Here is a 60,948-nt window from a genome sequence, read left to right on the forward strand (position 1 = left end):
TGAAAACCGTCATGTTCGACTCATCTGCTCTCATCTAATCCGTTTACAGCACTGTAGAATAATAAAGACGAAGGACGAAGATGCGTTTTTCCTCTGGCTTTATTACAATTTGACTGTCATGTGTTTCAATAAGCAGCAGACAAACAGCGATCAGACAACCCGGTCTCAAAGGCAATTTGTTCATGTGGTCATGAATATTTAATCTATTGAATCGTGCATGGGGTCACGGAAAACGCCTTTTTTACGTGCTGAGGTTTTACGAGCTTCTCCGACCCCTGTTATAACATTACAGCCACACAAGTCACTAATTTCACCAGATTGACTTCAATTTTGGTTCTTATTCACTCTCCCGTTCTCGATTGCTCTCTGTTCTGTTTCCCGACAAATTTATGCAATTCCTCCCTGAAGGAAAGACTGAAGGCCCTCTTCACCTTCCTCACCACCATGGTCATCCTAGAGACCACCATCCTATGTTGTCTGGCCACACTCTCAACTTCTACTAGTTTAGTAGCTGCCTTAAGAAGAACATTCTCTGCTGATGAGGGACCTGATGGCTGGCTTCCATTTGAGGTCCTTCCACAATAGGAAAGGGTAAACCAGCCAACATGAGAGGGGGCGGAGAAACTGTGACTCTCCTGAAGTCTGTGATCATCTCCACTGTCTTCTGGGCTTTGAGCTGCAGGTTGTTGTGGCTGCTAATGGTGGTGTCATCCGCAAACCTGATCAGCCTCACGGACTGGTGGCTGGAGGTGCAGCAGTTGGTGTACAGGGAGAAGTGCCATGGAGAGAGTACACAGCCCTGAGGAGACCCGATGTTGAGGTTCCGAGTGTCCGAGACATTCGTCCCCAGCTACACGCACTGACTTCGGCCGGTCAGGAAGTCTGTAGTCCACCTTCATAGCGAGTCAGGTGCTTTGATCTCATGAAGCTTGTCTTCCAGCAGGGCTGTGAGAATTGTGTTGAAAGCAGAGCTGAAATCCACGAACAGGATCTTGGCATAGGTTCCTGGGGAGTTCAGGTGCTCCATAATGAAGTGAAGGGCCTGGTTTACTACATCATCTACAGATCTGTTGGCTCAGTTGGCAGACTTGACTGCATTGAGTCCTGGAGGGGAGCGGTGACGGATTTCAGGTGGGAAAGAACCAGACGCTCAAAGGACTTCATGACCACAGACGTCAGTGCCACCAGTCTGTAGTCATACAGACCTGCGTTTCCTTGGTTTCTTTGGAACAGGAATAATAGTGGAGGATTTAAAGCAGGCAGGAACATGACAGGGACTCCAGGGATGCATTGAAGATGTCCATGAACACTGGAGCCAGCTTAGTGGCACAATGCTTCAGGATGGCAGGGGCAACTCTGCCTGGACCCGCAGCTTTCCGAAGATTCAGCATCCTAAACTGAGTGAGCATGGGCTGCTCTAGGATTTCAAGAGAAGGAGGGAGGAGGGGGTGTCAGTGACTGCGTCTTTGCCGTGTCCGTGACTTTATTCGTCTTTGTTGTGTCAAGAAATGTCTGCCCCAGGCTGGATGCATGACAGGCCATCTCATCTCACGTCTCACGTTGGAATCTGAGTGGGGGGCTGGAGCTGATGTTGGTATAGGTGGGTGATTCATCAATTGTTCCTCACCTGAAAGGATGTCACATGATGATCAGGTCGGACAACTCCACCACCATCTGACCAGACAAGGCAGTGTGAGGACACTGGCCCTCCACAAGGTGGCGGTCAGCATCTTAGTTTGGGTAGACAGTTATTTATTGTTTGTTAGAGCGTGTCATGTCCCGGGAACACTTGCAGATCTATTTGCTTCGAAAGCAAATGGAAAATGTCCCCACCGGTTCTCTTTGTGAGTGTCAGGCTGACTCACCCTGGGGGTGGATACCTTAGCACATCAAAATTGGCCACAGGGACTAGTCTACACTTTTTCTCCACTACATTTAATGATGCCTCTACTGGACTGAGTAAGGAATCAGAATCTGTCTGTGCCATTGGTGGTACCAGAGAGTCCGGGCACCAGATGGTTTCCAGGTGTGGTCAGGTTGGCAGTGGGAGATCCTTGGCTAATCCCAGCTGTGACGTGGACTCTGACACAGGCTGGAGGAACAATCCTGTCCTGACCTGTTCTTAGACATGTAGATTAGTTGAAACTACAAGAGATGAACCTATCTGAATCAGTAGTGTCTACGATTCAGAGTACTCGTGCCCTGTCACCTATTCAGGGCATTCGCCTGTAGATGGCGGATTTTCGAAGCCTGGTGTAGAGATAAGGGTATAATTGCAATGTCATGCCCACTGTCAGGTATTTTGGAATTCCTCCAGGAGCTTTTGGAGGCCATGCTGCATCAACTCTGGGAGTCTTTGTGGTAGCAATAACAGCAGAGCATGAATGTTTTGGCTGATTTTCAGCTAGAAGCTCATCGGGATCTCCTGACAGCCTTGGAGGGTCTGGCTATGTAACCTTTGAACCGATGGAGTTGGTTCAAATCGATGTATTTTTTGTTAATGGTGCCAAGAGGGTGGGAGACTTGTCGCGCTGTCAGTGTATCCAGCGTGTTTACCTTTCAGGTGATTTAGTTGAGTGATTTATTTAAGGGCTTTCATCCACCACCTCAGCAGGATATGCAGCCAGACAGCAACTGCTTTGCGCATCTACACAGATCACACCCGGGAGATTTCCAGGTCAGAGAGATTTGCTTGTATGTTATGGTGGTCAACCTGCCGGGACAGCGAAGGGAGCTTCTCCTGCAGCTGGGATCAAGGGCACGCGACAAGGGCTATTTGGTCGTTGGCAGTCGTACATCTGCGAAGCCGCATCTTGGTCCTCAGCTTCTACTCTTGCTCAAGTATATCTGAAAAATATGGTCAGTTTGGTAGTGGAAGATCCTTGACCAATGGGACTGAGATGGTCCTCTTCATCAGTTTGGCCCGCCTCTTTCTGCATTTCTATACACTCGAATAGGCGAAGTGATGTAGCTGGGCAAAGACTGGTGCACACAACTGCTTTGTCTTGATACATCTGTTGACTGAAGCTGTTGCAAACGAGATATCCACCTTTTCCAGTTGTTGATGACACTGTCTGGCAGGTCTTGTCCCAGCTGTACTTTTGCCGGCATAAATCTTGCAGCATTTTGGCGTGAAGTATTATTGGAGCGAGTAAACCGAGCGGGTCAAAGATGGAGCTGACGACAGACAACAGGCCTCTTCTGGTGAGGGGTCGATGTTTGAGGTTGACCTTGAACTTGAATACTCTCTTAGTTGGCAATCTGTGTTCATCCAAATCAAAATTTTGAAATCCCTGGATTCTGTCCTCTTCAGGAATGGAGTTGAGCAACGTCCGGCTTTTGCTTCCCCATTTCGTTACCTGAAATCCACCCTACGTCAACATGCTTCTCAAATCAGCACAAAGGGTGACTGCTGTCATCCATGAATGTGACATATTCTGCATGAAACTTGACATCTTATAAGAATCTTTTCTTTAAGTCCAAAGCACATTGTTCTGCAACTGATCTCTTGTTGAGTATGCGCAATGTCTTGTTCTTCACTGGAAGGCAGACACTGTAATGACCATCCACATGTTTTGAGGATTGAGACACCATTTTAATGAATTGGTGATCATCCTTAGACATTTCGATGTCTTCATTTAGTCCAGCATCAGGAAAGTCTTGCTGTTGGAACTGCTGTTGCCATAGCTCCTCTAGCTTGAGATTTGATTTGCAGTGACTTCCTTTGAGTCTCCATCATATTATTTCCACCTCTGAGTGGTCTGTTCACTGTCCAGCCTAACATTGTTCTCACAGCATACGGTCTGCCATCCACGCTGCTGATCACTTGTAGTGGCTCCATTGCCCTGGGAACAGAGCTCCAACGAGCAATTCAGTCTGTGCATGGATACTGGGCAGTTTCACTTTCTTTAAGTGAGGCCAGCTGTTAATATCCTCTTGTCTGGGAATATTATCCTTGGTTATCAGGATGGTTTTCTGTGAATACACCTCAGGCAGTTCGATGAACCCGTCACCATCCAGGCTACTGATTTCCAGTCTAGTCACAATGCAGGTGTTCACGATGGATACATATCCCATTGTTCGTAGTGAGATGCTTGTTTGCATCCATTCAAGTTGAGCTCATCCATGACTCTGTACTCATGTGACTAAGTTTCAAACATGCAAAACACCAGCCTTTGCTTCTCAAGAAGTCAATCTTTTCCTTGTATGGCTTTTCTCTAGAGTTTTCTGCAGACGTGAGGCTGTGTTGCTGTTCTTTGCAATAAACACAAGGTTTGCTGCTTGCATCCACTGAGACTGGTTGTGTCTTTCATATTACTTGTTTGTGGTTTTCCATCTTTGCTTCTTTCAGTTCTGGAGGGAACGACAGCTGTTGTGAACACTTTCTTTGGTTTGAGTGTCTCTGCATATTGTGCCTTTGTTTTCTGCCTGACTGGGTCTCTCTTACTGGTGTTGGTTTCACTGAGGTTTCCAAAGAGTGGGTGGAATATATATTTGACTTGTTTGTTGAGAAAGTAGACAAAATCTTCGAACCTCGCTCTTTCCTTTGTTTGCTCTTGTAAGTCGCAAGCATACCCTTTCCAAGTTTCTTTGAGTTTGTATAGAAGCTTGTTAGCCAGGGCTTTTATGTTAGCTGTATAGTCCAAATCTTCCATGCAGCTAATATCTGTCATTGTGTTGGAGCAGCCTGTAAGAAATAATACAAAAAACTGTAGAGCAGCACCATCTATTGATTTGATTGTGGGCCAGTCCATGGCCTCCTTTATGTAGGCTTCTGCTATCACGTAGTCATCGCCAAAAAACTCTTTTAGCAGTTGGTTCACTTTAATATAGCCTGCTGAGGATTCCATGTGGATGCAGCTCTTCACCAGCTCATTCGGTTGTCCACACTGCAGCAAAAACTGTCGGAGGACACGGTTGTCACTAGTGCAAACTTCAACTCCATGTTCGACAGATCAGATTTATATTCCAGTGTCTCACCCTTGAATATGAGAATGGTGAGATCTGGAAGTAATAATGCTTTGTGATTCCTCACAAGGTAGTCGAACATTGGCTTGTTGAGTGATAGCCTGGCAAAGACTGTCAGGCATGCTCTAGTTCATACATTCAACTTTCAATGGGGTGGACTTTCGTGGTGGTGGAGTTTGCACGGTAGGTTTAACATCAGGTGTAGCAATGATCCATGGTGGTGGTTGAAGGTCTATGTTCACCTCCCTTTTATTGAGCCGTTTGCCACTTCCTGTCATGTCTGCACTTTATTGTCTGCAAGAGCAGTTTTCATTGCATGCATTTCCTTTCTACCCTTTATTCCAGTTTTTATTCTTTTTTGTTATGCTTCAAACTCTGCCTCGTGACGTTTTTCTTCAGCTTGCAGTTTGGCCTCCCTACATTTTTTTTCTGCATTCCACTCTGCTTCTTCCTTTTCTATTGCCAATCTCTCCTATTAAGATACTGCCTTTGCCTTTAATGCTGCATGTTCCATTCCTGCTTTCATTCTGATGGAGGATGATGATTACGAAACACTTCCACACAGAGAGCCAGGTCTGCTTATGTTTTTTGCAGTGGATGTGCGGATTGTTTATCGCACTCTTCAGCCTGTTAAGACCTTTTCATGACTTCTTTTGTCCACTCTCACACTTCCAGAAGAATTCAGGCATTAATTTATTCTTAGGTTCATACCAATCCTCCTGATTATTGACAGAGTTTATTTTTACAGCGTCGACATTTGTCTTCCATTAATTGATTAATCTGCTTCTCCAAGCTTGTTAGCTGTGATAACTGCGTGTCTGCAGTTATCTTGACAGTTCTACAGTTTGTTTTTCACTGCGTTCATCCATAATGTTGTGTCCACTCCGCCACTTCGTTCAACCATCGTCCTTATTTTACAGTGCTACTCGCACCACGCAGCCGTATTGAGCTTCAATTAGCGATCCGTAATAAACTTATAGGTTGCTGTCCCTCCTTCTCACAACCACCGTCATGTCTGTGAAAAGTTCGTCTTCCATAATCTGGTTACAGCCAGTCGGTCCAAAATTCCATTAATCCATGCAGAGCAGGTTTTTTGACTATTGTAGGACTATTGGACTATTGGATCTCGGCTTGACGCTCTCAATAATCCTGTTGCGTTGTTGATTAAATCCACGTAGAACCGTTCGTAAAGGTTTCAACAGTTTACTGGTGTCAAACAATGAAAGGGTAATACAAAAAAGGGCTTCGGAATTATGCACCTAGCATCCAAAAAACAACGTAGCGAAAATTATCCAGAGAGAGAGGGCACTAGAGAGAGAGAGGTCACTTTTTCCAGACTGCCAGCATCACTGCTCTTACGGAAGCCCCAAGGTGACTTAAAGTGCGGAGCAACTCTAAACTTCCACATGCTCCCATCCACCTCAAACCATTCAACTGACAAATGACCAACTAATCACAGCATCACACAAACGAACAGAAAATACCCGTGAACAGGCCCTTCAACCTCTCATTCCAAAATGATAAACTTATATTGTTGTACATTAAAATTAAATTAAAATTAAATTATTCATTACCCCTCTATCCCAACCAAAAATCTAACAACTGCATTTAGGCTGCTACAAAGAGAATTCCCATACTTTCCTCAAAGTGGAAAGATGAAGAATGGAATCCATCCATTGGTCGGATGTTGAACAAAGGATTCCAGGACCATGGTTATTTTCCATGTCGTATTTCACCAGCTTTTATGGTTGCTCTAATATTTGGTGAACAGTCTAAGTCTATGAAGTGAAAAAGCCAACAACTAGGAAAGTGCTAAGGTTACTAGATGTCATCTCTACTACCCAAGCAGAAAGTCAGAGTTTCCGTTATTTACAACAGTATGTCAGGGGTCTTGATGAGACAGGTTTGAGAAGATACCTCAGATTTACGACTGGCTCTGATGTGCTCCAGAATTGCATGTGTTGGAGAATAATTTGATGTGTCTCATTAGGAACATGTGCTAGGGCGATAACTTGTTTTCCAGCACCAATGGAATGTTGAATAAAGGTCTGTTTATGCAGGTTCAGGATAACAACGAGACTGCACAAACAAAATGTTCAGCCAAATCTCCAAATGATTCTAAGCTGATGTTGATAGAAATATCTGCTAGGTGATCCAGTCCATATTTAATGTGTTTGTACTTTGACTTCTTGGATGCTGAGCAATGCTGAGACGATGTTATGCTGATGCTGATCTGGAATAAACTGAAGCTTGCGTCCCACTTCTTTCTGCTTCAGAACTCAACGCCCAGAGAAGTGTAGAACCTGCTTGCCGGACAACACATGCTGAGTTGGATAATATTTTGCTACATTATGGACGTGGTGTAAATTTGGAAAACATTTGCACCTATGAGACCGATTTTGCATGAAGCAGTGGAAAATGTTTTCATATTTATGTTCAAAATGTATTCAAAGAAATGTAAGTGTATTACAGAAAATATGTTGATTTGACATGTTGTTTGGACATGCCATTATTGTTTTATAATTGTTGGCAATGTGTTACTTTTAAGGCATACCTGTGTTTTCTGCAGAACATCTTCATTAAGATATGAACTATTGTCATGTAGTTTCCTTTTACAGTTTTTAATGACACAATTTTACTGTTCTGCACGACTACAGGTTCACAGAAAAATGTACAACTCAAACTGCTTCATCTGGTGTTGAAGGCACATGCAGGAAAGATAGTCTCATCACATGTATAAGGCCCCTGTGAAGACATTGCTCTTTTTCAGGCATCAATAGCTTGAAACAGGTTTCAGATGTTCTTCTCTACCACAGAACTGAGGATCCAGGATTCTCAGCAAAAGTCTAACAGTCTTTTGAGTGACAACTAATCCCTTTTGTACACACAAAAGATGCGGTAGTTTGCATCCATGAAGTTGTCCATGTGTGTTCAGTTGACTCATAAGATATAGAGCAACATCAAGAATGCCACTTGAGTTTTTCCTCCTGAAAACTCTCTGCGTTGACAGTAGCCTCTGAAGAGCAGTTTGATGACAATTCCGTTGAGGGTGCTTATTGAGAGCATTGTGATTCAGTCCTGACAAATGCTGACGGTCAATTTCCATTGCCTCTTTTATCAGTCAGTCAGACAGGTTGGTATGGCCAGGAGATAAGATGGTCAAGCAGCGTGCGTCTTCCCACAGATGTTACCTGAAAATACAAAACATTAAAGATTATCATGTTAATATGAGCCATATTAGAGTACGTACGTGTGTGTTAATAAGTAAAGCATTGAATGATGTGACAACATAGTGAAAATACCAGGAACCAGATTGATTCAATTGTTCATTGTCAGCACACTATATGATAAATACAATATAACATGTGGTCGTGTTGCATTACCTGAAATAAGGCGGCCAGAAGGGGGACACCTTGCAACACTGGATGACCACTATATTCATTTTTATAGCTCTGATCACCTGGTAACATGACGTCTCTGGCACCTTGGGGGTTATTCACATGTTCAACCATTATATTGATATTGGTTGTCCAATGCATCTGCATAGCGTCATGAGCACACATTACATTGAATAACATAAACGCGACTGCGATATTACTAATGATACAGTCATTAGAAGCGCGAGCAGCCTAATCGAAAAGTGGATCCGGCCAGCTTTCAAAATAAAAACACCATGTAACGTCTGATTTTTACACTCGTTTCAAGAATTGGTCGCCTGACTGTCCGTCCAACAATCCAGTTCGGATAAAATGAATGAACAGATATGCGTTTCAGATTGTCTACTTACTTTGTCATCCTGGAGCTTTTTAACATGGTCTTCTGACTGCCCGCTGCGTCTCAAAAAGCTGCACAGAGCACCATCGTGTCCGTCCATTGAGAGGCAGGTGCTGTCGAAGCGCCGGTCATCCCACATCTGACGTACGAACGTGTTCTTTCTCTGACGAAAGCTTTTTTTCTCGAACTAACGTGATACATATCTCGTACGAACGAGATAATACATAAATAAAAATATCTTACCATGGCAGTTCAGAGCGTCCAATAAGAACCCTACCGTCTCGTCATATTTTATGAGGTAAAGAAATATCAACAAATCGACTAACATTTTATCTTTCGTTAATCGCATAAATTATTATTTTCATCTGGCGAAAATGAGCTAACATAGACACATACTCGACTTCCTGATCTGTGCATGAATTGAACAGGAGGGACGGAGAGTAATTCAAAAGGCAGATGGTCATACGAGCACGTACCCACTAATCACACGTCAACTATATTAAGTGGAGATAAGATTCATTACAGTTTACGCGTGTTGACATCCCTAATTTGATACAAAGTTGTGAAACCTTTGCTGCAAGAACAGCCTCATAGATACTCATCCTTAATCCAGAGATGTACAAAAGAAATGTGTCCACCCAGCATAAGATATGAACCCTGTTTGAGTAACGTTATATGCGTTTGAACAACTTCTAATTTAAATTGTGGCAGAGAAATTAAAATCATGACTAGATCCACACATTTTCTTAAATTGACAATAGTCGGGCCAAATATTCATTTGTACTCAGGTAGTTAACCACACTTACGACATAATTGAGAGCAGACACCTATTTGGTCATTATTAAAATGCGGCAGCAGGATGCGTTTGCAGCGCGTCAACTGTTCATTTGGTTGGATACAGACTAAGGCAGTTTTCCATAGTTTACTCCAACGTAGAAATGAGATTTGAAATTTCAGTTTATTTGGGCACATTTATTACAACTGCATTGCGCATATTAAGACTTTTGATCGCATGTCTTGTCTGATGTTTTGCGCACTGTTTATACTGTTCATGAGCTGTGCGAAGGCGAAATCGCGTCCTGCGTGTACTGTACCTTTAAACTGCATCCAAGTTAAGCGCATGCGTATGCTGTGTTTAGATTCCTCCAAAGAACTGTTCCGAGTCTTAACGCTTTCAACGCCACCGCTGACTTTTACCTTCGTGTTCATGGAGCAAGTGCTCCCTGTGCTGCCTTCGTATCACATGGAATTGCTTCAAAAATTAACTGTGAGTGTACTGTTCGACGAGACAGTTGGAATTCGCTCGATAACGTCCCCGTTGTGTCAGTATCTCCCGTCGGTAGGAAGATCAATCCCTACACGCTAGGACTTTCCTGTTAGCTGCGGCAGACCCCCTGCGTTCAGTGACCGCTCTAAAAACAGCACAAGCCTTTTGTTATTTTGAGGATACATCCCACCCGAACTATTTTGGATTGTGTGCCCGGAGCCTGGTTCATTACACCGTACGTCTCTCTCACTGTCTGAAGGTTTGTTTCCGTGTTAAAATGGCTGCTGAAAGGTTTTAAGGAGATTGGACCTGATATAACGCTATAGTCATTCTGAGCTCAGCTCCGACTGCGAAGAAGCCTGCTAGAAGCGCTAAAGTGATGAAATGAAGTGAAAGTCATTTCATCCGCTACGAGCGACGTTTTGCTTTGTTTGGATGGGGATTTCCTCCGTCTAAAATGCATGCGATTGATCTGATATTTTTAAACCACCCTTGCAACATCTAACTGGCGGTGTTCTAATGCATTACACATAGCTCTAACTGAATCTCATCGTAACCGTACGACCGTTGTAGCTGAAACTTTTGCAAAATTGCAGCAAAAACGAGGCTGCAGCAGATAATCCTGAAGGCCCCGGTCTCAGACCTGGGTTGACGGGCTGAAAATGGACCCTGGTGGGAAATGGGCTTCAAAACTCTTGACTTTAGGACACCAAGTGGCCACTGTGAGGGGCTTCTACAGATACCTGGTCGTGAGCGTTGTGTTTTGCTTGGTGCTGGTGATCCACGCGTCACCAGCCAAGACCTGCGAAAAGAGCTGTCTGTCAGGAAAATGCATTAACGGATCCTGCATCTGTGACCGAGGATGGGTGGGAGACCAGTGCCAGCACTGCCAGGGACGATTCAAGTAAGAGAACACCAGCATGCACTGACTCATCTCTGTGAAATTAAGCCGTCATATATGTTTCATTACACCAGTCATCATGTATTGTCGTTTCTGTTTTTGCTTTTTAACTTGATATAGTGCATTTGTGCTTGCCTTTCGTTTTGTATGGCTATATTAAGTAAAATTGTGTCATGTATTTTGTGTATTATTCATAATTGATCGCTCAAGCACGTCCCTCAAGTGCACTTCTCTCCCTCCCATTCAAGTTCACTGCAAACGGTGACCCAAATATATGTGGGTTAACTGATGTCTGATTTACTGAGCAATCTCATTCTCTCTCTATGTGTGTATGTATATATATATATATATATATATATATATATACACACACACACACTTTTTTTTTCAAACTGACAGTGGAATACTTAGGATCCTATGACAACAGCAACACTGACTGACCACAAAAAAAAAAATGAAAATCAGTGTCATAAGTGTACAACTGCCACTCTGAAATGTTTTGAATGTGTTTTTCTCCTGTGTTCTTGCAGGTTGACAGAACCATCAGGATATCTGACTGATGGTCCAATCAACTACAAGTACAAAACAAAATGCACCTGGTTGATAGAAGGACAGTAAGTGTCTGTTTTAAAGCAACATAATGTAACGTTTATATATATTCATATAGTTATTGTTTTTCTTTCATATATTTGATGACATATTTCATATTTGTATGATGTATACTTCACACCTGTTGGACTGCAACAAAAATTTTGGGGCGGGGGGTCAGCCGAGTGCATCGGGGAGTACAAAAATTATATATATTAAATATGTAGCCAGTGGCTACAATTGTGTGAGAAACGCTAAGTGAAATGTGCGTGCATGTGACATTCTGCGTGTCACATGCACCTGGCGATTGCATTATTTGGCCGCCCAGAGTATGATTAGCACACACAGCGAGGAGTCAGGTGCTGACCAACATAAATGGAAGACTGAAATTGGTCTGTAATAAAAACATTTTACAATTATTGTAATGTCTAAGTAAGTAAACTACACAGTGGCAAGGCTGCGGGAGTTGACCAGATTCGTTGAGAAATGCTGAAGCCTCAGTGTGTTGACGGGCTGTTTTGGCTGGATGTCTGGGCCAGTACCGGACGAGTGGTATTGGTATTGGGATTGTGGTTGCCCTATTTAAAAGAGGGGGACCAGAGGGTGTGTTCCTACTACAGTAGTAATCACACTCCTTAGCCTCGTTGGTAAGGTCTACTCTAAGGTTCTGGACAGGAGACTAAGATCGATTGTTGAACCTGGGATCCAAGAGGAACAATGTGGAACATGAGGATGCCCCCTAGACACCTTCCTTAGGTAGTGTTTCAGGCATGGCCAGCTGGGAGGTAACCGACGGTTCAGCCCTGGACCAGGTGGAGGGATTATGTCTCGTCATTGGCCTGGGAGCGTTTGATGAATGGATGTATGGGGTTCAGGCATTCTAGAATGTTCTAGAGCACCTTTGTGGATACTGTAACCAACCGTATTAAGTCTTTCGTAACACAATGTGTGGAAAAGCGAGTCCTGACTGCATATAACATAAATGCGAGCTACCTGGACAGTTGTGTTGCAACAGTGCCTCTTCATGGCAAGCAATCAAAAAAAAGCAATGTTTTTGCCCCCTTTGAGTCGCTAACTGCAGAGACTTTTACAAAGTTTGACCGGGTTGCCTTTACATGTCCATTAATGACTGAGATATTGAAATATGTTTAAAGCCTGATGTTTTGAATGTCATTCAATTTGATATTACACATGTATTGATGTCAGTGCTATGTATATTCATTATTTTCTTTCTGATTTATTACTTCAACCTTAGTACTATTTTTTGTGGTTGCATGATGACTGGTGAACCCAGTCATCATGATATTATACTGTAGTGGTATTAATAATTAGCTTGAAAATTTGTTTTTGTTTGAGTTTTTTAAACATAAATGGTCTATCTAATAATCCAATTAAAAGAACACAAGTTATATCCAAAAGAAAAGAAGATCAAGTACAAATCATATTTCTTCAAGAAACACACTTACCCAAGCAAGAACACAAGAAACTTTAACAGTTTGTCTTTAAAAACAGAATTGTGGAGCTTGTTTTTGGTGGTAATTCGAGTACGATAAGTTATCGATAAGTTATCGTCCATCGTCTGATGCATAATATCAGTCACTCATGCTTAAACAGACAGCTGTGAATAAACCAAGCCCCTTGTGTCATTGCACACATTGAAATGCACATCAGGAGAAAGTGCAGAAAGAGCACGTATAAAAGTTTTATAATCAGAGGACTTCTTCTCTAAAGTAGCCTGTGAAAAATGACAGTGCTTGAAAAGTGAAGTAACAACTGACAATATCAGAAAGAGATGGTCGCGTGAGATCTACTTATGCCTGCATAGTCCTGACAGTGTCTATTTCTATTTCTATAAAAGCCTGTCAGGTGAACTGTGAAACTTGAAAGAGTAGATCACAGAGACTGACTGGTGTTACGATCACTTCTTTAAGTTTCTCTTGATGGAGTTTAATTTAATTTGTATTGACATTTTAGTTGTTTATAATCATAATCAAAACACTTTGACAATAAAGAACAAAATTCACCCTTAAAAAAACCCAACAAAACAGAATTTGGGAAGAACAAAAAAAAAAATCAGGTTTTATTGGGTTGTAGTGAAGGCCTGTTGACAGTAGGGGTGGGACGATATGGGCAGTTCACAATTCGATACTGCGGCAATATGACAATGATAATGTAACAATATACGACACATGATATCTGCAATATGATATATTGCAATAAATTCCAATCCCTAATGTATGACGATATATGTGATTGAAACTGAAAAAAATACCCTGAAAAAGGAAAATGTCATCTAATGATGTGTTTATTCAATGTACAATTCAAGAAAAATGACCTCATAGAAAGGTGCATTTGCGTAGTGCCTCACTGCCTCCAGTCTTGTAAATACATTGTACAGCTGGACAAATCACAGGGCATGAACAGTAAGAACATTACAAAGTGGGTAGCAATGTTTCTCCCATCTAGTATTGAGTGCGTGTATTGCTATCAGCTCTCGTCCGCCACACAGTTCAAAGAACGTATAACTGCTAGGTTTGTCTTCACATTTCCAGAAGCCTAGATGCCATCTGCGTAATTTCACCCAGATCACAATAGGGCTTGAAAGGGTGTCACAGTGGAAAAATGCATTGTAGGCCAACTGGAAAGTTTGTTAACAACATTGTCACCAGCTCAGTGCGCTGTTTGTTCGTTGAAGTCCGTCTGTTAATCATGATGGAAACATGCTATTAACTGCCACTCATTCCTATGACCGCTTCTAAAAAACATTGGTTTGCGATTGTTCCTGTTTCATTGATGGAAGGAGTGCTAAGGACTCTGGTTAATGGTGATGTGCCACGCAGCCTGGATAGCAACTGCGAGACTTCAAAACATCGGCCATACACTGCAAACGTTGGGGTGTTCACGACAGTTTTGACTGGAAAGTTTAAATAAACAAGTTCTGAATCAAAGCACGCTTGTTGCTATATCGTCTGTAATGCCACTCGGGTTTTGGGAAGTTTCGCGTTCACAACACGCTTTAACCAAGTAATAAATCAAACCGTGTGTTGCGCTGCTTCACAAGTGTCACGTATGTTGGGAAATACACCTCTGGTGTGTCTTCCCCGCGCCTATGTACTTGTGAGAATGACTACCAAAGAACCAACAAGTTAAAATCATAAATAATCTATTCCCTAACAAAGGAGTCGAATGCATACGTAGATCTTTGTGTCCACAGATGCGCCTGATTTAGCCTCAGATCAAGTGGTGTGGAGTGAATCTCATTAAGTCCATTTTGGGGTGTAGTGACCGCTGACCTCAAGAGACCAAGACCACTTGGTCTCTTGAGGTCTGGGTTGCCATGGTACCAAATTCCAGGTCTTGTGTCAACGTTGATGAATCCTCTTGTTGTTGCCCATTTTGCATTCTTTTTTGATGGGAAACTGTTATCAGATAATCCAGTCCACTCTTTTGATTGGCTTGCTTCTACTTGTTGACTGGTTCGTCCTCTGCCTGGGTTAGATGTCTCCTATGTTCCTTGTTGGTCCTACCAGTTGGTTCCTACCTTTCATAACTCACTCTTCCATCCATGCATCTTTCACCACTATCCTTACCATGCACATCACTCACACCTCTCACGCCAATGACCTAACCCAATGTCACAGTGTCTGTTGGATTCAATATTTTATTAGACAAAACATTATAAAGCATTGTATAGCACAAGATATTAAAATATTATTCTTATAGGTGGCAGTGGCACACAGGCTAGCTTATGTATATCAAGGCAACAAACAGGCAGCTTGTCATATCGATCGTCTTAAATTGGAGTTTATTGAATGTTTTTTAACGTCTAGAGTTCATGGCATGATTTCATAAAATTCTATTTATCAGTCAGACTTTTCATTATCTTTATCTCATGTTTCCTTCTCAAGCTTGCCAGGTCTGGTGGAGGGACGGCAATCATTACCAGTGCCGCTGTTTGTCACGTGACGATACCGCGAGCAGTTTTATGTCCCTCACCGGGCATTGTAATTCAAGATGGAGTGTGACTATGAGACATCTAGTCAAACAGAAGATTCTGAGCAAATAAGAAAACTAGAATACGTTCGTGAACGGCAATGACAGATTTTACATTTCTAAATTTAAATAAAATGCAGTAAGTAATACACTGCATGTGCTGTAATAAAACATCTATATTTGTTGTCAGTGTATCGATTATTTGTTGCGACAGAGAGCGCAAAAATATGTTGCAATATTGTTTTTTCTTTCCCCACCCCCAGTTGAGAGGAAAACCGGGTTGAAGCTACGAGGAAAGGAACTAAGACAAATCCTCACCTGGGTTTTTCCTCCTTTATGGTCAATCAATGATTTGTCTGACTTACAAGTTCAATGTTAGTCAGGGTTGCATCGCAAGATGCTTTCAATGCGTCTTCTAAAGTGTGTAGCGTGAGCTGCTCCTGTTTGTGACCTCCGGCTTTCCGTGTCAGCTTATTATGATCTGTATGATCTGCAAAAACATGTATATCAAATGTTCTCGTGGTAACAATACAGGAGCTAGTGGAAATTGCTTCTAGCTCATCTCAGCAGAACTGCAACAAGGTACAACCGTACATTTTAAACAATGGATGCGTCTGGGAAGTTGGAAAAGTGCCCTCTTAAGCAAGCACAGCACCACTTCCATTAGGGTTATGGGCAGAGTTCCTGCAGTTGAGTGTGGGCACTAAATTGACCCCGGGGTTAGGTGGATCACCAGAAACCCCAAAGCAGCAACAGTGCCATTTTTTTTAATTGTGAAAAAGTGTTCACTTTTGTTTCTTAATGCACTTTTTTCTCCATTGTGTCTTTCTGACATTTTCTGCCACCTGCTCATGTGTTTCTGGTGTGGTCAGAACCAAGTTTGTCTTAATCAGTCTTGATGTTGGCCTATTTTCAAAACTTGATGTTATGTATGCTCTTGCATTTTTAAGACTCTATACGGAAGTTACTGCTCTTTCCGAGTATTTGGCATGTCACACCACTGTTCCCAATCCATTTAAGTTTATTATTTATTTGATCGCTATACATTTTATCTATTTACAGTTTACATGGTGTTTCACGTTTTATATTTGTGTTCTCTAATTGTGCAACTACACACTCATAAATAGTTCAAGCCTGAACTGTGTTTCAAAGCACCATAAGAACGGATAGAGAAGTACAAACGGTGCATTGAGTACAAAAGTATCAGTGTCAGTATTTTAATAAAAAGGAAATTACTAGTCTTTTTTCTCTTTGTTCTCGTGGGCAATGTGCATTCTCCTTATAGACAGGATAAAGCGACCATCCAGTCAAAGAAAGAGAAGAATATTCAAGATATTAACATTGTGAAATCATTATTCTATTCACCCTGTTCTCCCTTCACTGCAGCAATAAAACACCGGCAGCCACCAACCTCGTTTCGTGCTTGCTGCTGAACGACAGCTGCAGCCATCATGAAGAATAGATTTTGGTTTGTCTTTTGAAGGCACCGCTAATATGTTCAGGATCCTTCTCAATGGGGCAACCAATCAAAAGCGTGTTCAATATATGCGTCAAATATTTATTTTCAGACCCAAATCAAACAATAACTTGAGGGAATGTATACCACAAACTCGTACAAGGACCCACGTACTTTAGATGATGCTCATCGTGGTGAGCCACACAAAGCCAATGTAGACAGAGCTGCTCAGAATCCTCCCTGTGAGGTTGGAACACCATCATATGATTGAAGGTTGTCCTGGGGTGCAATACTCTGAGGTAAACAAGCCAATTTATCGTGATACTGATTTGAGGTCATATCGTCCCAGATAAGGAATATATTTCAATGATTCTTTTTAATTTATTCCTCTGTTTTTGAGTAGTTCTGTCGACCAACAAATGAGCACTAAAGACATGTTTCTGCCGCGAAAGAACAGTTGGTAACAAAGGGAGCGGGGAAACTATACAACCCACTGAGGTTCCTTAGACAGCTGACTGTCACTCATGATCTGTTTTTTTTTTGTGATTGGTGATTCAAGGCTTGAGCTATGCTTCCTCAATGACTAACTGGGGTTATATTCAAAATTACAAAGACAGGACTTCATTGTTCATCATAATGAAAAATATAATGATCTTTCTAGTTGAACTCTTTTTCATTTCTCTTTGCAGTCCAAATGCAGTTCTTCGATTGAGATTTAACCACTTTGCCACGGAATGTAGCTGGGACCATGTGTATGTCTACGACGGAGACTCCATATATGCTCCTCTCGTTGCTGTTTTCAGGTGACTATTATTATCAAGCCTTCTAACAAGTATTGACAATGAGCATTCACATTAATGACAAAAGGACTAGTTACTCATCTCAATTAATCAAACTGTACTTTTGACTCCAGTGGTCTCATTGTGCCTGAAGTACATGGTAAGGAGACGGTTCCTGAGGTGGAGACAACATCAGGTTATGCGCTTCTACACTTTTTCAGTGATGCAGCCTATAACCTGACAGGATTTGAAGTCTACTACTCGTAAGTATAAAGCTCGGAGCTTTTATTACTTTTCTGGCTTGCAAGCTACTGTTAAAATCATATAACAATATGTAAAATAAATAATTACATTTTTATCAACAGAATACAGTTGTAGTGTGTTGTAGAGTGTCTCATATCTAGAGTAGCCTGATTCAGATTGATTTATTTTACCAATTGACCTTTTACTACTAACTCTGAAGGAACTCTAAATGTACTGCACAAATAGCCCATCACTACTACTGAAAACCTCACTTGTTATCTGACCAGTTCATCACAGAATGTATCACAGAATTTGATTGGTCATAATCTATAATCTTTACACTCAGTGATTCCAATCCATTAATCGCTCTAATAATGTCCCCAGCTGCTGCTCAATGGATAAGTCTGCTTGACTTGACAGCATAGTAGCAGATAAGTAGCCATTGCGACCAATGTGACAATGTGTACCCAAATGCAATGGTTTCTTTTTTTATAATCAGCATTTTTTTATTCTTTTCAGTGGAATAATGATTACTGTGAATAAAGGAGAACACAATAAAACAAAAAGGCAATCACATTAATATATGAGCATTATATAACTGAAATTCACTTTGGCTCTGAGAAAAATAATGAGAAAATAATAAATAAAGTTAAGATAAAGAAATATACACACAAACATACATACTCCTATATGTATAGAATGACAAGAATGACAGAAATAGGCCGATGTTGAGTCACTTGTGATGTTTCACATAAATTGGTCTAATTTAGTACGAGTTATTGGGAAAAGAAAAATATTTTCTCCATTTGTCATTGTATCTTTCACATCGGTTGATAAGTCTAAATGAAAGACTACAATTCCCACAACTTCATAACTTCAATGATGGTAATTGTTTTTCTTTCCGTTGAGAAACAATGAGTTTCTTCCCCAGTATTAATGAAGTTTGCACCGACTCTGCCAGAGGTGTTGGGAGAGCTGATAGAGCAGAGGTGGGCTATTAAATTTCCTAAGGGGCCAGGTGGAGAGGGGCTGTGAGACTTGTTTAGTGAAAATACAGAGAGAAGCTACGCTGTTCTGATAACATTCCTACAAATCAAAACAGACACACTAGTCTCAAAAATAAAACAACGGGAAAAAAAAACAGAATTTTGGAAAAAACAAATCAAATTTGCACATAGGGTGTTGTTTTATTTTAGAAGCAGCAAGCTGAACCACAATTTCGTACTGTAAGAACTGTGTGCCTCATGCTTTTGAAAATGCTTACTTTGTTAAATAGCCACCTATTGTTGTACCTGTTTAGCATGTATTTACTGAAGGTATAGATGACAAAATTATTGAAAGGCTTTTATTTAGATATTTACGGTTTATATAATTGTTATCGAAACTGTATCATTCAGGAACCAGTATCGAAGTAAGTGTATGAGTTTTGGTACTGGGATTGAAAGTGTTTGCTAGATAACAAGGAGCCACAGGAGTTCTGAAACACAGCATGTATAACCACCTATAAAAGACAGCTAAAAACTCATTTTAGTGGGCTTGCATTTCATGTAATGTACTCCAAGCTTTCTCTTACTTATGAAGTTGATCAGTGAAGTTCAAAGATTGTAATGGGGAAATCTACCAAAATCGAGATGCTGCATTTCTAGCCCACAGCCGCATTGCCAATGGAAAATGAATTGTTGAGTAATTATTGACAGTTAACTTAAACTTCCGGGAGTATGATTGACTCGAGAGATTGACTAACAATCCTCACAGAAATGTACTCATGAAACTCTGGAAATCAAAATGGACAATGGTCAATGTTGAATTTCCTCACTGTAGGGAATAATAATAAAAGACATGTCATCTAATTAAGAAACACATAAATCAGATATTCTTTCTGGGAAATGAATATGCATAATAAGTGTGCAGAAATCACAACAATTCCTCTCTGCTCCTTTTCCATCCCTCAGATCCCTCAGAAGTTTATATTCAAAAGCTATCCATTTGATGAGGGATTGAAATGAACTTCAGCTACTACTAAGAGCACAAATCATAAAGTTTTCTTCCCATAGGGTTAACTCCTGTCCCAACAACTGCTCTGGACACGGCAAGTGCACCCCTGGAAACTCTGCTGCTAGCAGAGTGTACTGTGAGTGTGACAAATACTGGAAGGGGGAAGCTTGTGACATCCCCTATTGCAGGAACAACTGTGGAAGCCCTGATCATGGCTACTGTGACCTCACAGGGGAAAAGTTGTGTGTTTGCAATGACAGCTGGCAAGGTAATGGCTGACTCTTTTGCCACAGTGAATGTCTTTTTTATAAAGATACACAATGCCTCTGTTAATCTTTATACATTTCTCTGGGTCTGACCTGAATTGAAGCTTTAAAAAAGTAATTGTGTTTAATTTGTTGTTGAATATGAAATAAATAAAATAAGAATTTATATGTATCCATTTTCATTTTCTTTTCCTGTTCTGACAAATAAATTTTGACAGGCCATTCTCAAACACTTAATGTTGTATGTCAGAAGAGAGGTTTGCAGTGATAATTCACTCATTCCCATTTTCACCCCCGGGCCCCAGTTTCTGTTTGCATGGACTCATAATACGGACACAGTCTGTGTGGACCATCAGCTGATTAGACGGGTCAATTCAAGATCCTAAGATAATTCAAATACATATGTATAATCTGCAATGTATAGTAATCAACTTTATTGAAATATTATTTTTGAAGATGATGATGACCATTATCAAGGTCAATGCTTTATGTGTAGGCTCAATTTGTTGTGCAACAGTGCTCACAAACCTGCCCATTCCACTCATGCCATGCAGAGCTGACCCTCCCACCCGCAGCATCAGACACGGTGTTTCAGCGCTTACTTTCAAGATTAATGCAGGATACGAACAGGCAAACTTTTTGAGGAAGTTTGCTCTGCCTCCATATAGTTCTAGATAAATCCTTTTGGACATAAGTTAGTTTGGACATGACATGTTTTTGTCACAATAGACGCATCATTGTGAATTGTTTCACTGGTGAACTGACCCTATAACAATGATAATGAGCCCTTTTTTCTGGCTTGCCCCTCCTAAATGTGTCGTAATGAAACACGACTCTTCCTCGTAAGTCCTTCAGTACATGCAGTCACACAACAGTTTGACGTTCCACCTTCAAACAGCGCAGTAGCTGAATTTGACATATTTATTAAGTGAACCCTGTATCAACCCACATGGAAGCAAGGTATTGCTTCAAAATTCATCACCCCTCGATGTGTCTGTATCATTTTACCCATCACTACCGCGGACAACGAGCATGTCACGTAACTTGAAAGTAGGCTGAAGGAAATTCCAACTTTTAACATAAAATTAAAATATCTTATTTACTCCCCACTGTCTGATCATGCAGGTCCAGACTGTTCCTTAACCGTGCCTTCTACTGAGTCCTACTGGGTCCTACCGAGTGTCAAGCCATTTGGCACATCACTGGGTCGAGCTTCCCACAAGGCTGTTGTGCAGGAAAAGGTCATGTGGGTGGTTGGTGGATATTCTTTCAACTACAGCTCCTTCCAAATGATACTTAAGTAAGTCAGAAAATTTGTACTGTGATTGTGTCTAGAAATTCTCTATTTCTGTCTTTTAAAGAGGTTAGTCTGAGGGACAGGCTTTGTTGGTATTTTTATGTCTATGCATGTTTATATTCTCATAATTGTATGCATTGTTGAAGTACCATGGAAACACACAAGAACAGGCTTTTAGGTTGGAGGGCATCTGGGTGTCCTGACGACGCCCTGGACTGCAAATGTACGCCCAGTTTTTCTCAGCAGAATGCCCAAAATGTCAGATTATTCGTGCCTGTATAAGCCCTACTTGTGTTGTCATCACTTTGATTCCCATGAAAAGGGTGTTTCCGCCCAGTAATCTCGCCCAATATGAGCGAAATTCACAGATTCTCAACCCTTTTGCAGCCGTAGCAATATTTGTTTACCAGCTTAATCTCGCTGTTGTCCACATCTTGCGAGTCACAACACTCGCAGCTGATACGACTGTATGCTTATCAGAATCAGCTTTATTGCCGTGGTCAGCGAGGATCCCACTAACTAGGAAAGTGCTTTGGAGTAATGTGCAATCATGAACAAAAACATAATAATAATAATATTAAATAAAAATAAACAGTAACATTACAAGTAACTAATAAATAAGAAAGCCACAAACAACAAGGACTGATCACAAATTCATCCGTCTCACGGCCAAGTGGAAGAAGCTGTGACTTGAGGTTCTGTCTAGATTGACCGTAGCGTCTCTGGGTCCTGGAGACATACAGATCATGAACAGGTGGCAGTCTGCAACCAATCACCTTTACAGCAGAATGCGAGCATTCTCTGCTGGGCCTTCCTGATGAGGGAACTGATGGTCATCTACCATTTGGGGTCCTTGGTGATGGTGGTTCTCAGGAAGTGGAAGGAGTCCACAATGGGAATGGATGAACCAGCCATCATGAGAAGGGGAGGAGGTGTGATTCAGCCTTTCATATTTGTAGGATGTGTCTCAGGCTACTGTGACCTCACAAGGGAGAGATTGTGTGTTTGCAATGATAGCAAGGTAATGGCTGACTCTTTTGTCACAGTGAATGTTTTTTTATAAAGATACGCAACGCCTCTGTTAATCTGTATACATTTCTCTGGGTCTGACCTGAATTGAAGCTTTAAAAGTAATTGTGTTTAATTTGTTGTTGAATAAATAAGAATTTATATGTATCCATTTTCATTTTTTTTGCTGTTCTGACAAATAAATTTTGACAGGCCATTCTCAAACAATTAATGCCGTATGTCAGAAGTAGGATGTGGCTCTGTTCAACAAAATAGTAAAACAATGTGGCCTCTGTCTGGTTGAGAATCATTATCATTCTCGTTGAGAATATTTACACAAATGTAAGGTTTTTTTTATTTTTTTTAAAATTATTATTATTATTGTTTTTTTATTAATCAGGGTCAGTCCAACAAAACAACTTCCCAGGAGACCCCTGCATCTGAAAACGTTATGGCATATGTTATGTGGCAACAGCTACTGGCTTAATCTCTGTTAACGATTATTTGACTCAGATGTTTGTTTTAAAAAAAAAAAAAAGAATTGTTTTTTTACTAATAGATGTACACAGTTTGTTTTAACAAATCAAGTTGTTAAGTCAGTCGTTGACATGTTGTGTTGTGAGGTAAATTGACTGGGGCTAGGGTGGGGCTTTGGACGCCCTGTTTCAGAATCCTAACTAAAAGCCTGCGCACAAACACCTTCGATCTCATATACATACTGTCAGATAAAGCTTTGTTTACATTGTATGTGCCTTTTGTGTAAGGCCTATTCGACCACCCTGCGCTTGCTCATTTCCCTCCCTTGATCTCTGTCCGTCTGTCAGTCCCCTTCTTTCGAGCTCACTCTCTAGCTCTCTAACCTTGACTTCGTCAGCTTTCTGCCCAACTACTCCCATCTTTTGTGTGGTACACTTCATTTTCATTAAGCATTATCAAAAGTCCACAATTTTCTTTTGTCTGTCTGTCATCTTCTGTCAAAACTGTCTGTCAAACTAGCCCATCTGTCATTCTTAAAGCACACGTCCACTGTCTTAATATACTGTACAGTATGTTCTGATGCACATGCAGTATGAATGAACCATCAGTGACCACGGTTACATGGCAGTTGAGGAAACCAAATTATTGCCTTAGTCTGTCAAAGATTGTATTTTTTAAATGCATGTTGATATCTGGGTCCATCTATGGGGGATGAATTGAAATCCATTGTAGTCAGCCTACCTTACCTAGATATTTAAAGATGCACAGTCAAATCAAACTAGCTGCAAAACAACTAAAAGTGTTTCCATCAGGCTGCAAATGTGTCTAACCTGTTTTGCTGGCCATATCTACATTATACTTTAATAAATACGATAAAATGAGTCGTAGACACTGACAGGTTGTTAGCATCTCAAAAAGATGTTCCCCCCATTTGATGATGCAGTCTGTCAATCTGGCATTATTCTTCTTTCTTGTACATATTCATTTAACTTGAAATGGTCTAATAATTTCTGATCTTTGGCTATGTCCCACAGCTACAACCTGGAGAGTGGGATCTGGAACCCTGTGCCCATCAGTAGCGGCCCAGTGCCAAGATATGGCCACTCATTGACCCTTTTCCAGGTAAAATGATACCGGTGTTGGAAAGGAATTTTCGTAATGCATGCAATTTAAATTTCAACACGAATTGATGTAATGTTGAATAGTGTTTGCGTGTGCCTTTGAAATGTCTTATATAAACACTGAATGAATGAATATTGTATGCTTAGCCTTTGCTCTGTCAGCGAACACCTTGGTTTTGACTTATATGTTCAGAGATGTCAGACTCTCTGAATGTAAAAATCAAAAATATTTTAGCTTTAAATTAGGGATGCCTCGATGCCACTTTTTTGTTGAGTACTGACAATTGAGGACTTGCCTATATGGAATACCAATATGAGTTCTTAATAATACCATTTTAAATTATGTTTTGTTTTTTTTCCCAGCCCATGTTCCCCAAACAAACATGATATCACTTTCAACATTTCAAGTTTAGCTTGGGCAGTCTATGTATATGCTGACATACACTATATTACAAATAAGTGCCTGCTCGCCCATCCTAATGATCCAAATGAGTTTGGAGCAGGCCTCTGTCTCTTCCAACATGACTGTGAAACAGTGCACAAAGCAATGTCCATGAAGACATGGATGACAGATTCTGGTGTGGATGAACTTGACTGGCCTCCACAGGGTCCTGACCTGAACCCGATAGAACACCTTTGGGATGAATTAGCAACTGTGAGCTGGGCCTTCTTGACAAACATCAGTGTGTGACCTCACCAAATTCCTATAAACACACTCCTTAACCTTGTGGACAGCCTTCCCAAAAGATTTGACGCTGTAATAACTGCAAAAGGTGGACCTACATCATATTGAACCCCATTGGTTAGGAATGGGGTGGCACTTAATAGGGATGGGCGATAACTTATCGTCCACAATATACCATCAAAAATAATCTGCACGATGACAATTCTGCATCTCACGATAAATTTGCTAAACATGTGGAACACTTGCTGCTGTGGACTTGCATACAAGAACGTAACGAGACCTTGACGGCGAGCTACGTTCTCCAGCTCTGCTGCGTTTGACAGCTGACACCGGCGCGTGACAGTTGCGGAGAGTGCAGTGGACTTTGGTTCACGATTATAGTTTTAAACTTACCTGGATCCATTAGGGTTAGGGTTCACTAATCACGGACACACAAGCAGCACTAATGCTACAACCCTGTATCAGTTAGGGACTATCAACAAATTCTAAAACGGTTGAATTATTAGAGAAATCTTCAATCATGCGAATGATAAACAACCATTTTAGGAGAGAGAATTGTGAAAAGGTTTTTCCTCACACAATACAAAAGACAGGCAGTTTGTATCATGATTTCAAGAATACTGAAATGACTAAGTGATTGTTTATTCACATTATTTCGTTTTTTCTTCTATGGCATCTAGGAAATGTGTCCAGACTGGTCCATACTTAAAATAAGCTGTTAAGAGACATGAGATAGAGCAGACAGACAGACTCAATTTTACCCCTAAATAAAACTAGCAGAGCTGTCTGACACGACGGGGTACTAGGAGAGATGTGAAACGTTGACTTTCTCGTCTCTCCACTTAGTTAACTGTTATATTTAAACATAAACAAATAATGATGTTGGAGACAAACTCAACTAATAAGTTTCATCAGAGAGCTGACAACCACCCTCATTTGTGAGACAGCCCCGTTAAAACCTATGATGCACTGAATCCATGGAATATAGATGGGGGACCCACTGGACTTGGGTATTGTAATGAGCAAGTACAGCTGAATGGGGCAGTATTGGAGTTAGTACCCATACTGTAGTCAGGATCGGGGCATCTCTACTTTAAATAACATGTACAAAACTACTTTATGTTCCTTTTTAACAGGAGGACATCTACATGTTTGGAGGCAAACTTGAGTCCGGCGCTGGCAATGTCACAGACGAGCTGTGGATGTTTAACATTCCTAGCAGAACATGGCAAAGAAGAAACCCTACTCTTGGTCCACAAGCTCAGGCTCAGATTTATGCAGTGGAAGGCCACTCAGCCCACAGTGTCATGTTGGATGCAGTTAACCCTGTTATGCTGGTGATTTTTGGCTACTCCCCCATCTACAGTTATATCAGCAGTGTGCAGGAGTACCATCTGAGTGAGTGATGTTTGAAAGATAACACTTTTCTCTTGCATGCTGTTAGAAAACATTGACGCTGGCAGATAACACAACAAATTAAATGAATTGGCAGTGATGTGTTACATATATGTTAATTATATTTGCATTAATGTACAACTTTGGTCATTTTGTAACTTAAATAATGTAGTAACACTCTTGGGAAAAAACTATAAAAGAAATCTGTAGATCTGATCAGACATATTAATTCTTCCACAGAAACAAACATGTGGACAGTGCCAGAAACCAAAGGTGCTGTTCCTCAGGGAGGGTATGGCCACAGTAGCACATACCACAGTGCAAGTGGCAGTGTATTTGTCCATGGAGGCTACAAGGCACTGCCTGCAAACAAATATGGCTTGGTTGATGACCTATACCGATATGACGTCAGTACACGCACATGGTACGTGGTGAAGCAACTGTCTGTTTATTTTCCTCTCTCAAATCCCTTAACCGATCTTCGATTATGCAGGTACATCCTGAAAGAGAGTGGCTATCCCCGATACCTACACTCAGCAGTACTGCTTAGTGGGACTCTACTCGTCTTTGGTGGAAACACTCATAATGATACTTCACTTAGCAATGGAGCCAAGTGTTTCTCTGCTGATTTCCTCGCCTACGATATTGGTATGACTCATATATAAACATGTTGCTGTTTAACAATTTATAAAAGTGGCTTCCTGCCTTAATTGCGTTAATATCTTGTTTTGCTCTTTCTAAATGTCTTTATTTAATACCGTGAATCATTAAATATCTGCTTCTACAGTAAATGTTAACAGTGATCATTCTTTCACAGCTTGTGATGAATGGAGGCTCTTGCCAAAGCCCAACCTGCATCGAGATGCTAACCGATTCGGACACTCTGCTGTCATCAGCAATGAGTGAGTAACACTTACACCTTTAATATCAGTAGGACAGATGGGTGTTTTGATAGTGGATCACTTGTCCAACAACTTATTGCTGTCGTCTAAAATAGGACCTCTAAATACCTCAAGATAGTATGCTGTATGTGACGTCCCATCACGCAATAAACTCAGTTATGGTGACTTGAACCCGAACAGTTCATGTGCTTGTGCTTCGTCACGTCAGGCCAATGAAATTACATTGACATTTAAAGAGTGCAAATACGCTGTTTTCACACTTGAGTTTAACACTGGCCAACTCTCCTGCGCACCCACAGCTCCGCCTCCATAGACTGGCTCTGCTCCAGAGAAAACGCCGCTCTCAGCGGACAATTGATAGAATGTAAACGGCACATTTTGAGCACTTTATTGTCAACAAAACGGCTGTAATTTTATTGAGTCATATTCCATATTTAATTAAATATATATTAATACACAAGTAACATCCGACTTCCGACCGATTATTTATATATATATATATATATATATATATGATATTGTTTTTAATTAGATTCATAACCTCATTGCTATTCACCCTCACACAGGAGACTGGTAGATTAGGGTTTTACGACACTAAGCGCTGGTGGTCACGCAAAATCTTCTTTAATGGGGCAACGTTTTACAGTGGCTGCGATAGTCTTGAATGATGAATATGTATTTAAAACGCCTTTATAATCTCACACTGTTTTGCTTTTATCACCAGGTCCATGTATGTGTTTGGGGGCTTCTCTAGCATGCTGCTCAATGATGTTCTGGTATACCGGCCCGCCATGTGCCCAGCCTTTTCATCTCAAGAAAGATGTGTGACTGCCGGGCCGGGGATCCGCTGTATTTGGAATAGGGGCCGCTGTCTTCCCTGGCACCCTATTAGGACAAACGGGAGCTTCACTCCTGCTCCATTCTGTCTTCCAAGACCTGGTGAGAATACACCAAACACAGTGATTGCACAAAATTAGGGATTGCCCTAAAATGTGGTGGCCAAGATTTTTGGAAAATGACCTTTAAAGCCCTGAACTCCTCCCGGGCTGTGGTCTCCATACAAGTCTGTAGCTCCTCACAACTTCTTCATGCTCCTCACAACAGGCTTTGCCAGCTTCTGCTTCTGCTTGTATGACGGAACAAGATGTGGTCAGATGAGATCAAGTGGTCAGAGAGTCCCAGTGCAGCTCAAGGGAGGGCGGTATTAGAGTTTGTTTATGAATAGCAGTGATCCAGCACGCTCTGTTCTCTGTTTGGACATTTTACCACCTGCCTGTACCTGCGGAGCTCCTCGCTCAGATTCTCCTTGTTGAAGTCACGAAGCACACTAACAGGGGAGCACGGGAAAGTTCGCTCCACATGCAGGACCTGATCCGCGAGCACTCGCGGGACATACACGGCAGCCAGAATGAATGAAGCAAACTCACGCGGGGAGTAAATGGCTTACAGTTCACTATAAGACATTCCAGAGAGGGAGAGCAGTTCCTGAAAAATCACTGTCACGCCCGTACACCTTTCATTTGGCTGGTGAGCTCCGGAACCCCATCCGCGCGTGAAGCTGGAATACCTCCAGTTGAAGCGCAGTGTCCGGGATGAGATCACTCAACCACGTGTCCGTGAAACACAAAACACAAGCGGAGGAAAAGTCCATGTTCCTTCTCAACAACACCAGTTCATCCATCTTATTGCTGAACGATCAGACATTGGAGAGGATTATCCCGGAAAGCAGAGTGCACGATCCCTTCGGCGAAGGCGAACGAGCGCACCGGCACTTTTCCCTCTCCTCCTCAGTCTCTTCCGCCCCATCGGGTGTCCCAAGTGGATCTAGTATTAATCGAGATCTTTTATCTGACACTTGCTGTCCTGGCCGCTGGGTCATCATGTTGACGCCTCAGAATAAAATGATGTTCAAAGTCTGCATGTAGAGTTGTACTTCTGGTTATACTTAGCTTTTAATCAACTGGCTTCCCGCCTGAACAATCCACTCTTCTCCGGATTACCCACTCTCAAAACAGTCAGAGAGAATAGTAGTGTTACTTGTATTTTACACTGTGCCAAATCGTGGTCCTTGGACCCTCGCTGAATAGTCATTTTCTAGAATTGAGTAACCATTGGGAACAGTTTTGAGTGTTTATATTAATTAAAACAGTGTGCTTTTGAACAAATTACATTTTGTTGAATCTCCTGTATCTCATTGTCAATGTGATACATGACAAATTATGTCATTTGTATCATGATATAACTTGGCTTCATTATTGCTACATTGAGTACAATTCAGTCAATATTTCTTCTGACATTATGCTGGATCGAAAAGCAGTGAAGTGAAGAGCAGTTCTTATCATCTGCCACTTATTTCCAATTTTTTCATGCAACCCTTTCTATAAGCTCTTTAGTCTTTTGATCACTTGAAAAGTTCTGCTAACATAGTGCCAATAATCTGTTCTTTGGCCAAAAGTGCTACATTTCCTCTTTCCTTTTGGACCAACACTGACCACAAACTTGCATGAACTTGCGTAAACTTAAAAATCTCAACAGTTGTTTGTTATTGCCCAACCCTTTCTGGAGACATTTTTAAACAAATACATTTTAGTAGTAGTACAGTAGCTACTTTTTTTTTTCACAAATTAAAAAAACGATTATTTACAGGACTTTGGACCAAGCATAACTGTGCTTTGGCCGGGATTGCATTGGCGGTTGAAAAACACTGGTCTAACAGACCGAGCCCTTTTGTGTTTAATGTCGGGAGCAGAGGACAGGTGACCATTCCTGCCATGCTGTGCCTTCTCTAATAAACAAAGATTATCAGACAATTGCTGTTTATTTTGACATCTTAGCTTTTTATTACACTGATGAAATGAAGTTAGACTATAACTATTAGCTGCAGTGACCGTAGGAAGAAATACATACATACATCTGCAATTAACCAGTGCTTAGTCCTGTTCAGGGTTGCGGGGAGTGCTGGAGCCTCTCTCCGCGGTCAGTGGGTGAGAGGCAGGAATACACCCTGGACAGCTCGCCCAAGAATCGAACCAGCAACTGTCTTCCTGCAAGGCGAGAGTGCTAACCACTAGGCCACCATATGACCCAGAGATCACAAAATGATAATCAGTTTAGAATTTAATTATTGCCCCTGAATCATTATCATCATATTCCGTGGTGTCGGAAGATTCCCACCCCATCTTTTGAGACATTTCAGAACATGAATGCTGAGCTTCTTGCGTCTGTAGACTGCGCTCGATTTACTGACAGCCCGGGCGTCATTTCTTCCTGCGGGACAATGCATATTGAAAAGGTAAGGGGAGGGAGCCACAATTTAAGTTTGTAATATATATGTGTCACTAAAGGTGGATTACAGTTGATACTAAAGTGACACTAACACTAATGCAGACATTATTTTGCAGAGTGAGTGTTATGGTAGATGAATGTGGCTCTTGTTGCTCTCTTTTTGAAATGCTGTTGGTACAGCTGGAGGACAAGATGTGAAAGTCCAAGAGGTGTCCTTTTGTCTAAAGACATGTTAAATTCAAATAAATTTTTTTATTCATATTCCCTTATGCAAATGTATTTTTTTTCTGCCACGCTCTGTCCACAATTTGCAATTGCTCTCACGGTACCCTCTCACCTTTCATGCCTGTGACCCGGAGTTACTGTCTTCAGTTTTGTTTCTTTCTGTAGAGCAGTTTAGTCTTATAGTCAGTTGTGTATTTTTTAATAGTCATTTGTGTGTTCCTAGCTTTCCGTTACTTCTGATCTCTGAAGTATCTTCTCCACGGTAACCTTGCAGTTAACATGTCAGGTACATTTTTTTGAAAACCCCCATGTTGTTTACATTTTTCATTTCTTTTGTCAGTGACTTCCATGTTTTCTCTCCCACTATTGCAGTGCATTTGCCTCAATGTGGGTTAACATATGGTTGGTAGAGGCTCTCAGCTTTCACGCATGGTAGTGGTGTGAGGATGGTCCCTGTAGGAATGATTGGAAAGGCCCATCTCCATATGGGGATCTATTTATCAGTTCATGGTGTGTGTGCAAACATAGTGGAACGATCGAGTCTGCGAATTGGTTCTTAGAACCGAAGTATTTCTGACAAATGTGGCTTACTCATTTCGTTTTTAAGATTTATCTTCATGTTAAATGAGTTTAGATTTTTTTTTTAATTTATGGTTTATCATATAGTCTCAACTTCTTTCCCTTTTGTCTCTGCAAATGCTTTGCTAATACCAATGATTTGTTTATGTGCACCTTCTCTTCCTCACATTCCTGACTCATGTCAATAGGTAACTACAAAGTAACTGACTGACTTCTACCACTACTATTGTAGTACTGTGTCATGTCTAACTTGAAATAATCACATTTTTCATTTGTCATGAATGTCCTCCAGCAACAGTTGATGAGCGGTGCTTCAGGTTCTCTGACTGTGCCAGCTGTAGTGCCAACACCAATGGTTGCCAGTGGTGTGATGACAAGAAGTGCATCTCTGCCTCAAGCAACTGCACTGCTGTAAGTAGGAAACTCTGTGATTACTTCAACATTTAGCATTTCTAATGTATCTTGACTGTAATCTAATATGCGATTTTTATCCTTGACTTCAAGTTCATTCAGAAATTCCGCATAATTTCTACTCTCATATTTTCTTTTTACTCACATATTCTTGAGTTTTTACTCAAGAATATGTGATGATAATGCGTAGAGGTCTGACATGACCCCACACCAAACAGCAAACTCTAACCCACTGGAGCTGCGCCTCGAAATCCTGTCCATGAAGTCAAAAGAAGCTCGATTGACACAAAGCACTGAGAATACTGCATTTATCAGACTTTCCTCGACGGGCGTTTTCAAATGTTTCAGGTTCAGGTGGCTATATCCGTCTATGTGTAAAAGACACCTAAGAAAGATTGCTCATCCAGCTCAGTGAAATGAATGATTATTTCTTAGCGTTCTGAATGTCACATTCGGACAGGTGGGTGTTGCTAAGCGTCAGCTGCACCAACAGCTTGCTGCTGAGGAACCAGCGGCCTCACTGGAAAACTCTCCGTGCTCCGCGTCGTGCTGGCGCTTTAATTGGCGTATTTCATTTTAACGCGCTTCTCTGCAAAGCATTTTCCCATGATTGTGCTGCAGGATGGCAATTGTAAATGACAGATTGAAAGAACCTCCGAATCAAACATGCTGCTGCAGAGTGAGCAGCGAGTAGGGTGCCGGCTGTCACACGTGATCGCTTGTTGTGATCGGAAATGACTGGTAGTGATCGGTGAGTGATCAGTATTCACCGATGACGTTTGGCTAATCTTGACTGGTGACCGACCGATCGATCGATCGGAAGGATCCCTAGGAAAAAGGGATGGCCAGTGATCTTGTTCTTATCTTGTACCCACTCTTTAGAAGCGCCTGTTGTCCTTCTGGGACAACAGCCAGACCAATTTCATGTGATGTGCTGCATATGGTCTGAGCAGACTGTCCCTCCCACCCCTTCAACCTCTGCTCCAATGCTGGCAGCACTCGTATGTTTATTTTCCAAATGCAACCTCTAAATATGATGCTGAGAATGTGCACTCAATTTTTTTGGTCAATTAGGGTGAGTCCTCTTAAGCAGCTATGGTCTTGGCCACTGTGCTGCTGCTCAGTTTCAGCGTGTCTCTGTCATCTTATTGTGGAGGATTTTCTTTTTCTTTCTCTATAGAACTTTGACCAGTATGAAAGCGTGTGAGACCAATAGCACCAAATGTAATCATCTCCTTCCCATTCAGACCTGAGACCTTGCAACACTATTAAGTCACATGACGCTGGGGAGGATAAATGGTTAATTGGATAATTTGGATATTTTCATGAAGGCTTGTACTCACTTTTGTCCCTGGTGGTTTAGACATCAGTGACTGTGTGAGGTTTTTTTTTCATTTTGGTCTTTATTTGTGTTATTTGATAGTATCCCTTTTCTGGTTTAGTGGTTATCTGCAACTAAATCTAAAAATTGTGTTCCAGACATGTCTTGGTCAAAATTAAAGCGAGAGAGCAATGATTTTGTTTTTGAGATGTTCACCAGATAAACACAACACTAAAACATGAAAATATAAAATTATTGGCTGTGGATTTACATTGGATGGTTCTTGAACAAAAGGGTGAGTGAGGGACACTGCTCTCTTCCTCTGGTCCCGGCACATCTCAGCTAATATGTTAGGACCAGTGTAGCAGTAGGGCAATTGCAATGATCTGATCTGATTTTAGTTTTTTTGCCCTTGGCAGTATTCTGATGAAGATATTAGCAGATCTCCTTTGTAGATCATCATTTTCCCTTGGTTGGCTGTTTTTCAAGTTTGTTGCAAAAATAAACTCCTTTTTGCCTTCCGCAGAGTGTCAGCAACTTCTCTGAGTGTCCTGCACATAACGAGCTGGTGTGCAGCAAATTAGCTAACTGCAAGAGCTGCTTGTTGAACCTGAACTGCCAGTGGGATCAGAACCAGTCCGAGTGCCATGCTCTTCCTGGTAAGAAAACGCATAATACATGAAGGCTCATCTCCATTATTGCATTATAGAAAAATGATGTATTAAATGTGCGTTCATTGCGTAAATAAGGGAATATAACGTTTTGAGAATGACACAGAAAGAGTACATTTGGATTTACGCTTTTTCACTTTTCAACATAGTCTCCTTCCAACTGCACTCACTTGTTCCACCTTTTTCCTAATTCCTGGTCCGCACACTTATCATCTTGGTCTCCTAATCAACCCTCCGCAGCGCCAACAGCCCAAAGGTGTTTTTTTTTTCAGCCTGGGAAAGATGTGTCACTGGGGCAAGGTCAGGAGAGTAGGCTTTTTTGCTTGTTAATGGAAATCCGCAGTTCTTCCTTTTGGTAGTTTTGGTATTGCTTTCTGGTCGTAATTCACATCTGGCAGGAATGCATGCAGCTTCATTTATTAATTGAAATGATATGGACACTGTTTCCTCCATCTACCTCCAGATGACAAAGGCAATAATAATGTTGTGCTGAGATTTTTATTGTTCGATTGTCCCATCTCTTATTTTGGACACTACAAGAGAAGGGATATCCCGATAGTACGACAACTGTCAAGTGAGTACTTACAGATACCGAGTACTTATATGAGTACTGTATAATCATAAGTAAATTGTGCTTTTTTTCTGCACGTTCCCTGAACAAACATGATACCACTGCTACAGGTTGCACTTTGAACATTTCAAGTTTAGCCTGGGCAGTCTACGTATATGCGGATGTATGATATCTTCCTGGTACTGTCTATAGCTTTACGTATACAGTGTCCCCTTGTTCGGGGGGGGGGTCCTGGGTTATGTTCCAGGACCACATGCGAAAGTTGAAGCACCATAATGGAAGGAAGTAGCAGCATCCCGGGTTAGTGCGGTTGGTGATGATAAAAATAAGAGTCTCTGTAACTACTAATGTCATCGGATGGAAAACTAACTTATTGAGCATTTTCTTGAATTAAAAATGTTCGTATCCGAGTCGTTTCTCTCACATTGTTGCTGGATTGGTTAATAAATCAGCTGATCAGAGGTGGTGCATTTGCAGTCTCATCGGGGTAGGTGATGATTGCAAATCTCATTTACAGTGAAATGACATTTGCAATCTTTTACATCGAAATGCAAACAGGGTCATATTTGGTTCATGTCACTTTTCAAGGGCTGATTTAATCAGAAGGACACTTGGTGCTGTACTGTTGCTAATTACAAGTGGAGCAAGGTCTGCCACAGTGACGTGCACCAGGGAGTATATTTATCATATGAGAAAGGGAGTATGAGAGTGTGGCATGAGAGCCGGTGACCACCCTTATTTGCAAGAGAGTTCACATTCCTGTAAAAACTGGGGATTCACTGAGTCCATGGAATATACTGAGGGAACACAGTAGTAAATGTCAGATGCTGTCAAGAGTGAGTACTTGACTAGTACAACAATATAGGCCAGTATAGGAGCAAGTAACAATAACGGTATCGGCATCGGGACATCTCTATACAAGAGGATGACCCACGAGTGTGTCTATAAGATTTGTTGAAGCAAATTTCTGAGTTGAATGATGTGATGGTGCAACGCTAGTGAAAAGCACACGCCAGATTAGTTTAGACCAGATTAAGGTGTAAAAGTAAACATGTCGATAAATGACCTTCAAAAATCTAAACTTGTGTGTAAAGTGTTTCTCCAATCAGATAAAACTAATACGACATACCTGACACAAAAACTTATGCTTGATTTGTGTTGCGACCTCTATGTATTGAATCTACATCTGAAAGTGCTACCAACACCTACATTAACCAATACAGAATTAAATTAGATTTGGAAGATTTCATGTACACAAAAAGAAAACAAAATAGAATTTTGTTTTCCTGTACTACCATGAAATACATTGTGATTCTGACTAGGTGGTTTAAACTCCACTGTGAGGATCTGGTTAATATAAGTGAATGACATATACGTATATTTATATTCGAGCCAAGTCATTGTGGAAGCGACAACTCATTGTATTGTGCATGTTTTCATAAGTCAGTGACTTCAACCTGACATGTTTTTGTCTTCCAGCCCAGCAGTGCAGTGAGGGCTGGAGTCAAGTGGGGGATGCTTGTCTAAGGATCAACTCTAGCAGAGAGAGTTATGACAACGCTCAACACTATTGCAAAAACTTGAATGGGAATATTGCCTCCCTTACCACCTCCAGCCAAGTGGACTTTGTACTTGAAGAGTTAAAGAAGCTCCAGCAACAAGGCAAGGTAACCATACCTGTATATTAATGTCTGCCAATGCTGGAACCGGAACACCAGTCCGCCTAAAAGGAAGTATTTGGATGTGTTGTGCTTTTGTCTGTCTTGTGACAGCTGGTTTAGGGACGTCAGCCAAACTCCAATGTTGATTATCTCTCAGTTGAGTATGTCAACACCGCAAAGTTTTGGATCTTGACGATCGTTTGATTTGTTAAAGGGAAAAATAGTTATTGCTCCAGTGTTGGTAGTTTTAAATCCGCTGTGTTTAAGGTCACACCACTGTATTTCAATTGAATTTTCAATGAATGAAATTGAAATTTTTCTGATTCTACTAATCTGATTCTATATCAAAAACTTTTTTCCAATAATCGTTATAGAGGAGGTCCGAAACACAACATGCTCCCCTCCTCCTGTAAAAGTCTGCTTAAAGCTCACTTTTATTGGCTTGCATTTATGTAAATTCATCCAAACTTTTTCTTAGCTCTTCTTAACTGAGAGTTTAGCTGTCGACCCTTATGGTCGAGCAAGTCCAAGCTATTTTTTTGCTGGTCTGCTTGTAAAGCATTTTGTGAACAGCGTTCTGAAAAGTGCTACGTAAAGAAAGCTTTGTGGGATGTACTGAATAAATTGGCAAGTAAAAAATAAATGAAGATTTGGCTGAGTAAAAAAATCAATGAACATTTGGCTTCAGGGGTGCAGTAAGTTCAGATCAAGGCCAAATAATGGCGCAAAGGATGCCTGATTCATTATTTTGCTTCCCAAATGTAATAGAATGTTTTTTTTTATTTCAGTTAACAGAAATGATTTACAATTATAGTTTTTGTTTCTAGTTTTAGTTTTTTTTGTTTTTTCCTTAACTATAACAACATTGTTTGGGACCAGAAATACTTATAGATTAAGCACAGGGCGATGATATCACAAGTCCTGTTACTTAATGTTAGATGGAATGGTTAAGGCCACAACATATAGTTTGCTATTACATAAGGCCAAAAAAGGATCAATGTTTTTTTTACTTTTTTGTTTTTTATGCCATTGTTCTTCATTACTAAATTTGAGGATACATGGACTAAATTGTGTAGAATGAATGACCCATTAAATGTTTGTTTTTTTTTACCTTAGATTCTGTCTCCATGGGTGGGTCTACGGAAGATCAATGTGTCATACTGGGGCTGGGAGGACATGTCACCGTTCACCAACAACAGTTTGCGGTGGCTGCCTGGAGAGCCCAGTGACTCTGGTTTCTGTGCGTACCTGGAGGAGCCTCAAGTGACAGGTCTCAGAGCCAATCCTTGCACAGCCACAGCCCAGGGCCTGATTTGTGAAAAGGCTACCGGTAAGTGAAACCAACATGTTAAACTCCTTATATACTGCCTTGGTTTGTAAGAGAAGCTTGGAATTAACTCAAACTTAGTCTTTCTCTGCTTGCATTGAGAAAACATGCAGCCTAGACTAAGAATTTTCTCCACCTTTCTAGACACACTTGTCATATTTCTTGTGTTGTGCTCACAAATAATCGCCCTGCCTTTGTGACTTAAATCGAATGTTGCTGTTCATTTTCAGAAGAAAAAGGAATATGAATGTATTTACTTTTTGACTCATGACAGTCAGGTCATGCGTGGAGGAAAGCTTCAGGATTCTTCAGGATCCTCAATTGTTTAGTTGTTAGTGGTTTCTCTGAGGTTTTTCAGTTTGTTAATCTTCAAACGCTAGGGTGCTTGTTCTCCAGCACCCGCTCTACACAGACCAACTCAACTGCGGGGACACTGGTGAGTTGGCCAGTGTTATAAACTCTTGGGCGACTGTTTTTTTTAAATAAAATGACTGTAATTTCATTGCTCAATGAGGCTCCATCTTGGCGACATAAACCTTGTTTGCCCATAAATTCTCTGTTTCACTAATCAGCCACTGTGATTGGTTGACTGGGCTGCACAGCAGCATGGGAACTGTTGCGGTTCAAGTCACTGTTGACTTGAACCTCACATGCTGACGTTCACATATGCATGAGTGCAACATCAACTAGAAGGTGAGGTTTTTAGTTATTTTAAAAGCATTGAAGCAGACAGGTTTCTGGTCTCATTCTGGTCTCGTGTCTCCCAGTCCCAACTCTACGTTGCAGATCAACCATGAGATCATGGTCAATGTAATGGGCGCCACAGATCTAGGGGATGTTTGACATGGTGACACTTGTTGCATCTCTCAGTAGCATTTTCGTGTAGTCCATCTTCTTTTGTATTGTAGAATTGCCTCAGCAGCTGCAATTACACGTGATAGAAGATGTTACACTTGTGCAAACCAGACAATACATCAACACTGCTAATTAAATTAAATCGACTATAATTTTCTGTTTGATAATCGCCACATTACCCGCTAATGTCAGAGCTAACTCATTTGGCTGGCTATATTTCCATAACATTTTTGGAAACACAATATAATTGTTAGTGGACATCGCCACTAGGGGTGTGCCAAAAATTGATTCCTATGATAGTTGTGATTCTCATTTTCTACAATTTAGAATCCATTTAAAATGTCCCAAAAATATTATTTTAAAAACGAAAGAATCTTCCACCGTCTGCCATTTTGTAATTCCTCATGATGTTCTGACATTAGGCACAGCTCGTTCTGGATACACGCACAGAAAATACCAAAACAAGTATGGCAGGAAAGGAGATCCTACCAGCTCCGTCTTGGCTAAAGGCACGTGTTTGGTGTCATTTTGGGTTTTACTGAATGCCCAGAAGTACAGTGCTGGACAACACAAACGGTGTGCAAGCATAATTAACACAACAAATGAGGGGTTACATTGCTAGGCATAACCTGGAGAACACACATATACAGAGCAGTACGCCATGCTTCACAGAGCACGGTTCCATGCAGAGCGTAACGTGATAGTGGCTTGATTAAGCCCCAATTCCAATTGGGTCATGTTCTCCTGGTTTACATGATGTGGAGTCAAATCGCTGAGTAATACAGCTCCATGATGAGGGATGCTGTTGGGATCTCTTTAGTCTTTCAAGTTTACTGTCTAAAGAAGGACGGGCAAAGCTGACAGATAATGAGGAGTCATTTCAAACTGTTATATTGTATGTAGTACACAGCGAACATGCCGACCAATCAACCGGTTTAACTTAAGAGTCAGAATCACCACATCAGAGCGACAGTAAGCTACCATTTGATGCCCTCAGTTTTGCAGTGAAACGTCCTGTTAGCCGTTAGCGCTGTTAGTTTGCAGTGCAAACAGGAACTCTCCAATCTGCCGTGAAGGTGTGCGGTCGGTTAGAAGAGCATCAGCTTCATTCGAAGTTGCAACATTTTCCGGGCTTGTCTGTGTGTTTGGGGGTGGACGACATATACATAATGTACAAATACACAATACACAAACAGAGTGTGAGCCAGACTTCTGAGCGCTTAAATGAAATTATTTCAGCGGCGCAAGTGAGAGGTGGACATGTTGACTCTACATGGTGTTTACATCGATAGAGCGGTGCTGGTGACTTCACCGAAGAGCTACTTTAGTGCTGGCAGATGAAAAAAACAATAACAGTCCTACATTGCTGCAATCAACAGCCAATGAACCCATTTGTGTTTAAATTTATATTAATGAGTGATAGCTCAGTGTTGTGAGCTGACTACCTGAATATACTGAATGACCAGGTTATTCCATCAATGGATTTTTTCTTCCCTGATGGCACGGGCATATTCCAAGATGACATCGGGCTCAAATTGTGAAAGACTGGTTCAGGGAGCATCATTTTCACACATGGATTGGCCGCCACAGAGTCCAGACCTTAACCCCATTGAGAATATTTGGGATGTGCTGGAGAAGGCTTTGCGCAGCGGTCAGACTCTACCATCATCAATGCAAGATCTTGGTGAAAAATTAATGCAACACTGGATGGAAATAAATCTTGTGACATTGCATAAGCGTATCGAAACATTGGCGGTCCAACGAAATATTAGCGTGTATGACCCTTTTTTTTTTTTTTTTTTTTTTGGTGACTTTTTTTTTTTTTTGCCAGGCAGTATATAATATTGTGGGTTGCAGTGTAGTTGAGGTTTGACCGGCATCCTTTCTTGTTTTCTGCATTAAACATGGGACACATGCACGAAATTGACTTTAAAGGTATGAATATGTTTTATTTCAATTATTGTTTTTCTCAGATTGACTTGTCTTCCCAGGAAACCCCAATCAAGCCACTCGTCCGCCCTGCAAGAAGCCCTGTGCACTTCACACCACCTGTACAAACTGTACTAGTCAAGCCATGGAGTGCATGTGGTGCAGCAGTGTGCAGCGGTGTGTTGACTCAACTGCTTACATTGTCTCGTTTCCCTACGGCCAATGCTTAGAGTGGCAGACAGGAGATTGCGTTGGTAAGAGCTTTTTACCAAAACCTTTACAAGAAAAACATGCATGTCCTCACTTATTTTGTTGCCTAAGATTATCTCGAGATAACAGTTATCTCAAAATAACAGTCACTCATAGCATCAGTGTGGGCTCATGCTCCTATTTCACTTACTTAGTGAGAAATTTTGAACATTGTCATTTCATACTCATAATTTAATGCACTTACATGTACTATCAAACAGCCACACACATTAGTATACTGTCTACACATGCAATATCATTTCTGTTTTAAAATAAAAAAATATCTGAATGACAGTGAATGTAAGACAGTGTGGTAGATAATTTGAATGAGAATAGTTGTACGTGTGAGAGTTTGAAACAGAAGAAAGTTTGATTGAAACGGAAGTAGGACTAAAGTTCCCTGTTGGTTCATGTGAATGACGTCTAAAATACAAGATGGTGGACCGAGAGCAACTACATGAAGTTGTTGGGCTAATAAATAATGTATTTAATAATAAAGCTGCATGAACACAAATGTCAGATGTGTGAGAAGAAAGACGACATCCACAGGGGCACACAAATGCGGCTGTTGATAACTACCTTCATTGGCTCTTCAGAGGTGGATCGAGTGAAGCTGCAGTTAGGACAAGGAGTGGCACTTCGTCCGGAACCGTGGGAGCCAATTGAATAGATTAAACGTGCCTGGCAGTGCAGAATTTAAACATTAATAAAAGCTGTCAGATTCAAAAGAGTGAATGTCCAGCACATTTTCTCTCAAATATTGTCAAATATTGACCATTGTCAAGTGGATTTTGGCGTCCCAGAGTGACATTGCAGTCAGCCGTATATGTTGCAAGTTTGCACATTTAGCTTTCTATTTAATAACATGTTGACCCAGTCGAAATGTTTAAGTGTGAGGACCTGAGTAAATTTCAGCAGAACATGTCTCAAATAAGTACAGCATCAAACAGGCCTATATCCTTTGGTTAAATTGCTATTTTAATCCTTCGGTATTGTTGACTGCTGCATCTGTTTCTGCAGCCCAGAACTGTTCTGGTCTCAAGACTTGTTTCCAGTGTTTGGAGCAACCAGATTGTGGATGGTGTGCTGATCCCAGCAGCACAGGAAAGGGCCTTTGCGTTGAAGGTTCTTTCCGAGGTCCTATGAAGAGAGTGGGCAAGCTGGACAAGTACCTAAGCATGGTCCTGGAGCCCAGCATCTGCCCCAAAGACAAGGGCAATGAGTGGGCCTTCATTGAGTGCCCCGGTAAGAGAGTCGCTTTCTGTGCATACTGCTCATCAACTGACATGTCTTCAATGATGTGCTGTGTTCAGTTACTGCACTTATGAAATTGATCTCTGCCAGCTGACTTTACACATCCTTGCTATTAGTTTGATTTCCAATATCATTTCAATTGATCATGTATTTCACAGTATAATAGATGTTAGGTTTGGGCAATAACTTAGCGTACACAATACACAATACTGCTAAAAACAATACCAGCGATCAGAATTGTTGAATAAGCAGCACATTCGGTGCATTGGACCTGCATTCATGAATACGACGAGACCGTGACGTTGTGTGCTCTCTCCGGGTAGCAGCAGACATCAGCCTATGACCGTTGTGGAGGTCCGTTGGCGAATCACTGTGTGGAAAATAGTTGGATATCCTTTCCGTTACTGGTGGCGGTGTCCTAATCCGTGAGACATGGACGCAGTCTCATTCACTGTGAGAGTGCGTCCGCTGTCAGAGAACCCTTATCGCAGACACGCTCTCACAGGCAACGCTAATGCTACAACCCACCGTCAGTTACGGACCCTCAACAAATTCTGATTCGGTCAAAGTATTAATGAAATCTTCACAAATGCCAATGGAAAAAAACATAAAAGGGAGAGGAGCACATCACACGAGACGAAGGACATATATATATATATATATATATATGTGTACAATGTTTCAAGCCAATGGTTCTTTTCCTTATTCTAATTGAAAGGAGAAAATGGCTCATATTAGTTGAACAATGACTTTTTTAATTAATTATAAATGTGTTCTGGTCCTTAGTGTTCTCAGTTTTGTCTTCACAGATGGATTTGTTTTTTATAGTATTATAGTATGGAAATTCTTTAAAGATTTATGCTTTTGATGAAAATACAAAAAGTGTTTATGGACATGTCATCTCTACAGCATGCCAGTGTAATGGTCACAGCACCTGTGTGAATGGCAGCGTTTGTGAACAGTGTCATAACCTAACCACTGGTCCTCACTGCCAGAGCTGTATGCCTGGCTACCACGGAGACCCAACCAATGGAGGCAAATGTCAAGGTGAGTGTGACACTTGTTGTTAGCAGCAACACACCCTCACTCCCATGGCGTAATATATGTTGACGTTACGAAAATGGACTTGCGCTGTTATGATCAAGGAGCGGGACCCAAGTGCCGTGATGAGGAACTTTACAGGAGGCAAGATGCGGGGAATGTTCAATATTTAATGATACACAACAATAAAACCAGCACAGAAAGCGTCGAAACCAAAAGCATCACCAAAACCTGGAGACGAGAGTAAGAGTCGAACAGAAAGGGTCACCAAACCGGGACATCAAAGAACTTAAACCTGTAAACAAAGAGACAAAACACAATGAACAGCAATAACAAAATTAAGGAGCAAACAAGCTGTAACCAGAGCGAGCAAATGGCGAGAACAAACAAGGAGAGCCAATTTACCACAAGGAACGAATGAGATCGACCTGACACACATTGCTGGATTCCAGGTGCTTATGAGCTCTGACGATGATGAGATGATTGACTCCAGCCGTGTGCCATAAACCATGGGACGAGGAAGAAATCAAAAACGGAGCGCTCGCCTTTCTGCATGGAGTTTGCATGTTCTCTCATGTTCTGTGCATGTGGGTTTCCTCCGGGTTCTCCGTTTTCCTACCACATGACACACGAGACATGCTCAGTAGGTTCATTCAGCACTCTAAAATTGCCCTAGGAGTGTGTGGCGCCCAGGGTGGTCCAGGGGGGAAGTCCTGCCTCTCGCCCAGTGACCGCCGGCATAGGCTACAGCACTCTCCGCAACTCTGAACAGTACTAAGCTCTGGTTAAATGACAATGTATGTACGTACTTATATCAACAGGTTTGGTCCCCTCTACGCATTTGTTTTCTTGTCAATTCTCAACTCAATGGTCAAACTTGGTGTTTGCTTCCGCAGGTTTAATGATATTTTTAAAGTTGTATATTCAGTTAGCTTTCTTAAAGCAAATCTTCCAACCTGCCTATGACAAAGGTGCCTCAGACATAACTTCATACCCCAAGCCTTACTACACTGTAGCGGTTAGTGCTACTTTTGCTAGTACATTATATATCTGCAAATACTTTAGAATAATATTATATTTATAATATATAATATAATAATACTTTCTTGACTTTATTTTTCTTGACTTATCTGATACCTTAGACTATGTATGTTGCAAAATTCTCATCTTCTTCCCCTGTGTGTTGTCTTACAGCTTGTAAGTGTAATGGACATGCAAATGTTTGCCAGGTGTTGACAGGCAAGTGTTTTTGCACCACCAAGGGCATCAAGGGTGACCAGTGCCAGCTGTGAGTACATTCGCATGCACAAATGACTGCAATATGCCTTTATGTAAATAAGTATTATGGGAGGATGTTTTTGTTGTATTTTTTCACATTTTTGGAAATATTCCCAACATACACATACCGAGTGGAAAATTACCAGAGAACTATCGTGGCCCTGAGGTGCAACGGACAAAAACATTTTACGGCAGACAAGGCATTTCGCTGGACAGTAACACAAGGCCCTAATAGATAATACTGTAAACTTCTTGGACCTATTTGCTGATTGATTAGATGGTTTGTTTTTCCTGTTAGTTCTATTGGTTTGTCGTCACGATGAACCCAGAAACTTTTGCATTTATAGAATCTCATTTTGATAGGGGAAATGTGTACTAGATCACTGTTGATGTGCTATTAACTTTGCATAACATTCAAATGAGCCTGTGCACTTTGAAGACGATACCAAAAGGAATGAATATTTGGTAGTTGAGGATATTCCCAAATTGGGGATATACGGAGAGGCGTTCAGGTGAGTTCTATGGCTGTGGAATCTCCTCACACTGCTCAAGCTGCCGGTGAACCACAGTTGCTATAAAACTTGAGCACTGCCTATTTCCAGTCCGTAATGCTGCCAAAACCCGTCTGTGCAATAAGTACCTTTTCACAGTTTCCTTTTTAATTTTACTTTAATTCTCTGTTCAGGACGGGGATGAGGGCAAAAATAACAATAAAAAGAAACACAATAAATCTTGCCATTCTGGTTATGTCACAGATCACAATTTATACATTTTCATCCTGTACCATGTGTATGACACACTACATTCAGCTGGTTTCGTACTGTAAGACCCTTTCCAGTTCTGGGAACCATTTCGTGGATTTAATGGTTCCAGTATAGTTTCATCCAGGAACCAGGACTTAAGCTTGAACAGTGTACAGTTTATGGAGCTCCCTCAAGTTTATAAGTTTATTCCTGTCTCTTAATTAGTACCAATGTTCCTAAGGTTCTGGAACCACTAAATGTGATCATGAGCAAAGATGATGGGCCGTGCGCTGTTCTGACACACTAGGGTTGGATCGTAACAGACATCGCAGACATCTCAAACAGAGACTAAAGGAAAACTGGAGCTTGTTGCCGCACTCCACACTGCCAGAGATTATGCCCTGCTATAAAGGCAATTAGAACTCAGGTTCAAAGACTTTGTATTTTTGAGAGACTGCACTTCTGAAATACATCTGCAATGACATCAGACTATTTCAGATCTTTGTGGCAAGTAGTGTGTAAAATTTGAGATGTGATGTTCAATTCTCAGTGACATTACCTTCACACGACACTCAACCCAGCAGACAAAGCATCTCGAAGTTTAAGTGCTGACACTTTCCTCAAAGATCAAAACAGGATGAAAGGTCCTTACTCTCTGACAAAGTGTGAAACTGATCCGTGACTTGGAGGGGCGCTGTGGAAGGAATCAAATGTTGTCAAAACTGGCAGTAAGAAAGCTCATTCATAACTGCATTCTGTGCAGGTGATGGCACAGTTAACCATTAACCCAAAAAATGGCAGACCTCCCCTTGACTTGTATGACACCTGATTTATCTCCGTTCACCCACATGGGACTAGACTACTTTAGGCCTATTGAAGTCAAGTGGGGTTAGACATGAGTAAAAAGATATAGGGCATTGCTTACTTGCCTCTCCAGTCAAGCCATACGTATTGAAATGGCTTACCTGCTGGACATTTATATCAGACAACAGAAAAAGAAATGTTGGCACCGAGTGAGAACTGAAGGAATCCCTTTCCCACCTAATAATATTAAAGTTCACCATTTTCTGCAAGAAATAAGGCATCACATGGCTTTTCTGTCAACATTACGGACCTCATCATGGAGATGTTTTTGTCTGCAGCTCAACATATTTGTGTGCTGCAGAATGTTGTTGCGGGCCACCGTAGATTAGATGACCTAATGCTAAAGAAAAAGATTGTATTACCTGACTGGAATAGGTGTTATGTAAAAAAAAGTCTGACAGCATCATCATGGATGTGTTAGCTAGTTCTTAATATTGTTCTTGTTTTTCCTCATTACAGATGTGACTCAGAGAACCGTTACCTTGGCAATCCACTCAGGGGAACCTGTTACTGTAAGTGATTCCTCTATCTGAAGTATTGTGGGAGGGAAAAAAAAAGTTCTTCTCTTACTTCAGGTTATACTGTGAAAGCCACATTTTTACTGACCACAAAAAAAATAATTCTGGCATGGCATGACATGAACAAATCCTACCAATGGCTACAGTGGGCAGGACTGAAGGACAGCACAGAGGCACTCACTACAGGTTGAACCAACTTTGATGTAACTTGGCGTTGGTGGATGGAGCGAGATATGTTGTCCCAGATGTGCTCAGTCGGATTCAGGTCTGGGGAATGGGCAGGCCAGTCCATAAAATCAATGCCTACGTGTTGCAGGAACTGCTGACACGTTCCAGCCACACGAGGTCTAGCATTGTCTTCCATTAGGAGGAACCCATGGCCAACCGCATCAGCATATGGTCTCACATGGGGTCTGAGGATCTCATCGCGGTACCTCATGGTAGTCAGGCTACCTCTGGCGAGCACATGCGCCAAAGAAATGCCACCCCACATCATTACTGATCCACTGCCAAACCGGTCACGCTGGAGGACGTTCAGCAGAACGTTCTCCAGTCTCTGTCACGTCACATGTGCTTAGTGTGAACCTGCTTCTTGATGTTGTCCAGCAAACACCAAACGTCTTGCATGGTGTTGGGCTGAAAGCACAACCCCCACCTGTGGACGTCGGTCCCTCATACCAGCCTCATGGAGTCTGTTTCTGACTGTTAGAGCAGACACGTGCACATTTGTGGCCTGCTGGAGCTGATTTTGCAGGGCTCTGGCAGTGCTCCTCCTGTTCCTCCTTCCACAAAGAAGGAGACAGTGGTCCTGCTGCTGCTGTCTTGTTGGCCTCCCACATCTCCTGATGTATTGGCCTGTCTCTGGACACTACACTGACGGACACAGCAAACCTTCCACAGCTCACACTACTTTACCTGAGCCACTTGTGTGGGTTGTAGACTCTACCTCATGCTACCACGAGAGTGAAAGCACCTGCAGCATTCAAAACTGACACAGCCAACATCAGCCAGAAAGCATTGGAACTGAGAAGTGGTCTGTGGTCACCACCTGCAGAACCACTCCTTTATTTGGTGTGTCTTGCCAATTGCCTACAATTTCCATCTGTTACACTGTGTTGTTAAAGTGTTCCCTTTCTTTATTTTTGGCACATTAATTTTGTGAAATCAGATGCATCTCTCCTTGAATTAGCCCTGTGTTTGAGATTGACCACAACTTTGTGACTCCACTTAAAAATTGGAATTCTCTCATTTCTCTCCAAAACGTAACCAGACAATTTGCTGATTGACTACCAGTTCACCTTCAGTCTCATCCAAGAGGATGATAACCACTACACTGCAATCAATTTTATGGCCTCACCAGAGCAGGTAAGAAAGAATTGACTGTCTGACTGAAGGCGTTGACGGAACATATTTTTTAAATCTGATGATACATAATATATAAACACTAGAATACGTTAGGCTGGAGGAAGTTGTCTGCCATTGGCTGGCTTCAGCTGTCCATCAACGGCAAGCACGCATGTGTGTAGTTGGTTGGACCACTACATTGGAAGGGTGAATGCAAAACTGACAGTTATACATGCAGGACGGAAGTGGCAGAAATGAATGTTGTTGATTTAGCAATATTAAACATCTTGAATGTTCATATATTGTTATAAACCAGGTCTGGGTAGACTGTTCCACAGGGCTGCAGTGGGTGCAGGTTTTTGTTCCAACCAATCAAGAGGACACTTTTTCACCAATCAGGTGTCTTAGGGGTATAATGACTTGATTGTCAGTCAAGTGCTGTTTTTTTTCAGCAGCACCTCATTGGTCAAGCTGTGTGAGCTTGTTTTGTTGCAACAAAAACCTTCACCACCCTGGCCCTTTGAGGACCGGATTGCCCACCCCTGTTATAAACCCTATGATGATGAATCATTTGACTCCTTTGACTGTGAAAACAACTACCCTGTATATCATGCTTCAGGTTGAGAAACTGAAATAAATGTGTTGTAAAATGTTCATAACCTTTTTTGTCATTCTTGATTGTAATGTCTGATAAGACAAGAATGATAGTGATGATGTAAAAAAATCAAAAAGGAAGTACTCTATAAACATGGGACAAACACTGATGTCTCTCAAATTGATTATTGTAATTTCCGGACTATAAGCCACTACTTTTTTCCACTGCTCCAAATCCTGCAGCTATGTATTTTTATGGGCAAATGGGCTTCATGGCGCCAAGCTATTGAGTCTCGTCACATCAGAAATCACATGTGCTTTACTGACATCAAAGCGCCTCAAGCTCTGCCTCCACAGAGGGTCACAACTGCAACGTGAACCTCCAGGAACGCTGAAGCAGTGGTGGAAAGTGCTGGGAATTCACATGCGTGAAAACACAGGTGGCTTATATTGAGGTGCCCTCAGTAGTCTGAATATTACGGTCATGAATTTAACATGTTTCTGATGGTGGCATGTGTTTTATTTTTTATTTTTTGATTATTGTTCACTTTGTTCTCTGTTTTCCTCCGGTCGCCTTTTCCAAGGTAATGTCATGTTTTTGTTTTCTGTTATTTATTTTTTTTCTGTCTGTTTTTCATTACAAGGCCAACAAGAACTTGGACATGTCTATCAACGCATCCAATAATTTCAACCTCAACATTACCTGGTCAGTGGGATCAACAGGTACATGTCTTTTATTTACTCTCATATATACTTTATATATACTGTATATATATAGTGGGGCAGTGGCATGTTTGCCTGTTGATGCTGTGTATTTTGACAGTGTTCTTTGAAAAATTTGATCTTACGTACAGTATGCATTGACTGTTGGCATGGCACAAATATTCACAAAATCAGTCAAATCCTTATTATCCCATATATATATATATATATATATATATATATATATATATATATATATATATATATATATAATATATATAGCTCTCAGCTACGTGTGGACATCCATGTTAGGCATTTTGGCATGACGACATTTTATTAATTGTCATTCTTTCAGTCATTTTTGGACACTTTTCTTGCAGAACACTTTTCACACACAAAGTTGGACTAAGTGCCATGAAGTGAAAATGTAATAAATAAAGAACTACACAGTAAACCAGCCATCAAGTAACAGTTTATTTTATTTATTTCAATTACATTAAAAATGACTCTTGAGCACAAATAGTCGTGATGCTAATGCTCACATTCTATAGATAAACACTTGGGTTTCTTTCTAGTATATTTCACACTATGTGCCTACATTATGGCCATCCAGCTGGGTTACTGCACAAGTCTTGACCTTGATGACAACCATTTATACATGACAGATGAAAAACTGTATCAGTTTCACGGTGTCTCACAGTATTTTTTTAAGTACTCATTTCTCTTTTCAAGTGAGAGAATGTGTTTTCAAGTTTTGTTCATTTATAATTTTTGTTGAAGAGGATGTGAGATCAATGAATATTCTATTTTAAAAAGAGATGCTTAGAGAGCGATACACAAATCAGAAAACCTTTGATTTCATTGATCATGTCATGCGTCTGTGCATGAGGAGAGTCCCTCATGTCGTCAAACTGATCAGCAGCTGTGTGCCTCACCGTTTGTGCAGTGGCTTGGAGCAGACTGGGTTATTTAGATTTAAGACCATTTCATCACTCTTTTAATGCAATGTGAGTTGGCTTGAACCCGAAATACATGAATGGGTGCTTGAATCAAGTGCTACAGTCTGCTGACGTCATCAGCTCTCCATGTCAGCTAGACATCAATCATGCAACACAACAATCAATCAATCGTCAAATTCGTTGCCAAGGCTTTTTAAGAACCGATTTTCATCTATTTTTTTCAATTCATTGTTGGAGCCCTAATTGAGAGATATTGATACATTTTATTAGGATCTTTTTAAATTGATAATTCTTATTCTATTGATGATATTTTTTTAATTAAATATGATATTCCAAAATGGCTCACGACAGAATGCATTAATTGTAAAACAAAAATGCAAAAGAGGCATCCTGGACAAACTGGCAACCTAGTGAATCAAAATGATGTTTTCTTGCCATATACTACAGCAAGCTCTCGGAGTAGAAGCTCATGTGAGTATTGGCAGCCATGCTTGCCATAGCTTAGCTTTTTCTGAATTGACACCTCTGGATCTTTAGTGTATAGAATGTGATGATCCATGTGATCTCCTCACTTGAATGTTCAAATTGTTCACAATCTAATGTTTTCATATCGCATACCCTGAGCTGTATTTTAGGTTGTGTTACCATGTAAATTCCGAGGAAACTATCCTCAGGGTCATAGGTGACTGAAGCTTGGTCATTCTTTTTCTCATGTGAGCCAGTTTTATAATACAACAAAGCTGATTGAGAAAAGACCAATTGTTTGACACTCTGTAAAACAAAGTAGTCTTCGAGGAATCTTAACTCAAAATATATTTTGAGCTACATTAACATCATATCTGAGTATTGTTTGCTGAATTTGAACTTTGTGTCCTATTAGCTGGTACCATCTCTGGTGAAGAGGTGCCCATCGTCTCCAAATCGAACATCAAGGAATACAGAGACAGCTTCTCCTGTGAGAAGTTTACCTTCAGAAGCAACCCCAATATCACCTTCTATGTCTATGTCAGTAACTTCTCATGGCCCATCAAGATACAGGTGAGGACCTAAGCATGTTCCCTTCTTTTGGCTTCTGAATCCAAGAAATATGAATGAACTCACTTTTTTTTTTTTGCTTTATATTCCATTGCTAGTAGTACAATACATAATAAGGTGATGAGTTCCAAATACAGACTGATTCTATGTTTGGGCTCAAAAATCCCTGAGTTTTGCCATGTTAATGACCAGAAAATGCCCCTCTGACAGATGCTTATGTTACAATGGGTTTTCTATCCGATTTGCCCATATTTGGCTTGGACCGCCCCCCTCTGATTGGTTTGCACTGTTTGCTCTGTTGGCATGGCATTCCCACCTCCACTAACCTGGACAGTGTGCTGTGTTGACTCTGTTGTCACTGGTTCTTCCGCCCGGTGATGTGAGCTGCTGCCAAAGTTACATGGAGAATATGAATTAAAAAGCACCAAACATGACTCTTGTAGTACAACAACCGCATTTGTATGAACCAGAGCCCAACACTCAAGGCATTGAGCCAGTGACACGATCTGCGAAATATTTCTTTCAATTTTTTTTTTGCTCATTTAATTATCTTGGTTCATGGTGGATGATACCAGTACTTAATGTTTGCATCATACAGAAACTCGCCTTTATGTGAAATAAGTCAAGGCTGCATTGGGCATTCAGGTTTAAAGTCAGTGTACGTAAATGTACCACACTCCAGAAAGCATTCAGTGTTTATTTTTGGACAGAGCAGTGAGTTGTATCCACAATGAACAATGAGAAATCAGATGAAGACCAATAGCATCATTCTGTAAAATACAGTGCAAAAGTTAAGTTAAGTTAAAATGGCAGAAAACTTTTCAACAGAATACAACAGATAATGATAATCTTAGCCATACAGGCATTAAGGCTTCTAAACTCACGTGAGCTAGTGCTGGGGCTTACTTCGGTGAAACCGAGCAGACGTCATCCGGGTCGTTGTCATCTGGAGACGTAGCTGGAGATCTCCTCCTCTTTGTTGTATACAGTGGTGACACGATAATTCAACAACTATTCAGGTATTTTTTTACTCTTGAATTCTACACCAATGGCTTTGGAGAATACAAATCCATTTCTTGGTTTCATCAATATTTAGATTTCCTTCAATGAAAGAAAAAACTCAAATGTTTTAAATGTTAATATATAAGCACTTTGTGTACAGCGTTCTAAAAAGTATAAACAAAGCTTTATTTATATACATTATGAAATTGAAGCTTAGAATATTTTGATTGCTCTCTGACGTGTAAGTGATGAACAAAAATCTGTGCTAGCTGCAGCCACAACTCACAGTCATAACTGGGCAGCAAAATAACACACTTAAGTAATTTATATGTGTCCATACACTACACTGGATCTAATCCTTGCGAGAAAAGTCTGCTTAATTTGAAACTTAGCCTTAGCTCATTCTCAGTGCTAAAGAATTGCCAATTTGCAGCGAACAACTAAATATGTCATGCTTCTACCTTTTTAGAACTTTCTGGTCCTATATGATGGTTTCACAGATTAATTCTGATTGACCCAAACTTACAGTCCAGTATAAACATATATAATATTGTAATGATTTACCGGGCAGAACCCATTTGAGGCGACCCTTCAGGCCAAACGGTTCCTACTTCTCCCATTTGGTATTATTCTGTTCGTTGCGGTGCGTCATCTCTTCTCTGACATTGAAGGATTAGGATTTCCGGTCTTAAACTCCATGTCAGCTCTACCACTGCACTTTTCAAAGATGGGTCAGCAGGTCTCGGTGAATTATTTTTATTTATTAATTATTTTTCTATCTTTTTGTCCAGTAGGGCAGCATGATTTTGAATTGGGCTTTTTTTGGTGAAAGGTGCCATCCCAAATTTCGGATTTTGGTGTGTGAAACCTCTTTCAGAAAAGTTCCACTTTGGATTTGGATCTCCTAAAAGTGATCTCCTTTCAGCAACAGACAAGCTCCAAGCTCTCTTTATTTTGGATCTCAGTGCCGCTTTCCACATTATGACCATGTCCAAAAATGCTCGGCATATAGTCTGAAATCTCATCAGACAGATGTAATCTACCCAGATAAATCTGAAAAGCAGCACGTATATCCACTTCTAAAATCCTCATATTTATAGCCTTGACTAGATATTGTTCTTGTACTTATGTTTCGCTGATTAGTTCAACCACACTCATATCCACTTGGATGCATAAACATTTTCATGTGTAGACAGTCTCTTTGTCAAATGAACTTTTCTTAACTTATCATCTTGCATGCATTTTTTAAATGGCTGTCAGTATCCCAGTAAATTGACTGTCACTTGGGTACAAAGAGGATCCTGTTTTAACATGCTGCCTGTTTTTTTTTCCTTGTCTTTTTCAGATTGCCTTCTCACAACATAACAGTATAATGGACCTAGTGCAATTCTTTGTCACATTCTTCAGGTGAGTTACATTCCAGTAACATGTACAATACAAATGTCAGAAGCCCAGAAACCCATAGAACCTTCATACACACACTGAGTACCATAGCCTGAGTTTTCTCTGGCTTCTCTGGTTTCCTCCCACAGTCCAAAGACATGCTCAGTCGCTAGTGTAAAAAGAAAACCCAAGCTTGTACACAGAGACCAGGTTGAGCGCTCGCCGGTCATTGTTCAGGCGTGCAAAAAGTGAAGTTTATCGAACACAAAAGAGTTTTTTGCTTGATGGTGGAAATTTTAGGTTCAAAGCTCTAACTTACTGTACGTGTGTGCAAACCATCTTCATACGTGCTCAAAATCTCTGAGATATTTACACAATTATAACGCCATACAAGTCAGGCTTAGAAAGTCACCTACTCTTCCACATTGTCATTTTCACAATGATGCATTAACTTCCAAAAAATGCTACCATTTAATTTTTCATGGATCTGGACTCAGTCGTACAGGTGGAACTAAAGTCAGTACCCATCCTAGTCACAACATGTATTCAAGAAATGGACCGGGTTGTGGTGGTCTGGACACTTTTTCAAATGGGGAAAAATCTAACATAATAAAATGACAAGAACACAATCAGTACTCGTGTAACTTTTGTGTGTAACCTGGGCACCCTAAGCAACACACCAGGTGAACGCGGCTGCAGATGATTAATAATTATTTACTTCTCATGATTGAAAGCTAGTATTTTTATTGGCATAATTGCATTCCAGTAGTCCTCTAATGCCAGTGATTTGTAACCGAAGTGTTAGAAACACTCAGGTTTTAGACAACTCCCAACTGTTTTATTTTGGTGGCAGTAGTGTGTCATTTAATCGACAATGGAATGTACAAGAATGTAGAATGTAATTTAATAAATCTTCTTTGGATCGACAGCTGCTTCTTGTCACTCTTGCTCGTGGCAGCAGTGGTATGGAAAATCAAGCAAACCTGCTGGGCTTCACGACGGAGAGAGGTATATCCACTAATTGATCTACACTCTTCCGAGTGTGTTACATGTTTTGCTTTTGTTTTCCACACATCATTGGCGATTTTGATGATGAAAATGTCATGTGAAATGAGATCATGAATCTTGCTAAGACGCCGCCGTAGTACATGTTGAGCCCTCAAATACCTGATGCATGACTTATTCCACGAGCTTTTCAAAATGCACTCTTGGATAGTGCTGGGTTGGGAAGTGATAAGATTTTCATGATTACGATTGGGTTCCTTAGCGATTCGCTTACGATTCTCAATGGGGAGAAAGAGGAACAGAAATAGGCCAATTAGTATCAATATTGATTTCGGTATTGTTTAACAATTGATAGAGCGTTCCAGTTCTTTTAAACTGAGGTCTTTATTGGTCAATGTGCACAATTTAAAACATCAATGTACGCGCATGCATCTGATTAAATATATCTCCTCATCATGCTTAAACCGTCTTATTTGAATAACAGGATAAACATGGCATTTAAAATGATGCGGTGTAGATCCTGACTGCAGTTCTGGTTATTATCATTGGTGCAGGACAACCACACATGCTTCCCGAGGAGACAGACTGGGGACACTTTGTGACATCACTGTTAAAACACACAAATTCCTGACTGACAGTGAAGGAGCACTATCACTGATTATGAGTCGGAATGTTCTGTTCCTCCCACTATTTGTTGTCCTCATTCTTGATGTGGACACAAAAAGATGAAGTATTATTCATCCAAGAGGCTTTTATTGCTGTTCTAGTACATGTCAAACTCATTGTATTCACGTCAGCCACAGCAGCTCCACTGAAGTGATTCACACTTTCTGCATGGAGTTTCCATGTCCTCCCTGTGTGTTATGGGTTTTGTCTGGGTTCTCCGGTTTCCTCCCACAGTCCAAAAACATCCTTACTAGGTTAATTGGACACTCTAAAATTGCCCCTAGGTGTGCATGTCTGAGTGAGTAGTGTGTGTGTGCCCTGCGATGGACTGGTGACCTGTGCAGGGTGTATTCCTGCCTCTCGCCCAATGACTGCTGGGATAGGCTCCAGCACCGCAACCCTGAACAGGATTAAGTGGTGGTTAACTTGACTGTTTCAAGGCAAATGATACTTCAGTGTCAGAATGATATAGAATAACGGTGTCTAATGTTCTCATTCTTTTTGTCGCAGCAACTGATGAGAGAACGTCAACAAATGGCCAGTCGTCCGTTTGCATCAGTGACAGTGACCCTGGATGTGTGCAGAAAGCAAAGCAAGATTTTGCATTCCATGCCTGATGTAAGTCCTTTGCTGTTACACACTGAGAAAGATTGTGTGCACACTATTCATGTTAAAGCAACATTATGTAGTAGAATATTTGCTTTTAGCAGCCCCACTGATAAATGAGTGTAAATTCAAAGCTGTCTTAAAGTTGGTTCTCTGGTCCCGCCTCCCATCCCACATTTATTTGTTTATGGGGGGCAAAACAGCGAAAAATGTACAAATGGCATTATACACAACACTGTAAAGATTATACTTGCAAGACAACTGTAGAAACATCTTATCATTCAACATCAGGAATCAAACTGTGATTCAGGATCCAGCGAGAGGCTGAAGCAGCTGCAAGACCAATGGACCCAGATAATAAAAAAAAAAATTCAACTGCAGAATGAAGTTTTGACGTTTACTGAATTGGTGACAACAAACCAGTATCTTTTAGTTATGAGAAATAAATCTACAAGATGCAATAGTCAACACAGGTCCGTCTGGAATGCACCACTTGCATCAGTCATTGTGGTGTTTCTTATGGGATACGCCCGTGAAAAAACATGCTGAAAACCTTCATGTTCATCTCCACCTCCATGATGTTTTATGTGCTGTCCGTTTGTTTTGATGTTTTCACTTTGTTTAAATATGTTTGATCACGTGAGAGTATTTTACATGTATTTTTGGATGGCCTGGCAGCTCTCCTTTAAGCCATGGCAGTGCACCACCATCATTTACGATGCTGTAGAAAAATAAAGACGAATAATCGCAGGGATGATGAAATTTGGCGGTGGTTGTATCTCTCACCAGCTCTGAGCAGGTCTGCAGAACAGATGATTCAGCTGCAGCATCTACAGATAGAACATGAGATATATGTTTTCGTCCGCTAGCGGCTAATGTCAAAGCTAATCCGTTTTCCTGGCTGTATCTACACTATACTGTGATAAATACTATAAAATGGGTAACAGACATTCTCTTAGCAAAATACGTTCCACACATTTAATTGGCACACCCAAGACCCACGGTAAACACAAAATCACTAATTTGCACAACACATTCTTGTGCTTAAATATGCAAAATGCAAGTTTTGACCGGATCGTGATCATCACATTCACGTGTTCCAAACAGTGATTTTCCACCTTATGAGTCAACACACCAGTAAATGAAAACAAAGTTGCAAAGTGAGAATAAAGGAGCTGATTATGATTCCAAGTAGGGATGCTCTGATCGATTGGTCACCAATCATGATCAGCCGATTTCAGCATGCTCTGTGACTGCCGATCACGACCTGTCATTGTCCATCACATGTGACAGCCGGCACTCTGATGAAGGGCCGCTGGTTGCGACGCATCCGCTACTACTCACTGCTGCTCACTCGGCAGCAGCATGTCTGCTGTGGAGGTTCTTTCAATCTGTCATTTGAAGTTTGCATCATGCAGCACATGCACAGGAAAATACTGTGCAGGAAAGAGCGTTCAAATTAATTACGCCATTTAAAGGATCATCTCTCAACTGGGCACAGAGAGTTTTCCGGGCGTGTGAAAGTGAGACAGGCGACAACCGCCGGTCCGAGCATGGCATTCCGAACGCTAAGCAAATTGCCCAAGGAAATAATCATTAATTTCACTGAGCTTGATGACCAGCCTGTCTCAGGTGTCGTTTACACGGAGACGGAAACGACTGAATCCATCACCGTTTTGGAGTCGTGTACAGCATTTGTTAGCCACCTGAATCTGAAACATTTGAAATATCTCTGTCTCAAAGTCCCACGGCCAGTATGCAAATATTTCGACGTAGCAAAGCCTTAAGAGATTGCGACGTCTCACATCGAATTAAATGTTTTTCAGTCATCCTTTTGACATAAAAGTTTTTCTATATTTTGCCTCTATAAGATGTATATTAAAGCGTGTCTGAATGAAAATGATTTAATGGTTCATTTTTTCTTATAATGTACACAGAAGGTCTCATCATTTCGAATACAAATTCATTGTCAATCCATATGATCGTTATCGGTGATCGGCAGCAAAAATACTGATCGGAGCATCCCTAATTATAAGTGCAAGTTTGAATCATACATGATCGACATATTTACTCGGACCAGATGATTGCATCGTCAGTGCGCTCCTTGTAAACACCTAACTTTTGTCTATCCAGAAAACTATGAATCCCACGCAGCAAAATGTAAAAAGTTTCAATGCTAATGCACCAAATGGCTAATAAAAGTACCAAATTAGATGCCAAGGTCAGATTTGTGGACTGCAGCTGCCATGTTCTTCTTCTTTCCAAACAGCAAATATTTTTGATTTTCTTCAGGGGTTACCTAAGCCTGTAGCCATGGAGCCATGTTCAGGAGGGAAAGCTGCTGTACTGACAGTCCTCATACATCTACCATCTGGACCTTCAGGCTTTCCCCCGCCAGGCCAGTCTGGTAACAAACACTGCCAGAGATAATGGATAAATACTGGACTGTGTTGTGGCTGCAATTACAAATGGTGTACTACCCTTGGTTTCCACTGAAAGGGTCTGCGTCGTGATATGACGCAACACTTCTTCTTGTCTGACACAGACTTTGACCTGTGTTTACTTTGAAACATTAACAATAAACCTCGGCGTACATGATCCAAGCTGGGGGCGGAGGCGCCTTACAGCATGTTCACTGCCGATGTCCGAAGACAGTCATCAGATCCACCAGCAACACGATTTACATCACTTAGTTCCTTGTTTCACTTTGTCATTCCCTAAACTAAACATATGGCTTGTGTCTCACCTATTGTTCATTGTTGATCGTCGTGAAGTCCATTTAATTCAGTGGAGTGGAGACACTAGTCTGCAGCGTCGCTCACACACACAGACCAAGGCGACGTTATTGGTGGCATGAGCCACGTAAAAAAATCATTAAGGTAAAATAAATGGCACACACATTTCTATGTACGCCACTTGATATTTCCAGGAGGATTACGGTAAAATGTATGAATTTTAAAAATATATGCACAAGAGACATAAGACGGACGCGAACCAGCAACCCTGTGACACACAGGGATTTGCTTTGACTGCTATACTGCAGCAAAGTCACGTGACCAGCTGTTCAGGTGAGCCTTACAGCCTTACATATTTGTAGGATATGGCTCTTTTCAGCAACACATTAAAACAACGTGACTCCTAGCCTCTGACTGGTTGGCCACTCCGGCTCTATATCCATAAAGAGCATGCTCCGGCATACATAAGACGACATTTTGGATCAGACTATCGCTTTGTCCAGGACAATGATCCAAAACACACTGCTGCTGGAGCACGCATGGCATCCAAAGAGATCAACTGTGTCAAAACTCCACGGGGGTCATGAATGAGTGGATCTATTAAAATAAAATAAAATAAAATAAAAATAACGGCGCATTGAGCTTTTGTGTTAAAATTAAAAGCTACTGATACAATGGCACACCATTAATTACAAAATTTAAGAATGGAAATAGCATGAAGAAGTGGTCTCATGAACACAAGCTTGCCACAGACGGGCTCCTCAATTGACCTATTCTGAGACATGGGACTCTTCACTGAGTGGAGGGATGATGTGCGGAGCCTTAAAAACACCCTGGTGTTGTCTCAAAGCACAACTGAAGTTGGTGTGAGACCAGCTTTCATCAGTCATTCTTGGCTTTATGTATGAAGAGAAAATGCCACAATCAGTTCAGATCCTTTAGCGCAATGAGTAGGTGGAGTTTACATTATTCAAAGACACTCCCTCAAGAAGAGGGGGGTCACTCCAGTGAATTTTACTGTGCTGGGAAGGAAAAAATTGAACTGCTCCTTTATATAATTCACAACAGCTGCTGGTTGATGTCACACTATCCTAATTATAATACGTAATACAATATAATTTATCCAATATAATCCATAATACAAGTAATATTTATGCTTCTGAGAATCAAAAACAGCCAAGGTGTCTGTTTTTTCTTGACATTTTTCTTTTGCAGGTATCATCGTCGCCAGTGCACTCATTGATGTATCACAGCAGAGGCCGGCAGATTTTAAGGAAAAGTCACAGTCCTTGAAAACCAGAAAAGCTCTTGCTGCACCACACCAGGGCACCTGTGTCTGACTCAATTCCACATGGACCTTTCTCTTGAAAGCAGACAGTGGACATGACTCACACTATGTTCGGAGGATGCAAGCAAGCTTTTACCTTTATGTTTAGCTCAGTGCAGCCTCACCAGCTTGACATCCAGAGCAATTTTGCCCTGTCTCAGTGACATGCTCTCAATTTCTTCTCTGTTGCTCATCAGGGCAGGTATTTAGATGAAGACTCTCATGGGCTGCCTGGTGGCCTTCTATGGTGCTAAAGCATGTTGGTCAACTACTCAACAGCTGCTTTTTGTGATGGAACACTGCAACGTTTTGAAATGATAAACCAGTGGAGGATTTTGTTTCCTTTCATTGCCAGTTTGGATTTCTGATCTGCCTCTTCTTTTTGTACATATTTATCACGTGTAATCAAAAGATATGGAGGCATGGAGTCTCAAATTGCAGACAAGTTTGCTTTATATATCAACGTGAGGGCCGCAATGACAAACATCACGACAGAACTCGTCTGCTGGAACTCTGACACTTGAGCTCCTGGCCCCAGACGCAGTAACCTTATCCTTATTCTTACAAGTTTTTTTTGGTTTGTTAGTTTTAAACACAAAATTGTGTAGGCTTCTTAGGCCTAGCTGCCTTCAGCCTCCGCTGTACAGTGTCATGATGGAAAAATGTATGTCTTGTTGCTTGTTTTGAGATCTTCCATGTTTGTACGTTACAATGGAATTGAGGATTTTTTTTTTGTTACATGTTATTTTGTCTTGTTACACTCATAATGTATGTCTGTTATACTGAAATTGTAAAAGAAAAAGAAGAAGCCTTTCATGTTTGTTTGTTTTTGTTTTCATTGTCAGATTCCTGTGTAATTTTCCCCTGTGACATTTTTGAAGTCTTCGCAAGTGTGACATTTTTAAGCACTGAGGGCATTTGCTTTGTTTCCTTGCCATTAAGAATTGTGATGCATTTCTTGATAGTGTTTTGTATAAATGAAATCTCCACATTGTCATTGCACAGGAACCGTTGTAATGTGAGAAAACCATAATAATCTAAGTGTATTTTAAACATGGTCATACTGCCAGAAAATAAACAGCAACCTGAATGAATTGTCCTGCTCCAGTCTTTCCAGATGCTTTCAAACCTTTGTTTGCTTAGTTGGTAATTACATTTATTAACTCATGTCTCTGACCTCTGATCTGAGAAAGTTCAGAATAATTTTGCTATAAAGAGCTAAATATGCAACATCGATGAAACCAAGGATCACAGGTTTGAATGACTACAGATCAGTGGTCATGAAGTCCTTTGAGCGCCCGGTCCTCTCTCACCTGAAATCTTATCACTGCTTCTCATCTGAACTCAATGCAGTTTGCCAACTGAGCCAACAGATCTGTGGACGATGCAGTAAACCAGGCCCTTCATTTCACTCTGGAGCATCTGGACTCCCCAGGAACCTATACAAGGATCCTGTTTGTGGACTTCAGTTCTGCTTTTAATACAATTCCCTCAGCTTTGCTTCAAGACAAGCTTAGCCAGCGCAACATGCCTGAATCCCTTTGCAGGTGGATTACGGACAGCCTCAGGGCTGTGGACTCTCTCATTGGCCCTGTACACCAACTGCTGCACCTACAGCCACCACCATTCCGTGAAGCTGGTTAAGTCTCTGGATGACACCACCATCTTTAGGCTCATCTCAGATGGAGAGAGT

At 41.0% G+C, this 60,948-nt stretch overlaps 1 protein-coding gene across 4 annotated transcripts; it reads left to right on the top strand.

Annotated features, from left to right (window-relative positions):
- Positions 1–9,857: 9,857 nt before the first annotated feature.
- On the top strand, positions 9,858–60,345 carry atrnl1b (attractin-like 1b). 4 transcript variants are annotated; one of them, XM_053864592.1, is made up of 29 exons: positions 9,859–10,913; positions 11,441–11,524; positions 17,637–17,750; positions 17,861–17,989; positions 20,024–20,232; positions 21,356–21,530; positions 24,047–24,134; positions 25,955–26,216; positions 26,454–26,637; positions 26,707–26,861; positions 27,031–27,115; positions 27,840–28,054; positions 31,497–31,615; positions 33,463–33,595; positions 35,658–35,845; positions 36,956–37,169; positions 40,013–40,204; positions 41,220–41,444; positions 42,363–42,500; positions 43,689–43,782; positions 45,839–45,891; positions 47,168–47,262; positions 48,480–48,558; positions 50,377–50,534; positions 52,879–52,940; positions 53,846–53,924; positions 55,098–55,205; positions 57,486–57,600; positions 59,144–60,345. In XM_053864592.1, exons 1-29 carry the CDS (start codon positions 10,672–10,674, stop codon positions 59,266–59,268), a joined length of 4,119 nt encoding a protein of 1,372 aa, XP_053720567.1. In that variant the 5' UTR covers positions 9,859–10,671; the 3' UTR covers positions 59,269–60,345. The 4 variants fall into 4 exon arrangements, 2 of the variants coding, with proteins under 2 accessions (XP_053720568.1, XP_053720567.1); XR_008414507.1 differs by lacking the exons at positions 41,220–41,444; positions 42,363–42,500; positions 43,689–43,782; ... (7 more) ...; positions 57,486–57,600; positions 59,144–60,345 and having other exon boundaries at positions 9,858–10,913; positions 35,658–35,840; positions 40,013–40,162; XR_008414508.1 differs by lacking the exons at positions 41,220–41,444; positions 42,363–42,500; positions 43,689–43,782; ... (7 more) ...; positions 57,486–57,600; positions 59,144–60,345 and having other exon boundaries at positions 9,858–10,913; positions 35,658–35,840; positions 39,995–40,140.
- Positions 60,346–60,948: the final 603 nt, after the last annotated feature.

The sequence above is a fragment of the Synchiropus splendidus genome, chromosome 5 (assembly GCF_027744825.2).
Source record: "Synchiropus splendidus isolate RoL2022-P1 chromosome 5, RoL_Sspl_1.0, whole genome shotgun sequence".
NCBI classification, from domain to species: Eukaryota; Metazoa; Chordata; class Actinopteri; order Syngnathiformes; family Callionymidae; genus Synchiropus; species Synchiropus splendidus.

Bases quoted from the DNA above. Each gene is read 5' to 3' on its own strand.
- atrnl1b (XM_053864592.1), top strand. From the start codon at position 10,672: ATGGACCCTGGTGGGAAATGGGCTTCAAAACTCTTGACTTTAGGACAC. The intron at 27,116-27,839 runs GTGAGTAACACT...TTTTATCACCAG, and splicing joins TCTGCTGTCATCAGCAATGA to GTCCATGTATGTGTTTGGGG. The intron at 45,892-47,167 runs GTAAGTGATTCC...AAACGTAACCAG, and splicing joins ACTCAGGGGAACCTGTTACT to ACAATTTGCTGATTGACTAC.